Source organism: Microcebus murinus, chromosome 18 (genome assembly GCF_040939455.1).
Source record: "Microcebus murinus isolate Inina chromosome 18, M.murinus_Inina_mat1.0, whole genome shotgun sequence".
NCBI lineage: Eukaryota > Metazoa > Chordata > Mammalia > Primates > Cheirogaleidae > Microcebus > Microcebus murinus.
The window spans coordinates 17,487,974-17,558,586 of NC_134121.1; the positions used below are offsets into that span (position 1 = coordinate 17,487,974).

Genomic DNA, 70,613 nt, shown 5'->3' on the forward strand with positions numbered 1-70,613 from the left:
TCGTGCAGTGCCATGATGCCATTCCTTGCTCTCTCTGCAGAGACTATCCCTGTGCTCACATGCACAGTCCGTGGGCCCACGTGTCTCCATTTCATACACCCACCAGACGGGCTGGGGTCTCTCAGGCCCACGTTCAAGTGACCAAAAGAGAGAATCGATTGCTCAGCTCTGGTCGGGGAGCCCCAGTGGTCCCGTGAGCTCTGGCCAGGAGACAAGGTCATGAGGTCAAACCCAGATGCCAGCTCCATGGCCGCGTTTGAGTGATAGTTCTCAGGGGAGGTGACAGAATCTCCCAAAGACGCGTGGCCACTCAGAGACAGGGTCAGCTCCAGAGCCCGAGGCCCCGGATCCCAGGCCTAGAGAGCTTTCCACTCTGTGGACCCGCCTCATTCTCCACATCCAAACACTGGGGACCCTAAGAAAGACTTGCTCAGTGATTTATGGGATTAGGACAAGCAAGAGGCAGCATCAAAGTGGGGCATTTCCATGGGAAAATGGCAGAGGGACTCACAGTGCAGAATGCGGCTTTTTTAAGGAATGAGAATAGGTGAAGGTGTGATCTGCTTATTTCCATCTGCTGTTCTTCTGCAGCTGAAGGTCTGCATAAAGCAGTTTGCTTATGGTGTCCACCGGCCAGCACAGCTCTCAGACTGGAGGGTTTGCTGGCTTCTTGTACATAAAACAGCCTCTTCCTGGACCCAGGCCTTGGTCTGACTCTGAGCTGATGAACAAAGCTCAGCTCACCGAGAGAGAGGGAGAGAAGAGAGAAATAGAGAGAGGAGAGAGAGAGAGGAGAGAGAGAGAGAGAGAGAGAGAGAGAGAGAGAGAGAGAGAGAGAGAGAGAGAGAGAGAGAGAGAGAGAGAGAAGCACCTGCTGTTACCTGGGATCCAGGTTGGGATAAGCCCTGCTCAGTGCTCAGCAGGGAAGGAGGCTGCATCGGGTCCAGGCCACTTCCCTGATCAGAGCTCAATGGTGCCAGAGATGGCCCCACTGCCCTTGGTTACGGGGCCATTTGAGGGGAAAATTGAATTATAACCCTAACATCCTTTGTACATCTGGAAATTTGTCACAGTAATTAAATGCTAATAAGGCAAGGGAGATTAAATGGATAGTTTCCTTAAAGATTACACTCCACCATCCAAGGTCAGGTAGGAATGATAGTAATGGAGTGGTGTAGTCAGATCACTCCAGCTGCATAAGTGTCGTGACGAAAGCAGGGAGTCATTCCGTTTTCTATATTTGAACGTCTCGTTAGAGTCTGTGTCATTCAAAGACATATTGGGTGGCAGAAAGGTGACATTTCAGGTCTCTCACGGAAAGCCAAGCCCTTAATTATCTGACGGAGGTTAATGTGGCCGAGGAACAGGGAAGCCTGGGTGGAACCGGGGAGTAATGGATTATGCTAAGAGCAGTTTTCGTGGGTGGGATCGGGGAGTGGGCCTTCCCACCAGGATGTCTGGCCAGAGCTTGCCTTCCTTGCTGGTTCCCTACCAGGCTGAATGTGAGGACTAGGAGAGCTCTGCTTGATAGACAGACGTGGTGGCTGTGGTTTTAAGGAAGGAGACTGCAGGAAATGATCTCTCAGCCCCAACAATGATGTAGGCAGGAGCCCAGCCAGCCTGGGGCCCCAGAGAAGTTTTGCTGAGGATGCTGAAGACTGTGAGGTGGCTGCGTGCAGAAGCAAGGCCAAGGGCAGGCAGCAGCAGGGAGGCCCTCGATAGGAGTGTGACAGGCAGCTATGGAAATGACTCCCAATGTTCCCTCTCCACCTCCCCATGCCAGGATTATGCTCTTGTGTGGTCCCCTCCCCTGGATGTGGGCTGGACCTAGCAATTTGCTTCTAACAAATGCAATATGGTAAAGGTGATAGGATGTCGCTTCCAAGATTAGGTTACAAAAGACTGTGACTTCTGTCTTGCTCACATTCTCTCTAGCTTTTCTCACTTGCTCACCCTGATGAAGCCAGCCGCTGTGTCATGAACTGTGCTATGGAGAGGCCCAAGTGGCAAGGAACTGAGGACAGGCTCCGACCAACAGCCAGCAAGAGAGTGAGAGGCCCAGTCTGACAGCCCTGGAGGAGTTGAATCCTGCGATTATGCTGCACGGTGAGCTTGGAAGTGAGTCCTCCTGGCGTTGAGCCTTCAGATGAGACTGCAGCCCAGACCAACTTCTCACTTGTAGCCTCATGCAACTCACTGAGCCAGAGGACTCAGCTAAGCTGTGCCTTGATTCTGGACCCACAGAAACTCTGAGCTAATAAATGTTTTTTTTTTTTAAGTCATGGCTCTAAGTTGTGACTAAGTTTCATAGTGATTTGTTCCATGGCAGCAGATAACTGATACAATGAGCTTTAGACTATATGACGCTACCAGGTGGGAGGCCCCAGGTTGACCCGGGGAAGACCCCCCCCTTGCTGTGTGTCTCTGTGTTCCCACCCTTGCCCCAGCCCATGGAGAGAGAGGCTCTACCTGCACCTAGCCTGGGAGAGGGGTTATACCTTGGGGCCTACAATAGAAGGGAGGTTAGAAGAAGTTTTGCTATAGGTTTAGCAATTAGCTATAGTTAATGAGCTACAGAACTGGAGGAGGCAGAGAAGCTGCCGTTCCCCACCTGCCCCAAGGCAAACAAGAACAGACGAGACTCTAAATGGAAGCAAAGGTGTGGGGTGCACCATCGCTCTATCTTTCTGAATGTCCATGAATGGGAGTTTTGGCAGATATCCTGCCAGTTTGTTTCCCATTCTCCAAGAGTCGGTAACAAACGGTTGACCAAGATCTGGTGTGGTCGCTCAGAACGACCCCCAGCGGAATTTGGTGGCTGTCTTATTTCTTCATCTTTCATATCCTCAGTACTGAACAACGATCAGCTCAGTCCCTGAGTTTCTCAATAAACAGCCAGCAGACAACTTCAGCCAAGTAAGTATCTTTAGCAACATTTCGCCAATGCGTAAATAGGAAAAGCAAGGTATTATTTTCCAGGAAGATATCATTTTCTTGGAAAACTTTAAAAGCCAGGTGATTTAGACTTTTCATCCATTCCTCCTTCCATTCCACTAGCATCTCCCCTGCCTCCTGCGCACCGGCCCTGTGCTGGGGGCCGAGCTCACAGAGGTAAATATAAAATGCAATACTGTCCCTGCCTTCACTGGCTTAAACATATATGGAAGGAAATATATAAATAAATATAGATTTACAAGTGAATTAAAAAATGTTGGAGAACTGTCCATTGAATCAAAAAAAAAATAAGGAATGGAAGAAACAAATAAAATTATTTTCAGGGTATTTTATTTTTTCCTGGGTATTATCCATTTTTAGGAGGACACCTGACAAAGATTAGGAAGCCAATCTCTGTGAAGTGAGAGTTTGCAGTGATAGCATTGGTGAGGTTCGGCGTTTTAAGCAGGCACAAAAATCCTGCCTTTTCATGAGACAATGTGGGTGAGATTGACGGAATTTTAGAACGCCCAAGCTGCAGGAGGATGTAGACAATTCTTATTTCAAACTTGTAATTTTTTTCAATGAAGAAATTGAGATTCAGAGAGGGGAAGATACTCACCCAAGATAACAACGTATTGAGTAAATTCTACTTCTAGATTAGAGCACAGGTCTTTCCACTTGGAGTCAGGATTTTTTTTTTTTTTATGATGCTCTTAGGTCACCTGAGAGACAGTGAGCATCAGGGACCTAGATTAAGCATCAGGGATCTGGTTTTCATGATGGTAGGTTTAGAAATCACTTGCTTTGTCCCCTGAATCAAACTATACAATGACATAGCCATGCTTAAAAATGAGAGGGTACCAGAGGGGGCTGAGAACTGAGCAAACTCTGAAAGATAGGGAAGGTTAGAAGGAAGTCAGAGCTCGGGACACAGCTTCGGATTCTGACTTAGATATATCGGTGCTTCCTATGGAGAGTTGGTGAAATTTGGGAGAAGGAGGTAGCCTAGGGGTAATTAACAGTGTCACTAGTTAAGGCACCAAACCTAGGAGAGCCAGGACGGTTGACACCTGCACAATTCTCTTCATTCATGAACACACAATCATCAAATTTTGCTAAAAACCCAACCATGAAATAGACAGCAGAATGAACAAATAAAAAAAAAATTTACACCTAAGAAAACAGAGGTCATAGAGCCAGTACGGAGCATTTATCTGTGTGTATTTAAGGTTCTCAGAGGGAGATGGAAGGGTATCGTATCCGTGAAACAAATTCAGATTGTTATAAAAAGTCAACTAGAGGTCTCAGGAATAAAAAACAACACAACTTTAGAAATCAACAAGTAGGCTGAAGAGCAGACTAGACACAGTGAAAGAGCAAATTATAGTTTTCACCTATCAAAGCGAAGAATTCTACCAGAACCCAGCACAGTGGGATTGAGAGACGGAAAGTATGGAGAAAAGAGCTGAGTGTGGAAACTGGACTCTCAGAGTCCCGCCATCAGTGCCAGAATGGGAGATGAAAGGAGGAAAGAGATGGCAGTATTCAAAGAAAGAGTAGTTGATGAAGTCCTGAAATTAAAGAAAGACACCCAGACATTGAAAGGTACACTACGTGCCGAGAAGAATAAATGTTAGAAACATAATGCAGATCTGGCCCATGTGAATTGGGGATGTTCCTTCATCTTCACGAATAGATGATTCTGTTAATGCCGATGCAGCGGACTGGGAACATTAGCTGAACTCAGTTTCATGGCCTGTGTATCTCGCCTGATGCTCTTGGATGGTGCTTGGAAGAAATCTCCACCATGTCCAATACGATCTGCACAGAGGCGTGCTGTAGACCATGAGGAATGCTCTGATTCTTTACTTGTGTTGGTGGACAAACCCAAGGGTCACCCAAGGGTGAACCCCAATGCTCCCCACCTCCTGGTGCTCCCCCCTCTGTGTAACCCCCTCCTCTTAGGTGCGGCCAAGTCTTGTGACTTGCTCCTAACTAGTAGACGTGGCAAAGGTGAAGGGACGTCATTCCTGTGGTTATGTTGTGAACGTAAGACTCTGTCTTACCCTCTGGTTGGCCTTGAAGAGACGATGGCCACGTCTCAAACTGCCCATGGACATGCCCGCCTGCTGGGGAACAGCGGGCAGCCTATAGAAGCCGAGGGCCTCATCTGTACCACCATTTGCAACTCGATTCTGCCCGCAGTCTGAGCGAGCGCGGGAGTGGACTGTCCCCCGTCAGATCCCCAGATGATGGCAGCCTGGTGAGATCCCGAAGCGGAGAACTCAGCTGAGCCGTGCCCAGACTCCTAACCCACAGAAACTGTGGGATGATGAATGTGTGTTGTTTTAAGCTGTTCCGTTTGTGATCACTTGTTTCACAGCAATAGAAAACTAATACAGGTGACTCTGGTGAGGTACGATTTCAACCTTTGGCGAGTCCCACGGCATCGCGGGATGGCTGAGGCTGTAAGTATCTGTTTTAGCACCACTCCCCTGCCCTCCCGGGCTTCCCCCCAGACACATAACATACTGAATGTGTGCCTTGCCTTCCACAGCGGGGGTAGATCATTCTGTCATCCCGATACGGTAGCTCTGACGGGGGGAGGCAGAGTTATCCAAGGGAATTGACGCCAAAGCCCAGACGACCAGGCTCTTGCCACTTGCAATGTTCATGTGATGCAAAGGGAAAGTTGTCTGTCAGCAACGGAGCTCACGCCTGCCTGCACACATGCAAAACACACACACACACACACACACACACACACACACACACACACACGCACGCATACTGCTGGGCTCAAGCCCACCAAAGATGCTTGCTTATTAATATCTTACAGTAACAGGGCTTTTCTGCCGCCTGGGGTGTTTGTGACTTAGGATGAACACTCTGGGCTCCTACGTCATGGCAAGTTACGGTCCATCTCTCTGACCTCCGTTCTTCAGAAAGGGACACTTCCTCTGTGTGGCTTTTCAAGTACTAGGGTTGCTTGATCAATGGCCCTTGATAGTGAACACAGGTGTCCACCAGACAGTATTTTGGCAAAGAATTTGCGGTGCAAGTAATGAACTCGCTTCCGCATGAACTGTATGTGCACACTAGTCTCATTTATGGCAACTTCTTGAAAAACACCAGGGGTGTAGTGTGGCAGCCAATCAGATGGTTTAGTGGAAAGAGCTTGCATTCCCGTCCCAGTGCCACGACTCATCATCACAGCATAGCCTCGTATGAGACTCTGCCCCAATCCCAGTCTCATTTTTCTCTTCTGTAAAGGAAAGGGCTCAGACTTTGGCCAACTCAAACTCAGAAAGTAAATTTTCTCTTCCCTGCCCCAAATCATAATGTCCACGTCACAGAGGCACATGAGGGGTGATGTCTGAGGGCCTCTGTGACCCTAAGAACACTGTTTACTATTATTGATCACCACTGGACACGCCTTCGAGCCATGGACCTGTCACCGCTGGCGTCTGAACCTGAAAAAAAAAATGTCTTAAGTACTGAAGACACCTTGGAAAGTTAATGAATTCAGCTCAGGCTGACGCTTACAACATCAACTGGAATTCTTTTTATTCGTGCTTGACATCAAGATTCCACCTTTGATTTGAGCAATTATGCTTAGCATTTAGACTGGATCTGCTCATATTTCCCATGGCAGGGACCCGGACTTCTGCAACGTTTCTCAGGAAGGGCCCCAAATCTATCTTCAGTTGCAAAGGGAGCACTGTGGATAGACATATGAGCATTGATTTTCTGGGATCTTGGCTTTTTTTCTATGTTTTGCACAGACCTCAGTCCTGGAATACTGTAGAACAGTCAGACATTCCAAGGGGAGTCTGAAGATAGGTGTCACAGATAACTCCCTTTGTCCCTCCGATTTCTGGCACACAGTAGGGTTAAAGAGAGGAGGGAATTCTCTGTGGCATCACCCACCTATCCTCCAACAGCAGCAATTCCGCTCTGCCTCAAGCTTGCATGTCCCACTTAGCAAAAGGGTTGAGCACACCTGCCCTCCTTAGAAAGGAGTTTACTGTCTATCTGCCACTACTCAAGCGTGTTTCTTAGAAGGGGTCTCACCCCCAATCCAAGTAACTTATCAAAGAATTCCCGCCAACACCACATCGTACACTCCATGAAAGGAGTTATGGTAAACACAGAAGGGTGCTACTTTTATCACCATTACAGATTGGAATCTCAGTCCTCTCACTTGCCAACCAGAGATAGTAATCAAATAATAGCCGCACCAAAGGGTTGCTTAAGGATTAAATGAGACAACTTATGGATTGGGTTTGGCACCCAAAAGTAATTATTTTCTAAGGCTATCAGGGTGACCTCACCATGCACTGACTTAAAAATGCAACTCCTCTCGGCTGACTGAGCAGAGCTTCCTACCGATCATGAGCATTTCACACCCAGCTCCATTCCTGTGAAAAGTCACCTCCCAGTGCTACCAGCTCATGCTGGTCTGAGTTTCAGGTTTTATCTACATCAGCCACAGAGATGGAGAATGTCAGAGCCCCAGGGCTTTTCAACCCAAGCCCTTTGCACCATGCTCTGAGCTGTAAGTAACAGAAACCCAACTCAACGCAACTTAAACAATCAAGAGAATTTATTAGCTCGCGTAACAAAAAAGTCCACAGGTAGGGCCAATCTCCGGCAAAGCTTGACCCTGTACTTGGACAGTGTCCCCAGGGACCTGATGGCTTCCTGCCTGACTCTCCCTTCAGTGGTGTTGGATCCGTGCTGAGTGATCCTGGCCATGATCCCAGGGTGGCTGCCACCAAGACCCTTTCTCCTCTGCATCCATCCAGCAGGGGAGTTAGAAGAGTGTCTACCCTACATTCCCAGAGAGTCTTGCACTTCCCTCATGCTGCATTGCCTCAGCCATCATGATCACACCCGAACCCATCAGCGTAGCCAGAGAGATGCAAAGTGTGGCTGGCCTAGCCCAGGACATGTGTGCCACCCCTGGGGGCGAGGACAGAGGCAGCCCTGGAAGATCCTAAGAATCCCCAAACTGAAACGAGGGGCTGCTGGAAAAGGAAATGGGGGAGCGGATGTTGGGGATACAACCAAACACATCCACTGTATAACATCCCCTGATGTTATGGGTGGGAGACCGAAACCAGAGATGGGAAAGGCCTTGCCCAAGACGACAGCGGAGTAGAGCTAGGGCCACAGCTGGCTGTCCCCTGGGGACTCCATATCACCCCCACTTCACGTCACTCCCATTGGGCCAGCACACCCAATATTGAGCGGTGATCGATGCGAGGTCAGACCAATCAATTTCTCCCTAAACCGAAATAAGCCGCTTTGCGGTCGTCGCATTTCAGACACCTCCAACGAGTTTCCAAGTGAGTCCGAAGAAAACAAACCTGTGTGCCCCAAGAGGGCACAAGATCAACGTCTTGCAGCCACAAGATCAACGTCTGCCCTTCTTCCCCCCTTCTCGGGGCCCCTTAAGAACCAAGCAGCTCTTGCTACTTTTAAGGGGAAAAACGCATTCTGATGTGCAAACATTATCGCATATTCATGTAGTCAAAATCTAATTTTAGCTGCGAGAGGCTTCATTATAAAATGTTCACATAATTAAGCAGCTTTCTTCCCAGGGTTTGGAAGCCTGTCTATTCTTCTCTCATTTACACATCACTGGGATTATCAGAATGTGTTTTAAAATTATATATTTTGGTTTTGCCAAATTGATCCACAACGGGAGATGAAATCCATGGAAATTACATGTTTTAACACAGGTTTGTGTAGCTCCGTAGTCCTGCTGCTGAAGTTGGGATCTGCAGACAGCCGGGGTTCTGCTGTTCTGCGCTGATTGGCTCCGGATGCATCTGCCCTACACGCCCGTCCGCGTTCTGCATGGCTGGTAGGGACGGGGTCCTCTTTACTGAGACGCTGTGAGCTGTGGGATGAGACCTAACTCGGATAGGACAAATGGACTTTCCCCAAAGCACAGGCAGACCCCCCTTCCTGTTTCTGACGAGGTCTCCTGCATAGGCAGACCTGGGATGAGAGCCGCTCAGGACCAGCAGCCGCAGGGCCTTTACACCTCCTTGCCCATCCAACATCCGGGAGCACCTGCCAAGTGCCAGGTGCCTCGCCATGGGGAGAGACTCGCTGGGAACCAGATGGACCCTGAGTCCATTGCTCTACCTGCCTGTGTCCTAGCTAAGGTACACAGCAATCTACAAGGCCACACTGAGGCAGGCAGCACTCCACCTGCAAGGAGAGGAGGGCTCAGGGGACCTGGCAGCAGTGCATGTACCCAGCCCAGCTACCGGGAGGCACAGTCTGGCGCTGTGCTCTCCCCAGACCCGTGGGGAGTGGTAAGGGAAGCCCAGGGGTCACGCCCTGGCTCCAGTGCAAGTCAGTCCTCTCCCCATGGTTTCTGGGCCTTCTCCCCTGAATCCCGTCTGGGTGGCCCCAGCAGAGCGAGGACCAGAGCTGGAGAGCCAATCGTGGGACGAGGCTGGCTTCCCCATTCTCCTTCGGTCCGGTGCCTGGGGTTTGGGACTCTGGGTTTGCTCTGGGATGCAGGTCTGCCCTGGCCCCGCTCCCAAGGCAGTGTGGAACCCCCCGGGGGCTCTCAACTGCTCCCCAGCTCTGGAGAAAGCCTCACCTGGAGCCTTCACACGTGGGACCCTGCAGCCATCCTGAGCCAATGGATGTTTAAAAGACCTTGGTGTTTCTGCTTCGAGGTGACATGAGTGATGCTGTGGGCAGGTGGAGAGCAGCCTCGCCCCAGCATGGGTTTGGGGGACTCCCAGGAAGGACCTGGAGGCCACCCAGAGCACAGCTGCCGAACTGCCACTCTGAGGAAGGGCAGCTCCCTGGGCCCTCCACCCCCGCCTGTGCTCACGGGTGGTGCCCAGCCCCCCATCACCCGGCCAGGGGGCTGAGGGTCAGGGCATTCCGACTCCAGCTCTCCCTGCCCCCTGTCCTGTTTTCTCCTCCTGATGCAGCTTGGGGAGGTCTCCTGGTCTCTCAGACGGCCATCCCAGAGGGGGACCAAGGGGTCCGTCCAGGGTTACCCCAGGCCTGGAGAAGCCGCAGAAAGGCTGCCTGAGTTCAGGCCCACCCACCTTTGCCCCGGCAGGGGTCAGTGTGCGCCTGATCGTCCCCCAGTCCTCCCAGTATCCTGGCCACCCTGAGCTTCAGTCCCGGGTTGCACCCCTACCCTCCACACCTGAGCCTCTCGGCCTCCACAGCCTCATTTCTGAGCCCATCATGTGTAGCAGGGGGGACCCAAGAAGGTCAGTAGCACCAGCACCTCTCTCTGTCCCCGGCTGAGCACCACATGGGTCTCATGACCCCAGTGCGGGACCCACAGACAGCAGGGCCCTGTCAATGTTGGGGAGCACCAGTCCCAGTGGTCCCCAAGACACACCCCTCAGAGTCTCCCCATGCCGGCCCCCAACCCTCCTCCTGCTGGCGTATGGGCCCCTTGGGGTCCTGGGCTCCACTGGAGACCGTACCCCCCACCCGGCCATCCTCACGCCCTGCTTCTGGGGCATGGCACGGATCCCCAGCTTCCCGGGGGCAGTTGCAGGGAGAAGCCAGGCCAGGAGGGCAGGCCGGGGAGCTCCGATGTAGGATGAGGCAGAGGGGAGGCGGGCGGGGCACACACTCGACGTGGCTGGTCCTGAGGCCGGTGTGTGGAATGGGGGGGGGCTCCACTCTGCCCACGTGCCGCCAGCCCACCCACAGAGAAGAGAGAGGCAGGGCTGGCGGGTTTGGGGTGCCAGGAAGCCACACCACACACATTTATGGCATGTCAGACACGTGGTCAGGGCCCCACAGCCCAGCAGCAGCGGCAGCAGCGGTCTCCGCCCACCTCTACCCCACGGCCCCTGCTGCTCAGAGCAGGGACGCCCACCCAGCCCAGCACCCAGAGTCTAGCACCCCGACGGGCAAGTCTATGCCAGGCTGGACGCAGGAACCGGGGGGTCTGAGAGCCTGGTGTCTGTGTGCCTGTGTGCGAGAGGCAGCCGGCCTCGGGCAGAGAATGCCCTGGCACCTGGGCGCTGTCGTCTGTGCGAGGCTGCGCCCGCCCGCACCTGGGAGCGCCTGGCACGGCCTGCGCGGGGATGCGGGCCCGGTGCGCGCGGATGGCGTCTGAGTGTGTCTGAGGAGGTGTGTGTCTCTGGCTAGGGACGAGTGCCCACTGTGCCCCGTGACGTGCGCCTGTCTGTGCCCAGGTCCCCTGCGGCTTCCCTGCCGACCGTGCGTCCCAGCGAGGCCGCAGGCCCGGGCGTCCGAGTGGGCGCGCAGGCCTGCGGGGCCGGGCGGCGCGGCGCGGGGCCTATCATCTGGGCACGTACTCCCGGGGCAGCCCAGGCCAGTCGTGGTCACGCAGGGCCTGGTCCACTGTCCGGATGTAGCCATTGATCAAGTCCCTCATCTCCGGGGTGAAGGGCTCGGGGTCGTGGGGGCGCCGGCCGCGCCGCCGGAAGCTGCCCTCCTTGTTGTTCTCCACGCAGAGCAGCCGCTCCTCGCTCACGGACACGTTGAGGAAGGCCACCATCTGGCGCAGCGTGGGCACCAGGCTGCGCCGCAGCTCCTCGTAGTGCACCACCAGCAGCCGCTTCCCGTACTTGAGCCAGTCCAGCACGTGCGAGGACCACCACGAGGAGTAGCTGTTGACGAATTCCGGCCACTCTGGGCGGGGGTAGAAGGGACGCAGGGTCAGGGGATGGTCCCGCTGGCCTGCTCAGCAGGGGGAGCCAGCTGGGAGGCTCCACCGCCCACCGCACCTTCCGGGGCCAACCTGCCTGGAATCCACCTCCCACCCCCACCCATCCGAAGACCATCTTGGTGACCGTGCAGCGTGTGCGCTGTGGGCTGAGGGGGCTCCGATCCCCAGCCTGGGGGCTCCTATAAAGCTGAGTCAGCGTGGTGCTTGCTGGGTGCTTAGCTGCCCTGTGAGTCTCACTGTCTGCTCAGACCCGTGAAACTGCGGTGCAGGGGGACACACAGTGAAGCCACCCACAGGGCCCGCTCAGACTTTTGCAGGTGAGCGACTCCACGAGATGTCTTTTCCAGAAACTAAGGAAATTATTATTTTTTTTGGAGGGCGGTGGGTGTACAGAGGTCAGAAATCATCCCTACAAAAATAGTTTCCCTAGTCGGGCTATTAATACACCTCGAATACCACGCAAAGGGGGCTGCCTTCTCTCATCTTCACAGTTGCCCTACGAGACGGGGACTGTCCTTGTTTTTAAGATGAGAAGACTAAGTCTGTGAGGACAAGGTTTGCACCGTAGGGGGGCAGACGGCTTCGAAGAGGCAGAAGAGGGCTCCAGGCTCAGCCTGCCTGACTCGGGGTGGGCTGGTCTGGGAGGGGGGTGACGGGGGAAGGGAAGTACTAGACACCAGCGAGGCCACCCATTGCGGTCGGTGGATCCAGAGCAGACAGAAGCACAGGCCTGCCTGGCCGGGAGGCCCTCAGCCTCCCCGCTCACCAGCACCCTGCCCCAGACACAGCTTTACTTCCGGGCGACTTAATTTCACGTCACTCACCACCCAGACTCGCGTCTGGATCATCCATCGCCCAGAGGCTAGACTGTGTGTGCCTCCAGGGCAGAGAACCTGACCCCGGTAGCCTGGGCCTCAGTGCCTTGCCCTGTACCTGGCACACAGTAGGACTTCAGTCAGTGTGGGTCGGTGGACTGACTCCGTGATTAAAGCTGCAACAGTTGGGAACCAGCCAATCCGACCCCAAATCAGAAAATTTGTGTGTTATGGACTGAATGTTGTATTCCTGCAAAATGCATATGCTGAAGCCCAACCCTCAATATGACGGCATTTGAGATGGGGCCTTCGGGAGGCAATTAGAGTTAGATAGGTCAGGAAGGTGGGGCTCTTCTGACGGGATTAGTGCCCTCGTAAGAATAAACACCAGAGCTTTCCATGTCCCGCGGGGGCACGGCGAGAAGCTGGCTGTCAGTAAGCCAAGAAGCGGGCCCTCGAGGGAAACCAGACCAGCCGGCACTTTGATCTGGGACTTTGCTTAAGCCCTGCAGGCTGGTATTGTGCCATGGCAGCCCCGGCTGACTGAGAGACCGGGTTCGTGTCCCAGTTCTGCTGCCGGCCACCTAGGCCACCTGGACAGTCCCGCAGCCATGTTTTCTGGGATCACGTGATTCTCCTGCGGGACACCGTGAGGCGTCAGCGAGAGGCAGCTCAGGAGGGAACTGACACGCTGAGTTCTGACCCCAGGTGGGGCACACCCGTCATCCCACTGCTCCCTGAAAGCTGCAGGGCATGCAGGTTGCTGTGTCATTTGATACAGGAGGACCCTGGTTCTGGAGGCAGAGGACGGTGCAAACCAGGTCCCCGAATATCCCAAACCAGTGCTCTTCCCCCTGCTCCATGTGAGCTCCTGTGTATCAGCAGGGATAGAAAATCCCTGCTAAATAGGGTAAATCCATTATCCTATTCGTGGAGGGCAGAAGAAGTTCCTGGCATCTATGTACAACACCAGGATGCAAGGGTCTGAGCAGGCGTGGAGGAGACGGGGAGGAGGTGAGCTCAAGCCCAGGCAGGGCAGCAGCAGGTCCCCAGGGAGACGGGGCTTGAGTGGCTACCTGTGCATACTGATCCTGCATCCCAAAGGGCATCCTGCCTGAGCAGACAAGCACCCCCTGCCCCGGCCCCGTTTACCTTTGCTCTTCCAGTTGCGGTCCGCGGCATAGCCCAGGTGCCCCGCACACTTCCTGTTGAATTCGGCCACCAGGGACCTGTACGGGTTCCGGATCAGCAGGATGGCCGAGTCGAACATCTCGATCTCCCTGCGACCGCTCTCGTGGGTCTTCACGCAGATGGTGCGCCGGCTCCGCCAGTGGTCCTTCTCGCCCTTGAATCCTGCCGGAAGAAATGAGGGGCGGTCTGTGTAGGAAGGTGTCCATGGGCCCCCTCCTATAGCAGCAGACAGGTCTGAACGCTGACCCGCACTGGTATCACGGGTGGCACGGCAGAGGACACCGGGAAGACTGTGGGTGGTGATGAGAGCAGCTGCCACAGGAGGGACAAGGGAAAGTGAGGGCAGGGGGCGTCTCAGAGCAGGCCCCTGGGAGGGCCCGAGCATGCCCTCTTTCTGTATGCAGATGCGGACATACATCTTCGGCACTTTCATGGAGATGTTTTACATGAGTGTCACAAATAACCTTGTGATTTATTTAACCACAGCTGCAAGCATAGCCAGATGAAGAGACTGAGGCTCAGAGTGAGTGTGTGACTTGCCCAAGATCACACGGCACCATGGAAACAGCAACAGGGCTCTCTGCGCATGGCTTTGGGTGTCCCGGTGAAGTGCCCAGCTTCCACTCCCCTCCCCGAGGTGGGGGAAAGCTCTCCGCCATAAGGCTCAATGGCTGTAAGCAGGTGCAGCCCCACCTCCTGACCTTATGCCGCCATCCTACAACAGGGGCCCAGCCTTGTGTATATGCATGTCCTTCACCTTGGATGACCCCAGAGCAGGTCCGGTAAAAGTCTCGACCGTGGCGTCTGAGCCCAATCTTGAAGAACCCAGGGCTCCGTTTCTCTACATGGGAGACTTGCTCACATTGCCCAGCCTCTCGGGGCCTGTCCCCTTCCTTGGCCCCTTGGTACAGCACTGGGGACTGAATGACTACTGGCCGGGAAGGACAGACTCCACGCCTCCACCCGGAGCCACGCATTCATCAGCAGAGGTTACTGTGTGCTCACTGTGTGCACTTTATGTTGGGGGTAAAGGGATAAGACTCAGATCCTGTCTTTAGACTTAATATTCTAGCAAGGGAAGTAGCCCAAGTGCAGAGCACAGGGGCTTATGGCAACGAAAAGTGAAGGGTACTGAATGGCGGGATGTCACAGAAGACCTCCTGGAACGATGTCCCCCGAACCTAGTCTGCTGGTCACATCCCAACGTGGCCTCGTGGCATCCAGCCCTGGAACGTGCTCCATACACGCTCACGGGCTCTTGGGAACAAAACGAGTCCTACCACCTGCCCCTCTTCGTGACGGGCTGGAAAGCATTTGTACCTACAGTGAGCAGTGGGAGATTCTCTGATGCCTGGAACATGCACGTCCCTTTGGACTCTGGAAGTCCGGGTTTACCCACTGAAACTCAACAAGCTTCAAATTCATCTCTGCCCCGGGCCAAACACCGAAAGCCCTCGCTTCGATTCACTCTGTCAAACGGCTAGGAATTGCCGTGAAAGGAAGAGTCACACTGTGGACCGAATAAACTCGAGATCTGATTTTTAACAACCCTGAGATCCAGGGTGCCTTTCACACTGCCTCCGCTGTGGCTCAGGCCACCTTCGCCTACCACAATGGGGATGGCGCTTCGGTGCCGGACATGCCTTGTGAGTTTTGCGTGTATGTGTGTCATCGCCTCATCCGTGCTCTGAGGCCAGTGGCTATGTTTAACAGTCCTGTAAGGTTCAAAGATGCCCTGGGTATCTCGGCTGGCTATTCAATCATCGGGCCACCGAGCCACATGTAGAACAAATGAGCCAGCTGCTTGAATAAGGCAAAGGCCGTCCAGACGAACAACGTGGGTAAACTGCAGCCGGACACAATGGACGACCCCCAGGGCGCTAGGCCAGGTGGACAGGATCACATGCTCATCTGGCCAATTCCTCCCTCAGCTGAAGGTGCCCATAACACTTGAGGCTCCCGAAGACAACAGGGCTGGAGTATATATACACGACCTTGGCTTCTCCCCAACCAGAGCAAGATTGGTGTAAGTCCAGAACTTACTGCACTGCCAAGCTCCGGAAGCTTCTGCTTCTCTAGGATGCTACTCACAGCATCATCTTTTCCTAAACCAAACTCTGGTTAAGAAACCCAGAGAAAATGTTATAACGCTTGACAACGGAGAAATAAATGCTACCAAATATAGATGCCACTGGACTTTTGTCTGAGGTTCTTCCTTCTTAAACAGCACACGGACTTGAGCCCTTCAAATTAATTTGCTTGGCATCATGAGGCCTCTTACTTTTATAAGGAAAAGATTAGAAATCATAAAACTCTTGAAGATTTTTGGACCTGTTTTTCAAAAATTGCGTTTTGATGAACTGCCCCTTGCCTCAAAACAACAACAACAACAACAAAACAACAACAACCAGGAATGAGCAGACGATGTCAGTTTTACTCCTAATTATTGAGGGTTTTAAACAGTAAGGAAAATTCAAGAAATGTTTATAAAGGGGAATTTCAAACTGCTAGTCTTGCCCTTGGATCCAAGAGCGGGTGCTATCTCACAAAGTTCCACTGCAAGTGAGGTCCAAGGGCTGCCTCCATCACCATTATCTGGAACGCGTTAGAAATGACAATTGCAAGGCCCCACCGCAGACCACCCGCATCAGACTCTTTGTGGGTGTGGGCCAGGAATCCATGTTTTAACAACCTCTCCAAGTGGCTATTTTTTTTTTAACTTAAAAATATGTTTTATTATTATTTCTAGTTGATATGTAATCACTGTACATATTTATAGGGTAGGGTGTGATATTTTGATGTATGGCCACAATGTGCAATGATCAAATCAGGGTAATCAGCATATCCGTCACATCGAACATTCATCATTTCTTTGTGTTGGAAACATTCCAAATCCTCTCTTATGGCTATTTGAAAATATACAATAAATTATTGTTAACTATAGTTATCCTACAGTGCTGAGCAGCACTAGAACTTATTCCTCCTGTATAGCTGTAATTTTGTATCTGTTAATCAACCTCCCCCTATCCCCACCCCTCTACCCTTCCCAGCCCCCGACCGACCGCCATTCTACTCTCAACTTCTGTGAGATCAACGTTTTCAGCTTCGACATGAGTGGGAACATGTGGTATTTATCTTTTTGTGCCTGGTTTATTTCACTTAACATAACATCGTCCAGGCTCACCCACGTTTCCATGAATGATGGACATTCTTCTTTTTTTTTTTTTTTTAATGGCTGAATAGCATTCTTTTATCTATACACATGACATTTTCTTCATCCATTCATCTGTTGATGGACACTCAGGTTGATTCCATATCTTGACTATTGTGACTAGTGTTACAGGAATGCAGACACCTCTTTGACATATCCATTTCCTTTTCTTTGGATATAAACCCAGGAGTGGGACTGCTATATCATATGGTAGTTCTATTTTCTTTAAGGAATCTCCATACTGTTTTCCATAACAGCTTTACTAATTTACATTCCCACCAACACTGGAGAAGGGTTCCCTTTTCTCCACATCCTTGCCAGCATTTATTTTTTGTCTTTTATGATAACAGCCATTCTATAACTAGGGTGCGATGATATCTCAAGCGTGGTTTTGATTTGCATTTGCCTGATGATTAGTGACGATGTGCATTTTTTCATATACCTTGTTGGCCATTTGGATGTCTTCTTTTGAGAAATGTCTATTCACATCACTTGCCAATTTTAAAATCAGATTATTTGTTTCTTGCTGTTGAGTTCCTTATGTATTCTGGATATAAATCTCTTGGCACGAGAATAGCTTGGAAATATTCTCTCTTATTCTGCAGGCTGTCTCTTCACTCTGTTGATTGTTTGCTTTGCACAAGTTTTTTAGTTTGACATAATCACCTTTGTCTATTTTTGCTTTTGTTGCCTGTGCTTTTATGGTCTTATCCCAAATAAACTTTGCCCAGATCAATACCTTGAAGCATTTCCCTCATGTCATCTTCTACTAATTTCGCAGATTCAGGTGTTACATTTAAGTCTTTAATATATTTTGAGTTGATTTTTGTATATAATAGAGATAGAGGTCTAGTTTCATTCTTTGGCATACGGATGTGTCCAGTTTTCCCAGCATCATTTATTGAAGGGACTGTACTTTCCCCAATGTTATGTTCTTGATGCCTTGGTCAAAAATAAGCTGGCTATAAATGCATGGATTCATTTCTGTATTCTCTATTCTGTTCCATTGGTCTCTGTGTCTGTGTTTGTGCCAGTATCACATTGTTTTGGTTACTAAAGCTTTGTAATATATTTTAAAGTAGTGTGATGCCCCCAGCTTTCTTTCTTTTTTTATTATCTTTTGCTTATGATTGCTTTAGCTATTCAGTGTCTTTTGGGGTTTCATGTGAATTTGGAGATTGTTTTTTTCTATTTCTGTGAAGAAAGTCATTGGTATTTTTATAAGGATTGCACTGAATCTGTAGATTGCTTTTGGTAGTATAGTCATTTTCACAATATTAATTCTTCTAATCCATAAACATGGGGTGTTTTCCCATTTTTTTGTGTGTGTGTCCTCTTCAATTTCTTTCATCAGCATTTTATAATTTTCCTTGTAGAGATTTTTCACCTCCTTGGTTAAATTTGTTCCTAGGTATCTGTACATCTGGTGGAATAGATACCTCTTCTGATTTTATGGAGTAGCTTTCATAGGGAAAGTCTTTTTCCTATACATGTATCCTAGAGTGTTGGTTTGGCTTTGGTTCTGGGTGTGTGCAGTGGTGTAGTTGCTATGTAATTTCTTTGGCTGTAATTAACATCAATGGTGCCTGGAAGTGCTTCAATAGCCTAGACTGTGGCGTCTATGGAGGCAGTGGCATAGCTTTGCTGTGGGTAGAGACCACCAGGCAGGCTGGTCCTTGGTCCCTGAGGGGTGAGCATGGCACAGAGTGGCTCCATATACAGGTGATTTTTATGCATATTTTAAGATATACTGCTCTAGTGCTCTGAGGAGCTCAGCTGGCAAGGTGACAGTTTGACCACTGGGAGCTACCTCTACCCTCCCCCGTAGCTCTGGCTTACCTTTGTTATAGAGGGTTCCATCAAAGTAGTAGCTCCCTGTATAGAAGCCAGTAGCATGCTCAATGAGGTGCCGTGCCCATGTGTTTCCGGCTCCTGGGAAGCTTGACAAAGCCACAAACACTTTGGATTTGTTGGGCAGGAACCTTCTGTCTGTGCACCGAGTGTCTGAAAGTCCAGAAGTATCAAGGGTTACTCACTTCCATTCTGATTCACAGATTCACCACTGGACTCCCTTAGACAGGAACTGGCGATCCAAGACTCCCAATTAATAGGTAGGGAAACCAAGGCCCAAAGAGGGAAAGAGATTTTCCACCTGTGCCTTGGCTGTAAGCCCCATGCCACCCTACTGCAAGAGCGGGTGGGAATCAGGCACCCTATGGATCCTTGCTCTGTCTCCACAGCCACAGCTAAACCCTTGCTCCCGGCATAGTATAGGTAACTCCAGGTTCTGCCAGGGGAGGTACGTAAGGGTTGTGGCTAGACTGAGCAATGCCTGCACTCAGGTGCAGCCAGCAACAAACCAGGGCTGGACTAATTCAGGCAAGCAACTCTGCCTCTCATCCTCAGGGCTGTGGCAAGGAGCACGTGAAATCACCCAGCGCCTCCAGGGCTGTGCTGGGTCACAGTAGGCACTTGATAAAAGTGGTAACTTCCCTCTTCATCTGCACTTCCACTCATCAGTTCAGCTCAGACTTGATACACCAAGGAGGATGCCCAGGTCCTGGAGGCACCGGAGGTCCCTGTGGCCCCTGGGATCCCACTCTTCCCGTGCCTCCCAACCCTACCACCTTGCTATTGCTTCCCTTCTGGTCCCTGTCTCTTTTTGCTCTTTCTTCCTCTTAGCACTGTTGTTCCCAGAGAGACTCAGATACAGAGTCTGATGTTCTTCAAAATGAGTCCAGGATTTAGCTTCCAGGGAGTGTGGAGACCTCACCCTTCCCTTTATCTCCACCACTCACTAAGATGCCAGGGGTCCCAGGGCTGCAGTCAGCCATGACTGGCATCTCCAAACCCTGGAAGCTCTCTGCAACCCCCAGACCAAATACCAAATGCCACAACCAGCGGTGGGTGCAGAGCTCACCTTGCACGGGCGTCTGGTAGACTTCGCAGTAATCTGCCAGCCTCTGGGCCTTAGTGTCCTGGCCACACAGCGAGCTGTCCATGGCATCCCGCAGGCTGAACTGGGGGGTAGGGTATGCACAGTAGCATTTCCAGCCCCTGAGGACAGCCAAGGGGAATTCCTGCCAGGAAAGAGTAAGAGAGGACAAGAAGCACATTGAGTGAATGTGAGAACTGTACCTCCCAAGGCTCAGGAGCTGGGCTGACCATGTGGGATGTACCACCAGCTGCATGGGGTCCACAGGGATGGCCGTCATCCTTCTACCGCCAGGCTCTGTGCCCAAACCCAGGGACACAAAGCTCAAAAGGACGTGATTTCTCCCTGGGCTTTGGAGACGCGGTGGCATTTGTCAGGAGTGCCAGGGAGGGAAAGGACACTCTGGGCAGTGTATCCACATGAGTGGACATCTGTGTGGGACAGAGTGGGACAGACAGATCAGCTGACACAGGACAGCTCCAGGACTCAACGTGTCACACTGTCAACCAACAGACCTTGAGCCCTGAGAGAGGACTGGAATTCCCTCTGGCCCTTGTTGGCCAACCACCTCCATGGAAAGACACCAAAGCCAACTCTTGCACCTGATGTCCCACTGTAGGGTGGGGACAGATTCCCGCGTGGTCATCTTTCCGATGATGGGATGGCTTGGGAACCTTGTTCCCACTCAAGGTGCTTAGTCCCTCGGGGGCTTCCTGAAAACAGAAGGGCCCTGGCAGGGATGGAGAGGGGAGGTGCCTCGCCCTGTGGGCCAAGTCGGCTCCTAGTAGTCTCTTAAGTGAGTTTTTATTCTCCTTGGGGCAGGCTGCACCATGCGATGGGGAGAGCTGGGGTGGTGGCGAATGTGAATTCCAGCTCACTTACTGAGCACCCTTGAGCAAGGTGCTTAACCTCTCTGAATTTCACCATTGAAAATGGCAATAAAATCCACCCTGCATGTTTATGATGAGGGCTAGATGAGACAGGTCCAAACTGCCCAGCACTGGGCCTGGCAGGCAGTAGGTTCTTCTGCAGAGGTATGTATGCGCCGTCCTCAGCCTCCCTATCCCTTAGGGCATCAGCCCTGGCTTGCCCCAAAATGCATCCACCCACCTCTCCCATATATGTTTTCTGAGCACCTACTCTGTCCTGGGCACGGGGCAGGACACTTAGCCCCATGTCACCTCGGCCCCTGCTGCATCCCACAGACAGGAGATGCGGGACTGCTGGAGCGGAGAGGGAGGAGAGAGCCATCTGCCAGCGTGCACCGGGAAGCGGGGCAGCCGTGGAGAAAACTCCTCGCTGCTCGGGGAAGCGCTGCACAAACCTTTTTAATTTTTGCCCACAGCAAAAATCTCATAAATAAATAAGTAAAAGAAAATCAATAGCATTTTCTGAGCACGGCTAGGTCAAGCTGAAGATCTCGGCACTCGTGAAAGACAATAGACAGTGTCCAGGCCCGGTGGGGGGTGGGTGGGTGGGGGGCTGACCCAGACTGGGGGGGGCTGGAGGAGATGCAGTTGGATGTCGCCCCCAGCATCGGGCTGGTTTTGTACACACAGGCCAGGCCCTCTCCTGGGTGCCTGGCAGCGCCCAGAGAAGACTCTGCCCCCTCCCTCGTCCTTCTTCAAGCTGAAGAAGCTGCTGAGAGTGAGTGGACAGCAGGCTGACTGGCTCCGCTGGCACCTCCTGCTACAAACTCCACCGGCCACTTCTCTATGGAAAGGGAAATCTGTGGCCTGACCCTCCAGCAGAAGATGGATGGCTTTTCTAGAAGCAAATTTCCCTGCTGCTGTGAGTTTGGGAAAAGCGATCCCAAGAACCACAACCTGTGGCTTCCGCGTGCCACCCATCCCGTCCCACGGAGCGCTCAGCCCGCCTCGGCCCTCGCCAACGCCTTCATGGCGGGGAGCCCCAGACGCCAGCAGCCCGGCACCTGCGGCCCGGCGGGGGAGCACGCGGCAGTCTGTGTCTGCAGCACACCTGTCCGGGCAGCTGCAATGGGCTGAACTTGTCCCCACAAACCCATACATTGACGTCCTCACCCCCACCACCCCAGAACGTGACCTTATTTGGAAGTAGGGTCTTAACAGGAATGTTTAACTTAAAATCAGACTGCTAGAGTGGCCCTCATCCAATACGATGGGGTCCTTATGAGAGGAGGAGGACAGGACACAGACAACACGCAGATCAAGGGACGGCCACGTGTGGACACAGCCACCCCCCCCCGCCACCCCCAAAGCAGCCATGCTTCTGATTTCCAACACCGCAGGTCAGTTTTGTCTATTCTATGATAGAATATCACATAAATAGAATCACTCAGCACACATTTTTGTGTGCCTGGTTTCTTCCGTTCAGAAAAGTGTCTGTTAAAGCCATCCGTGTTGTTCTGCGTGTCTGCATACTGCTCCTTTTCATTGCCACGTAGCATTCCATGCCAAATCATGCCCTCCTGGAAAGACATGTGGGCTGTTCCTGCATTTCAGGTGTTGTGAATAAAGCCGCTCCGTACATTCTTGCACAAGCCATTTAGTCAATACATGCTTTCATCGCTCATGGGCAAACACCTACAATCCCTGCCTCATTTTTGTCCACAGACTGACTGCCATACAACATACTGTCTATTTTACTTATTTACTTGGCTTATCAGCTGCGTCTGCCCAGGAGCATGCCAGCAGGATTGCTGTGTGTTCCGCGTGCTCGGCTGGATCCACAGTACCTGGAACAGCGTTTTGGGCGGGGTGGACGTGCAATAAACATGCGATGAATGAACAAATGAATGAATGAATGAGCAAAGCAACATCCTTTCCAAACCCTGACCCCACCAAAAGCTGCTTGAAACCGACGAGGGTCTGATCTTCCTGCACGGCGGGTGTGAGGGAGAAGAAAGCCGGTTAAATCTGAGCAAATCCTCCCACACCAGGGACCCCTGGGGGGCTCTGCTGTCCTGGGGTTCCTGTTGGGGGGAGCACAGGCTCCACCAGCACGCAGACCCGCTCACTGGGGTGCGCCGGCTCCCCGTCCCTGCCTGCCCAGAGGTAACGGCGCTGCTGACGCTAATGCTCACAGTCTTATATCCCAGGGCTGCGCGAATGGGCTGCCCCCACCGGTGACCCGAACCTCTTTGCTTCCTTGAGTGGATTAAACTGTCAAGTTTCCGAGTGTTTGCAGAACGACGGGAGAGCTGCAGACAGTAATGTGGTTTTATTTACAACATAACCGCTTCAGCAACATCACTGGATTCTGAAAACACAGAACAATTTTCAGCCCCTTGGGGATTTCTAGGACATGATTTCCATAAAAATTAAATATTGATGAATCTTTTCTCTCTGCCAACTTCCCTGCTTCCCCCACCCCTACCCTAAGCTTCAGAGAGAGAGAGAGAGGGAGAGAAGGAACAGACAGAAAGAAGGGAAGAAAAGGATGGGAGAAAGCAAGGCAGAAGAAGTGAGGACAGAGATTTGGGACTGTTTCAATCAAACAGATGAGGAGTTAAAGAGGCAGCCACTCAGCTGTGCCTGAGAACAGATTGGCGGGGGTGAGGGGTTTGGGGTGGGGGGTCCCCGTCTTAGCCTGATACTGCATCTACACCCTGAGCCTGGGCCCAGCCTGGGCCCGTGGTGTGCGTGGGCGTTCAGCCTGGAGCCAGGTCAGGACCCGGCTGGGGCACGGCTCTGTGGGTGGCCAGGATCCACATGCAAAGGCCTGGTCTGTGGCCAACGGGTCAAGGTGTGGACATTCCCCCAGGCAAGGAGCAAGGCCCCGGGCAGGACCCCTGCCAAAAACCGGCCCATCTGGGCCTCATCTTCTCCATTTTCATTCCTCCTTGAGCGCCTGCCTCAGGATCTCCGAGATTACACGGAATCATAGAGAGGGGGAAACGGAGGCTTGGAGGCAGGCGCTGAATAGCCCAAGACGTCCGCCCATCGGGTGAGCAGGCACACACGCCAGCCTTCTGGACTCCGAGTCCAGGGCTTGGCTACACGCCGTGGGAGTTCAGCTGCTCGGAGGCAGACACACGAGCGCGGTGGATTTCCGACAAAATCCGAGACCCAGTGCGCAAGTCGGCTCTGCTGGTCTCTTGCCTCCGGGGCAGGTGTGGACATTCAAGATACAAAAAGGAAAGAAGATGCCCACAAAGGTGGCTTCGGGGCTGGAGGATGATGCGGTTGGGATGTTTGGTCCCTTCCGAACCTCATGCTGAAAGGTGAGCCTCAGTGTTGGAGGTGGGGCCTGGTGGTAGGTGCTTGGGTCACGGGGGAAGATCCCCCATGAATGGCTTGGTGCCCTCCCCGTGGTAACGAGAGAGTTTTTGCTTTATTAGTTCAGGGGAGAGCTGGTTGTTTCAAAGAGCCCGCCCCTCCTCCCTCTCTCGCCACGTGACACACCTCCCTTCCCCTTCCCCTTCTGCCTTGATTGGAAGCCCCTGGAAGCCCTCACCGGAGCAGGTTTAATGACTTGGGGCTCTAGAGTCCATAGGTGTGAATTTAAATGCTTGGGTCTTGGTTTCTCCATCCATATGGGGGATCTGGGGATTGAAATACTCTCGAGGTACCTTTCGGAGGGAGAGTGACAGACACTCAGCAAACCCGGATGGGCTGAGTCCAGGTGAAGCCAAATGCATGTAGGCAGCACCCCCACCTCCAACCCCCCGCAGCACCTACTCTTCCCCAAGTAAAGAGCCAACTCACCAGTCCCTGTCTACACGTCCAGCCCCGAGGAGCTGGCAGCTCTAGCACACACTCTGCAGACACGGGAATATCGTGCTCTGGACGTGAGAATAGGCCAAGCGTGATTGTTTGGGGCCATGGTCAGCGCATCTCCAGGGGACCCTATGGGTTGTTCGCATGGGCGCCAGGCCTTTCTGAACACTTGGGCCTCCGACAGCGACCTGCCTAACCCACCAACCCACCCCCACACAACAAGCCCCCACCGCCGACCGTCAAAGCCAGACACCCGCCACACTGAAGAGTCTGTGAAGTGGGGCACGACGGGAACCACCAAACCAGCAGGATCCCAAGGTGCTTGGATTTTCACCAGCTTGGGAAAGGACCAGCTCCTCATCTCAGACAGTTCCTCAAGCACACCCCACACGGCAAGAGACCCATGGGGAAGTTGAATAATAGCGATGACCATAATCACCATCTGGAATACTCGCTGCTCAAGAGAGACCCCAAAACACAAACCACAGATCTGGCCATGTCCACACGGTCGATGGATCCTCACTACAATGTGGTGGGACATTTTTACCTCCACCAGTCTCACTGAACAGATGAGAAAACTGAGGCTCAGGGTTATGTGATCCGGCCAGGACCATGAAACAAGAAAGTGACAGGGACATGAACCCAGGATACCGTGACTCCAAAGCTTTCTTTCTACCAGGTTAAGAGGGATAAGGCCAGAAGACACACTCCCCCAAATGCATCAAAAGTCTTAAAAGTGTACACACAAAATGTACACGCCCCTGGGCCCAGAAATTCCTTATCTCCACTATAGCCCAGTGAAATAATTATGAACATGCTCAAAGGTCTGTCTTTAAGGATGTTTGTGGCGGTATTGTTTATAATAGCAAAAAGAAAACTAAAGGAAATGGCCTACATGTCCACCAGGAAAGGATGGATGCCAATGCACCCTGAAAGGCATGGCAGAGAAAAGGAAATGTTTGCAACATAGTAAACGAGAAAAGGGAACAAGTGTCAGAAGGAAAGACTCAATGTTCATAAAACAAATAAAGTATGTATGCACCTAGAATAAAAGACCAAAAGGATGGAAAATGTCATTAGCTGTTTTCCCTGATGTGGTTAAGCCGCAGGTGAGTTTTATTTTTATTTTCGCACTTCCAAATTTTCTAAAATAGATATGCATTACTTCTGGTACCCTCCATAAACAAACAATAAGTGTTCTTAGAAACACGCACAAAGAACAGTATCAACAGGTTTACTACAGACTTTTATAAGAAATTGAAAGCAACATCACATCAGTCACTTACTGGAATGACTTCAGCATTTTGACAAAGGGAGAATTCTTATCACCAAGGTTCACAAAACTTGGACTCATATAGACCCAATGCATGGTAAAGACATGGAATTGGGGACTCCATGGAGACCCTGAGTCTACCTAGGGTAGATGCATCTGTTGGGATCCAAGTGCATTCGGAAGAGCACCTGGCCAGCAGGCTTCAAAGAGGTTGCATGTTAATGCACACCTTCCCATTTCACAGACGGCCAGGTGAGCACTGCCATTAACAAAAAGAAAGAAAAGAGAAGGAAAAACAATAACTTTAGAAGAAATGTCAATGGGAAAACATCCAGTGATTAATATTCTGCAGAAAGAACTTCGATACTCAAAAGAGGCTAAACAAGGGGAAAAAAGAAAGGGCAACACCTCTCCTCTCCTCTCCCTTCAATTCCTGTGTCAGTAGGGCCACCAGCAGCCACCCGGGGGGAACAGACCTCAGATCACAAGGCATAACAGCGGTGGAGCGTCACACATTAGTGACCTATTGGCAGATGGTGTTAGACTTCATTCATCAGCCCCATTTCGGAACAGTCCCCCAAATGGTCTCTCTACATAAGTGCAAATATCGAACTTCAAATTTAATTACCCCTGAGATCCAAATTGGGAGCAATGCAAATATCGAAGCTGCCTCCTCATTCTCATTCTCACCTTGCCTCTCCACGAAGGAGGCACAGGATCCTGCACACGGCCGAGAGCGAGCAGGTTTCCCTCCATCTCCAATACGACCACGGGAAATTAGACAAGATCGTTTTTACTGGGCTTTAGAAACACATTACACTGGTCAAGTCCCTCTTGCTGGCAGAGAATCAGATCATTAAGATGCCGATACTGCCCGAAAATGTTCTTTTTCTGTCAAACGGCACCCTTGGAGCTCCCCAAATCCATTTTTGCTAACTAGCGAAAAACAGTAGAGATTTTTATCTGGGGCCACAAATAAGCCTCAGAGGGTGCTCAAAAGTGGGGGCGCCGCAAGGAGCCTCCCCGCTTTTCCTGTTTCCAAGCCCCACCTCTCCCATCTGCTGCTCTGGCCCCACTGCCCAGCCAGCCCTCATTAAGCCCCTCGCCCCCCAGCCCCAGGCTCAGCTCTGCCCCATTTAACATTCTACTGTGAGCGTTTCCCATCATGAAAGTCTTTGAAAACATTTTCAATGGCTGTATTATAGTCCACTGCATGGCTGTGGCATAATTTAACCATTCCCACATCACAGGGCGTTTGAGCTTGTGTTTTTCAGCCAAATTAGGATGAGATAAAGCTGCCACCGGGACGGCCCTTGCAGCCCCCGTGCCACCCGCCTTTCCGGAGAGGACGTGCTTGTACTTCAGAGCAGGAAAGTACATCCTCGAATTCACCTCTCTCATCACCCCCACCTTCAGGAGAGAAGGGGGGAAACCATTCCCTGCAGTTAAGTCCCTGGCCTCTGCAGGCCGGGCCAGATGAACTTCCGGCTGATTCCAAGTCCTCCAGACCTCATGCTGGAGGCAGAATTTGCTTTTTCATCCTCACCAGAGCGTTGGCCGTTGTTCACCAGGACTCAGCCCCCTGGGAAATGCGGCCCTGCCTGGGCATTGCCGCCCAACATGTTCAGGAGGGCTCCCTAGGGCCATAGTTCTCAACCAGGGCGATTTTGCCCTCCAGGGGACATTTGGCAATGTCTGGGGACAGTTTGGTAACAGCTGGGGGTGGCGTGGGGAGGTGCTACTGGCAACCAGTGGGTAGAGGCCAGGATGCTGCTGAACACCCCGCCATGTACAGGCAGATCCTGAAACAAAGCATTATCCAACCCATACGTCAACAGTTCCAAGGTTGAGAGACTCTGTTCTAAGGGGAAGTGGGGATTCCAGCAGAGCCCCCTCTAGGCCCCTGCAGAGCTGAGGGGCCAACAGCACAGAAGGCTCAAGTCCAAGTTATACCAACATCCAAAGGCGAGACGGGGGGAACGGATGGACAGTCTGGGAACCAAGGGCTCACTGCTGGGCAGATGGTGCTCTTAGCTGAATGCATGACATCGGGGCATCGCTCCTGCCCCGCTGGAATCCCTGACTCCAGAACCAGATCTCAGGCCGACCTCCCTGGCAGCTCTGCCAAGGCATCTCCGAGGGTGGCCTGAGGCATGCTGCCTCCCAGGAGGGTGCCCGGGGACTCCCCTGCCCCACTGGCCAGGTCAGCTCTCCTCCACCCCTGTCCGGCCCACGACTCCCCCTCTCACTTTTCCTTCCTTTGTGTCCCCACCTCCCCTCATGTGGATTCTGTCCCTGCATGTATCTCAGATGTGCTCCCTCCTTTATCAGCTCGCGCCCTCTCCCTGCTCCTCCTGCAGCTGTAAAGTGCTATCCCGGCCATACCACCCTCCCTGCCACGGAAAAGGAGCAGAATCCAAGGTCCTCTGAGGTTTGTCCCCACCTGACCTTTGATGACACCCCAAGTCACCCTCCACTCTGGGCCACCTGGGCTCCTTTTCCACCGCCCCCTTCCTGCTCAGCAGCTGCCTCCCTTGCAGTGCACTCCTCACCCCCCTCAGCTGCCTGGGGACACAGTCATGCACCCTCCAGCTCCACCCCTTCCCCAAAGTTGCAACCCTCAGCCCTTCTCAGCCTCCTTCCAAGCTTTCTTCACCCTCTTCAGGCAGTGACCTCACTCTGCCACGTGTTGGGGTGCTTGGCACATGGCTTTACCACTGTACGTGTCAGCATATGCGTTTTGCAAATCCCACTGACTGTGTTCTGCCGAGACCCACTTCCAACTGTACTGCTGGAGATGGTGACTGTTCCTCACAGCTGCGGAATCCTGCAGCTCCCAACAATGGGACCCGAGGACACGCCCCCATCCGACAATACAGAGGCGCCAGGACAAGGAGCAAGTGTCGGCACGGATTCCAGTGAATCCGTGAGCTCTGAGAACCCCGGACGCCCTTCCCGTGTTACCCGGCCTGAACGGTTCCCAGCTGCACCAGCCAGAGCCGAGCAGGTAACCTGTCCTTGAAACGCATCGTGAGGGCACACGGGCAAGGTGCTAAGGTGCAAAACGGCACAGACACCAAGAGCCTGCGGGGACGTTCTGGCACATGCTCCAGTGTGAAATTGCAGCAGCCTGGACTTGTGCCAGTAAATATGAAGAAAGGCTGAAAATAGAAGTTGAAGAGTTTTACAGCTTTAAATTCTCGTCTGTAAGCACAAGGCAGAACTCTCTGGGCCCTAATGGGCTGCCCAGGAGGAGACACCACAGAATACTGGGCATCTGCCTAGGATGAAGCGTTGAACCCCTCCCCCACAAAAAAGACGGATTACAAGGGTGGCTTGTCTCCTCCCATGTCACTGACAGGGCCACGGAATTGGTACAATGCAACCTTTGCCAAGGGCGGCTGGACAAAGTTTACCAAAACGACAAAGACACACGCTCTTTGACCCAGCATCGCTGAGCGATTTTCTTCTTGCAGATTCTCTCTACGTACGCACAGGGGTAGTCATTGCAGCGTTGTTTGTAAAAGCAAAAGACTGGAAACAACCTGAGTGCTTAGCAGTGGGGAAGTGGTTAAATAAATTATAGGACATCTGTGTAGTGGGAAAACAGAACGAGAAGGCACCTTCTGTACTGGCGTGGAACAATCTCTGAGATTGTCCAGCGAAGAGTTCAGTGTAGAAGGGCGTGTGTGTAGCTTGCTACTGTCTGTGGGCTCATATTGGAGCAGACAAAGATGCAATTGCTTGAATCATCAGTGTCTCTCTGGAAGCCAGGACTATCGGCTGCCTCCAAGAAAGGAAAATGGGTGGAGAAGACACGCAGCGAGAGGAAGGCTTCCCCTCTATGCCCCTTGGCATGTTTCTATTGTGCTCCATGCGTGCATGTTGTCCACTCAGAACCAAGCTGCATCGCTAAGGGCATGTGGCTGTGACAGCCGTCCCTTTCCTTTGCTCTTCTTCCTTCTCATCTTTTCTGTCTCTTCCCCCCTCTGTCACACGACAGGCAGCAGCATGCGAGAGCACTGGCTGTGGTGTCAGGAGCCGGCTGCAAAGCCACTCGGTCGCTCTGTGCCTGTGTGAAGGCTCCCACCTCTGCAGACCTGCTCTGCCTCTTGTAGCACACGCGGACCTGACATCTCCCCTGTGGGAGCCGCCGGGAGGACGACAGCCCCAGCCCAGCACCCAGCACACAGCAGGACTCCCCCAAGGACCCACGGAGGCCTGCCTTCAGCCCGCCTGGACCAGCGGAGTCCCTTTGATTCTGATGAGGGGGTCTCTCTGGGGAACCTCTCTGAGCTTCAGGTGCAAGGGAAGCCCCGGGAGGATGGCTGCTCGCCGTGTGCACGCCAGCGGGGGGCCGGGCAGCTGAGCGGGCTTCCCTGCTGCCTCCACCCAGAGCTCTGCTCCCACGAGGGGGAGAGAGGAAGAAGAGGTCCCCAGGCCAGATGTCTGCGAATCAATAAACTGTTTCTTGGCTCGCATCCTGTCACAGGAGCCCTGACACCCAAGACATCCTTGGCAGTGGCTTTGGAAATGCTGGTGACGCAGGAGAGCCACTTCAAAGGATGCACTTGGGCGAGCAGAAAGCACAGGAAGTGGGGGGAGGGGTTGGGGCAGCAGAGGATGCGCTGGCTCCTGCAGGGCCAATCACAGCTGCTCCCATCGAAGCCCACCAGCCCCTGTGCCTTTCACACCCACTGCAGGCTATGGAGCTGGTTGAGTTCACACCCCAGTTCCACCACGTGCTGGCTGTGTGACCTCGGGCAGACTGCTCAAGCTCTCTGCCTCAGTTTCCTCACCTGCAAAATGCAAACGATCGTGGTACCTATGATTGCTACGAGGATGAAATGAGTTAACACATGTAAAGTGCTTGGGCCAGTACCTGGCATGGAATAAATGGTCAATAAATGTTAGCTTCTGTTGATAATCACCACCGCCATCATCATCATCATCATCATCATCATCATCATCACCATTATCATGGCAAAGCTCTGCTCTCCCCTTATCCCTGTTCTATCATGCTGCCACGTACCACAGCCAAGTCAAGGCTACTGCACCCCAGCACGTGTGTGACAGCCATAGCCCCCAGCCTGCAGCCACCAAAGGCCATTTCTAGAGCCACAGCATCCACCCCACTCTGCAGACTGCTGCACTCCTGCCCGAGACCTTTAGGACACAGTCTGCTGGGTCACCCCAGCCTGGCTTCACACACTCCCAGCCCTGCCTTTTGCAAGCCCCACCCGGCCTTGACAGACTTTCCCCACCCTAGAGCTAGCATGCCGGGCAGGGACGGTGGCCTGTGGTGCCCAGCCCAGCCCTTGTACAGAGCCACACTCCACTCCTCAGCCCAGGTGGAACCAAAGGTGCAGGTGTGACTACGGCCCCTGCAGTCAGAGTCACAGCTCAGCACTGTCGGCGCAAGTAACAGAAAATCCATCAGCTCTCCCCAGGTCCCGAGCCAGCATCTTCTTGCTTCCAAACCCAGTCAATTTAACATCTGACACTTATGCCAACAGCTCGCATCCAGAGAGCCATGCTCCTTTCAGCTTTACAACCTCTGGTGACAGCTCACCACCCAGCCTTGACTCACTGATCAGGCGCCGGGCTCCCTGCTGGCACCCTCCGTAACGCCAGCGTATGGTCCACCTCCATCCTCAGCTCCCACCCGGGCTTCCGGAGTGGACACCCACAGCCCAGCCCAGGCACCCGCCCGCCCCCCCCCCCCCTCTGGGCACCACCGCACACACGGGATTGTTAAAGGAAAAGGGTCGTGGAATTGTCACGGGTCTTACTTTCTGGGAGCAAAATCCCGAGCACGTCTCCACGGTCACGTTGGCCTGTCCCAGGGAGTCGGCGAAGGCGTGTGTGATGTTCTCTGGCAGTCGGAAGCACCCGCGGTAGGTGGCGGTCCGCCCTGCGGGGAGGGAAGTGGGTTTCCGGTGAGAAGTGGTGGCCCCGGGTGCTGGTCCCTGTCACGAGGGGAAATGCCGGCTCGGGATGCCGAGACAGGCAAATGTACTCAGGAGGGGCCGACTTCAAACCAGGGAGGGAAGCTGCCCCTGGGAGGGGAGCAGTCAAGCCAAGCTCCCGAGGGAATCCAGGCAGTGGGAGGGACCTTGGTCACTCGGGGTCGCCAACGGGGACCACTTGGCTGAAACTGCTAAGCTCAGGTCTTGCTTCTCCTGCCAGGTCTCTGGGCGTGGTGTCCTCCCTTCCTGAGACAAACCTTATTTGCGCATTTACTAGGGACCAGATTCCCCAACGGGTGACTTGAGAGGCTGATGTTCTGGAAAATTCTATGTCCTCCCAGAGCATGTATTAAAAGTAGACACATAAATCTGAACTCCTGCCACGCTCCCTCTCGCTGTGCCATCCGAGTCACGCCGCTGCTTTGCTGCCTCACAAGGTTGGCCTCCCTCTGATCCTGGACTCCCACTGAGTTCCAGGAACACTCCTCAAGCCCGTGGCACGAAGGCAGCCTCCTGCCAAGGTGCTCTCCGGACCTTCAGGGGGAAAGTCTAGCTCCCCGGCCGGCTGCCTTTGTGCTAAACAAACGTTCTGGAATGTTCTGGCACCCAACTGCTCCTATTTCTCCCAGACTTGCCTGAGTGTCTCTAGATGGCATCGTGATTCTTACCCCCTGCTCCTTGCAACACCAGGTCTCCCAGGACTCAGCTCTCCCCTGGGTCTCTCCACCTGCCCTACTAGCTGGTGACAGCAGGAGCCCTCTCAGCAGCAGCCTGGATCTGCAAGCAGGACCAAACCCTGGATCTGGAAGCCCGTCCAGAATGGCCACAGCACCAGTGGTCCACACGTCAGGGCACGACCTATTAGGGCTCAGGAACAGGAAAGCAGCCCTGTGTGGGGACACAGCTGGGGCTTGGGGTCTCAGGTGCTGGGTGGAAGTCCAGGCACTGGCAGTGACCAGCTCTGCATGTCACGGACACAGAGACTCTCCCTTTCCCCGCCCGCACGCAGCCTAGCTCCCAGAGCTGTGATGAGGAGCAATGCGCACCCACGTGCCACCCCCGATGGGCTGTGTCTCCCCAGCATCACACACCTGCCCTGGCCTTTGTGTCCAGGCCGAGGTGGTGGCTGGTGCCGGGCTCACAAACGCCCTCCTGTCCTGTGGCATGACTGGGCCCTCAAAGAGCACATGTTTGGATGGACCGGGCTCTCTCCTCGGCCAGCTCCGCTGGGGTGGGGCAGACCCTGGCGAGAGTCAGTAGGGCAGCAAGACACAGGAGAGCAGAGTGCTCAACGTTCCAGCGAGCCCCGGGACACAGGGAAGCAGGGCGAGGGGCCACGAGCCCTCCAGACAGAGCTCCCGGGGGAGCCTACATCTGGGTCAGCCCTGTGTCCCTGCACACAGCAGGTGCCCAATGCGTGCTGAGCAGATGAATGAGCTGAACGAGACGAAATACACGAGGGCACTGCATCCGCTGCAACAGGTGAGCTGCTAGCGGAGGTGGCACCAGCTGCCTCTCGACTTGGCTGCTGCGGCTGTCAGGGAACAGGTTTCCGCCGAGTGGGCCTGTTCCACACCCTGCTCCCTGGCTCCCCAGGTGAGAGCCCGAGTGCCACTTAGGGCAGAATGACACCTCCACGGTGAAAACGTTGACAAGTTGCTCAGAACCAACCTCGGATTCCGGCCTGGGGAGCACACGGTGGGTCTTACTCTTCATGAATGTCGCTCACTTGCAGCCAGAACCTGCACTTTACGCTGGTGTCACCTGGCTACCTCTTGCCAGAGATCCTGTGTCAGCTCTTCCCCTCGGGAAGGGAGCAAGAAGGCAGAGGTCACCCGCACAGGGCGGGCTCCACAGCCTGCCCAAAGGGTGGTGACGGCACCATTTTCCATGCTAAGCATGGCAGCAGGTCTAGCAGACTCGAGGTCTGGGGCTGGCTTGAATGGCTGGGCCATCTGTCCCTTAATCAATGGGCAAACCGAAGCGAAACAACTGTCTCCAAGAGTCAATTACGGAGCTGGCAGAAGGGGCCGGCCCAGAGTCCACACACAGGCCTGGGCCTACTGGGGGCAGGGATGTTGTTTGAACCCAAAGAATAAAAGATCCAAGAAGGCAGCGTGGAGCAGTTCGGTCCTCAGGAAGCCCACCAGGGTGTCCGGGTGACAGGGCAGGACTGTGTCTGTGCACCACAGCAGACCCTGTGCCAGGTCAGGACCCGGTGCCCAGTGGGTGCTGAGGAGCATGTGTTGAGTTAATGACCTCCTCGGAGAATCCGTAAGCTAAAGAGTGTGTCATCAGCGTCTTCACCCTGTCCCCATCGCCTCATTTGGCCCCCGGCTCCCCGACATCCTGTCTGAATGCAAGAAGCCGCTAAGAAGCCACAGTGGGTTGGGGCCGAACACTGAGCTGCTGTCCCTGGCACTGTGGCCAGCCAGGGTTGGCCTTTAGGCTCAATGACAGTCCTCAGGGTTGGGCTTCCGTGCTGCATGGAAAACTCACTCACTGCTAGGACAGTCGTCCTAGAAAGCCCTCTGAAGTCTCAGAGCTCTTTACCTGAGCTCTGCCCCATTTTGGAACTAATCCACCACGTCTCCCAGACCCCTGTCCCTAGGACCGTGGCCAGAGGCGGTTGTGTCTATGAGTCTGCATGCCTGGACGCTGGGCTGTGCCTCCATCACCACTGTCCCACCCTTGCCAGTGGCAGGGGGAGGTCTGTCCCCATGCTCTGACCCCTTCCCAGCCTGCCCCCTCCCACTCACAGAAAGGATAGCCCCCAAACATGTGCAAAAGTGTGCGGCCCTATTCTTCCATAAAGGAGCTCATTATCTGGGCTCATTATCTCACAGTGAAGACAAACCTGAGTTTCAACCTCATCTCGCTGGGCCCTGTAGGTGCCATCTCCAATCTGATGGAACTCTTGGTTGAAATTCTTGAGGGTCCAGTCCTGCTGTCTGACGCATCAGCTGACTCTCCCTCATGGTTGTTTATTTCCTCCGAGTTCTATCGCTGTGAACCGCAAGCTCGGCGTTCAGTGAGAATTCACCTGGGACAGCCCCTCACTCCTGGGCCGAAGGCACGGCTCTCAAGAGGGATTTGGCATCTGCCTGTCAGGTGGCTCCAGGTGGCCCTCAGCCACCTTTTATGTTGGAGCTTGCAGGCAGGTAACACAAATTTGAATCCCACAATTCAGACAAATGCAGGCCTGTTTGGTTATCAATTCTTAGGAAGATTTTTTTTTTTTCCACCTGAAGCTCAGCTCAAAACAGACTTTGTTTCTACCTCCCTGAACACCATGGTGGGTTGTATGTTTTTTTTTTAAATCTAACTTTCACTGATTTGTACTTCAGTAAAAATCGAAGCCCACTTTAGCTAGAAGTTTCAATCCGTTCACTGCCTCGAGAGGCCCAAGGCCTCCTGTCCTATCCTGCTTGGACATTGAAACCTAACGCTAGCGGCCGCCCAGACTGGCAGTGTCCCTCTGCTGACACCGGGCTGGACGGAGTCGTCTCCAATGCTCCCTGCTGGGGTTCTTCATTCTCTCTTCCTTTCCAGGCCCAGAGATTGCCTGGCTTTCCTGCTAGTTCAGCTATATACTTAAAATAATGTCGGTTAAATTTTATCCAGCATTTCTAGGTGCTTTAAAGCTAGGGAACTTTCAGACTTTCTGGTCCATATAGTTGCCAGAAATCTAGGTATGGCTCTGCAGTTTACAAAACAGACTGGAACCCAGAGAAGGAAAGTGAGCTGCCTGGGGTTTACACAGCACGTCTGAGGCCGACCCAGGCCCGCTACCCAGTTAACTTCTCTCTCCTGCAGGGGACAAGGAAAGCTGTGCCTCGGTCATGAGTCTTTGATGGGGCCCAGCCCTCCCCACCACGCCGGGAGCCTGCCAGTGAAGGTGGTAGGGAGGGGGGCACAGGTTCTGCCCCCCGCGGTTTGGACCTGGGGGAGGCTGCAGATAAGGGGCACCCGGAGCGCGCAGGGAAGGAAGGCAGAGCGCGGGCGGGAGAGGCTGGCGCACTCACGCTTCCTGGGGCCCAGCTGCAGCTCGTCCACGCGGTACACAGACAGCCGGCCCACGGCCCCGCACACGGAGCCCTTCTCGCCCTTGCACTCCAGGTTGCACGCCTCCGGCCTGACGCTGGTCGCCGGGAGCCGGTTCCCGCAGTAGCACTCTGCACCCGCCTCCAGGCCGGCGTAGACGTAGGACCTGCAGGGAGACAGGGCCTGGGTGAGTCTGGGGCTCGGCCCAGGGAGAGCGCGGCGGTCATAACTGCAGGGTGGTCTGGGTCAGGCAGTGGCAGCTGGGTCTGGGGTCGGGGATAAAGGTGGGACTGGGAGCTGGGCTTAGGTCCGGGTGAGGAGGCAGCAGCCACAGCCGTCAGCCGCCAGCCAGACTTAACCATCTCCTGGCCGAGCCCGGGGAATTGTTTTTCTTTCGTGATAAACCAACCAGCCCATGGGTCTCTCTCGTCAGCCCTGAGCTTTGCCCAGAGGGTGCCATCCCAGGTTACAGGTCACACTGGCTCGGAATGAGTGGCGTGCTGGCATAATGGTTCTTAGCACGGGACGGGGACAGCCCTGATTTGTAGCATTTGCCCATTTCTGCAGTGTAAATACTACCACTGTAGATGGTTTCAAGCCACCTATGGTTTGCCATGAGCTCACAGCAATCCTAAAAAATGTAACCATTTGCCCTTGTCAGCCAGCACGAGCTCCAGCCGCACACCCAGTGGCTGGCAGAGCCTGCCACATGTCACATCTTGTTCCAATGCAAGGGGACCCATCTCCACAGCCACTTCTTTACCTACTTTCACCTAGTTGTTAACACCGTAGGTGAATTGGAAACGGAACCTATAACGTACCACCCAGGACTGTAACTGTAGAAAGTGGTCCACGTTTCCAAACTCCCTTCTCGGTGGCTCTAAATGCAAAAAGCCCAGGCTAAAAGCCCAGACGCAATTCTAGTCCCTGTCTGGCCACTAGGAATGGGGACCCTGAGCATCACTTAATATCTCCGCATCTTAGCTTCTTCCCTGACGGCTTGGAGACTAAAATGAGACTGTGTCACCCTGAGTGTCGGCTTTATCTAGACCATAAAGTTCGATCAATAAAGGCCTTGTCCTTTCCTTCTCTGGCCTCGGCTTCTCCATCTGTAAAATGGGGGCAGTTAACTGCTACCCAGCAGGGCGTGTGAGGATTTACATGACAAAACAACATCAAAAGAACCCAAAGTGACAGAAATGAAAGCAGAGTCCGGTCTGCGACTCTGTTTTGTCATCTCTCTCACATGCACGTGTGTGCTCGTGCACAAACACAGTCGACTGTGACTGCCTGGGCATTAGGGACCATTCCCTGGCACATGACAAGTGTCAGGTAACTCCTGGGTGAGCTGGCAGTATCAGAAAAAGCAAATCTTGTTATAAACACATGATAGAAATACGTTTCCTAACAGGGCTGAAAAGGTCCTCAGAGAAACCTAAGTTAAAGGTCTTTAATGTATTGGAAACATATGAGTAAACTGAGGCCCAGGGAAGGAAAAGAACGTGCCAAAGCCACGCAGCAAGTCCCTGGTACAGCTGGACCGGAAGCCACTTCTCCTGACACCGGCCTGGTGCCCAGGCCACCTGCCAACAAATGTTCTTCCTTCTGGACAACTGGGATCTGATCAATGAGGTCTAATTACACTGTGACAGCCAACTGGCGGCCAGGTGCCACCTCCTTCTGGGACTGTCTCCGACCTTACTCAGCAGGGTCAACAGACCGGGGCCCCAGCACCCACCGCTCAGCACATGCGTCCTGGCAGTGGGAGACGGTCATCTTTCTCAAGTCGTAAAACACAGCCCCCTTCAGAGTCCTCTCCTGGCCATCGTCGCTGAAGCACCCAACGTACGTGCCTGCAGGGAAGGACGCAAGGCCGAGGTCAGAGTCCCGGGAGACAGAGGGAGGGGGCCCAGTCGTGGAAAAGGCAAGGGACCCTCTCCTGTCCTGGCCAAGGCCCCTCGCAGAGAAGCCCAGGGGGTGAGGGCCGTGGTCCAACCTTCCCCTCAGTGCTGAGCCTCCCTCTTGCTCATTTCCTGCCCCTTTTCACAGCTAATGAACCACTTGGACAGCCCTGCCTGGTGTCAGCCTGACCACCTCTTTCTTCCACCACCCCCAGAGCACAAGTTCGGGTGGCTCAATTACCTCCGGTGGACTCCAGCCCTCCCTGGCCCACGTCCTTAGAGACAGATTCTGCGGACTCCTTGTGGGCCGGCGGGAACACATTACTTAGGGCAAGTCTGCGTTTAGCTAATTTGAGGAAGATCTTTCAAACAGGGAGAACTATTCCAAGAAAAATATTTGCTGTCCCAGGAGGGATCAAGTCCCCATTTGCTGGAGTGTGTGCACAATATCTGCGAGTGTAAGAGAGGTGTCCCGTGCAGGATTCGACAGGACCAAGTGACCGTGGAGGCCCCTGCAGGCTAGCTACCTGGGGCACATCCCTGGAAGGGGACACTGGGGGACGTCACTCTAGGAAGCAGAGGCAGTGCAAACCCAACCAAGCACGCACCAGTGGGGGTCTGTAACAGCCCTGCCTTGCCCCGAGGGAGGGAGACGTGTCCCAGAGATGCACGGAGGAGCTCGGAGAACACGAGCACAGTGCAGACGCGGCATCAGGCATGTAAATGTCACGCGCACCAGTGTTTTGAAGGAGCGGCATGTTGGGAATTTGCAAACATGCCGTTGCACAGTCCCCAAGCTGTGAACGCGCACACCCACAGTAGCTGTGCCGAGGTCTGGATTGGGCACCTGTGATAAAGGCACCTCTCCGTGGGACTCTCTGCCTTGGCTCCTCCGTGTCACCTGTGGAGCGTGCCGCAGCCGCCGGAGACATCAGGCCATCTCTGGGCAGCGCTGTGAGGACAAGGAGGCTCATCTTTACTCCTGCTGAGCATCCGGCCCACGGCAGCAGCTCAGGCCACCTGGGTCTGCCGAGCATTCACTGCTGGGGCCCAGATCAGAGAGTGACTTTTCTGTCTGTGAACACTACACGCAATTCCACCTCTGACCTCAGCTACGTCACTTCCACTGTCTGTGCCTCAGTTTCCTCAGCTGTCAAATGGGCACACGCCCACCTTCCTCCCTGCCTCACTGTGCTCAAAGTTATTTCTCTCGTCCCACATTTGGACCTGTCCCTGCTCCCTGCAAGGCCATCCTCTGCTTCCTACCCGTCCTTGGAGGCTTTGATCTCTGAGCCTGACCATGTCACCCGGCCAGGGCCTCCCCTTTCTCTAGATTCTTATGCAAAATGTGTGTGTTGGCTGAACCCTTGTCATCAACTGTTGTTTAAAACCTTGTATATCTGTGTGTCCTGTCTCTGCAGTAGGACTGCAGGCTCCTGGAGGGTAGGGGCCACATTTTCACCATAGTAGTGACCCCCCAGGTTAGGCACAAGGTCCACGCCAACACCTCACTGTGGACAGTGGGTTGTAGCTCCTACAAACCATGCTGGTCTGCTTGAGGCGCACAGGGAGGAGCAGAAAGCCCGCACGCCAGGAGGGGAAGGTCTGATGGATGCACCAAGGTGCGGCCCCCAAGGCCCGAGTTTAAGAAAGGCAGAGCGGAGACCGGCCAAGATGGCAGGAGACTGGATTTCCCACCACACCTAGACCCAAGGGACCCAGAGACCCTCAGGTCAGAGAACACCTGGGCTGAGGGGGGAGCAACGGCTACCTTCTTCAACGTCTGCTAAAGAGCCAGGCCCCCTGCCAGGCTCTGAGCCTCTTGCAGCCACCTTCCCCCTGGGGGTGCCCATCAGCACACGTGACCACACGGGTGTGCTGGCCACAGGCGCGGGCTACACCCGTCTGCTGAGGACCGCTGCCCCGACACCCGGCCTCGCAAGCCGGCCTCCCCTCTGTCGGGCTCAGGACCACCACGGCCAGCATGGACCGCGGCAGGAAGCTCCTGCCCAGGTCACTCTGCCTGCCTGCTCAGTAAAAGAACACTAATATTTGAGAAATTTCTGATGTGTTGCTCAGCAAAGAAGAAATTCCATTCTAGCTTTCAATTAAACATCCAAAGCACAAGCTCAGGGACTGGTAAACATTCATCACCGTAGACTGGAAATTAGCCCTGAGGTTCTAAAGGTGTCCGAGCTTAAGACCTTCTAAGGCTGACGCTGGCAGGCGCCCATGTCTGGGGCAGTGAATGGAAATAGCCTTTGAGAACAGGCTGACTCGGGTTCAAATCCTGTCTCCACCACTAACTGGATGTGCTGCCTCTCTGAGCCTCTGCTTTCGCATCTGTAAAATGGGTATATGGTACCCATTCCACGGGGGTATTTGTGGGAATTCCATAAGATAACACACGTAAAACGCCTAATGCAAGGCTTGGCGTGCAGTAAGTACTCAGTAGTGACCGCTTTTATTGTTAATGCATCGTTATTAATAATAAACATTTTTAAACTACTTTACTTCCCTGAAACTCAAATTCTTCATCATTAAAATGGTGATAGCACCACTTGCATCACAAGCCGTTCGAAGATTAAATTAAATGAGATAACAGATGTACATCGATACAAAACAATGCTTGGCCCATAACAGATGTTCGAGTAAGTAACGGCTATTATTATTCTGATCCTACACTCTAACCTGGGACGTGTGATGGATGGATCGGTAAATATTAGCTGAATAACTAACACATTAATAAGAGAGAGGGGAAGAATGGTCTCAAGCAGTCAGGCTCCGGTTCTTCTGAAAACAAGGAGTGGCTGCCCCGTGACCAGCTGGCCATTCGATGGCACTGACCAGCGTGGACAGGAAGCCCACGCCTGGCCAGCCCCGTCTCAGTGTGTGGCAGGGGCCTGAGACACAGATGGCCCCTCCATTAGGGAGGAGGAGGGGAGCTCTTTTATCTGGAGACAGAATGAATGGCTTTCCTAACTCCCTGACAGAGGCGAGAATGTGCAGGGAAGAAAGAACTTCCGAGGGGTACACTGGGACGCATTCTGAGGCGGATTTATTACTTTCGGCTGAAATGGAGGCATTGCATTATTGTCTGTGACTCTGCATCTGTTCATTTGCACATCAAAATGGACATGCCGTGAGGCTATTAACGATGGCTTTGAAGATATTGGAATGTCTTTGGAAATTACTATCAATAAAAAACAAACTGGCTATGGAGAAGTTACTATTTTTCCCCTAGTAAACTTACTGACATTTTATTCCATTATGGATGTTGTCCAAGGTATAATGAAATGCTCGGTGATTGATGGGGCCTCCTGCAGCTTCCACGCCTTGCAGGATCCCCTTTCAGGAGGATGGCGGGCTGCCCGGCCACAAAGAGACGCCTGCTTTGTCTGCAACCCCGGCAGCTGGCCCGAGGGCTGAGCCGTGGGCTGCTCTCCCCCAGCAAGGCCCACCTGGCCAGGCAGGACCCTTGGAGCCCCAGGAGGGGAAGGGGCCCCCAGAGAGGTTTCAGGCCAGCACTTGCCTTCTTCTGTTCTCTGGTGACCTCCAGCCATGAGACCACACGGCCCCCTCCCCACCCCACCCCCCAGACTTGGTTTGCAGATTGTGCACGGACAGCAAATTCTTCCTTAAATCCTGGGGCACAAAATATCTAACAATCTATGGGGGGCACTGACCATTCAGAATTCCACCATTCAGCACTGGAATCATGTTAACCCTTTCCTTGCTGGGTTATGGGGAGGTGTGGGGGTCACTGGGGAGGCAAAGTATAGAGGGCACCCCAGGGGACCAGGGCAGTGACTGTTTATCAACAGTCATGGAGGTATTTCAATATTTTAACAACTGTAAAGACCATACTGGTTTATAAAGTTGGGTATCAGTCCTGCTGACATCTAACCATAATCTCTCTGGCTTTTACTAGAGCGCCTTCCATTAGTTCTTTAAGTCTCTGGGGGTAACTTACAGTAAAGGGCTGCCCACTGGTTCTCTTAGACATAAATACTTGCACACCCAGGGCTGTAGCTGGGTCACCCTGAGTCCTCCCCTCTGCTGGTCACACCCCTTGCACTTGCCTCTAGCACATCTCAGTCGTGCTTTGCAGGAGTCACTGGGGTGCATATATCTGATTCCGCCACCAGACCGAGCTCCTCAAGAGCACAGCGAAGAGCATGCAAGGATACTCACGCAGTGGATCCTTAGTCAGTGTGGGATGATAGAAATGAAGAAAGGAATTGAGGCAGGTGAATTTACCCAAGGCCAAGATAAAAATCCATGCCTGTTTTCAAAACTTGTGCTCTTTATATGGTCTCCCCTCAAGAAATCCATGTTGACTTTCATTAGCCATTTACACTTTAGTCTAAATAAGTGGCACTGGTGGAACCTTCATAGAGAGCCAGTTTCTTGGTGTGTTGGGGAGAGTTTGCAGAAAACATACCTGTGCAAAATGAGCTGCAGCATCAGTTCCTCATTTCTCCCTTTCCCCATGAAAGCCTTCCTGAGGAATCCTATGGCAAGGGCTATGACCTAGATGGTTTCTATAGAAACTTCCTTCCAGGGAGACAAGAGCCCAGAGCCCTCCAGTCTTTTTTTTACCGGGCTACCAGTCATCCTCTTAAGGTAAGGAGCTTGGGCTCCTTTCTCTTCCCTGGAACCTTCTCATCATGCTCAGAATAATGGTAAACTCCCAGGCCTGGCCCTCGTGGCCCTCCCTCACCCAGGCCCTGACACCCTCTTGCCTCATCTCCTTTCTCATTCTGCCACTGGGTACTCCACGCCCCAACCACACTTATCACAGTCGAGAGAGCAGTTCCTCTCGTGACTCGGGGTCCAGGGCCCAGCACGGTGGCTACAGGGAAGCGGACTGAGCTCAATCACCACCCAACAACTTCCACACTTCCTGGGTGCTCACCGAGCGCCAGTCGCATTTGCTGGCCCTGCACAGAGAGTCTGCATAATTCCCTGCAAAGAGCTCCAACCCGGAGCCGGATGTCCCCATGCTGGAATCCGGCAGTGTGACTCCGGTGGATGCTGCCCTGCCCCTGTCCCCCCCGGCCTGCCGCTTCCAGCTTGCACCCTGGGACGTGTGTTCTACTCCAGCTCCGAGTCCCCCGCTGGATTAAGCCCTGGCGGCCCGGTGGTAACCTACTCAATAACGCACCTTTCGTGGCTGTCCTCTCCGTCTCACTTCTCACGCCCCGACCAGGGTTCCCTGGAATCACATCCCAGATACACTTAGTGCACTTGAGTCTTCCTTTCGGGCTTTGCTTCTAGGGAACTCAAGCTAAGACAATGAGCTGGGCGATTTATTTAACTTCTCTGTGCCTCAGTTTCTTCACCTGTAAAACTGGGACATACTAACGCCTGCAAATAGTAGACGTACAGGTGCACAGTCGATGCTACACGAGTTAACCACTTTTAGTAAGTAGCTAGGTGCCAGTTAGAGTACCCAGTAATACACCAGCTGCTCTGTCCTAGCGGCTCTCAGAGTCAGCGAGCCCCCGGAGCCCCTGGAGAGGGATTCAAAACAGGCTGCAGGCCCCACCCCAGAGCACCCGAGGTGGTTCCAGAAGAACCTGGGAATCTGCGCTGATGACCGGTTCCTGCACGGAAGCTGATACCGCTGGTCGGGCGCCCGCCCTGCGAACCGCTGCTCTAGACCACCACGCTTACTCCTCACGGTGACCCTGGGGTGGGTGTCTCTACCTCCACTGCAGAGGGACCCAGGGAAGCCAAGTGACATGCCCAAGGTCACCCAACAGGGTTGTGGCTGAGCCAGGACTCAAGGCGAGGCCTGTCTACACCCGCGGCCGGAGCTCTGAGCGACCGGCTCACACATCTCGGCCGGGAGCCGCGTGAGCAAAGGGCCCCCCCCCCCTGCAGAGGCGCAGGGAAGGAACGGCCTGCGGAGGCCATGGCCCTGCAGCGCCTCCTGCTGCTGCTGCTGCTGCTGCTGCTGCTGCAGGGCCAGGGAGAACAGGGACACCGGCCCGAGACGCTGAGCAGGGCGCGTGGGAGCGGCTCCCGGACACGCAGCGGGCACCTACCTCGGCTGCGGGTGGCGGGCCTGGGGGGAGCCTGCAGGACCATGGCGGCCGGCCCCGGGGGCTCGGTCATGAAGTGGTGGAGCCAGCGGCGCCGCAGCTGGCGCAGCTCTGTGTTGCGGCTCCGGAGCCAGCGGGGGCCGGGCCTGGTCCGGGCCAGCGGGGCGCGCAGCACGTCCACGCCAAGCAGCAGCTCCGGGGTGACACGGGCGTCCCCCCGCAGGGCCCTGCCGTCCAGCAAGCCCACACCCAGCGCCACGGCGGCCACCGGCAAGGCCTGCAGGGGGCCAGGCGGCCGGGGGCCCTGGGGGAGGCCCACTCGGGCCCGCTGCAGCAGCAGCAGGCTGCCCGTCATCAAGTAGGCGGCCGTGAGGAAGAACAGCAGGAACTGCGTCCGGCGGAGAAACTTCTGGAGTCGGAAGAAAGGTTTGGCCATGCCCCTGGGCGGCAGGGCTCCCGGGTGGAGCCCGGGGATGGCTCCTAACGCCCGGGTCGGGGGGAGGCCGGGGCCTCTGGAGCCGTCACCCCCGCATGCTGAATCCTGGCCCCGGCCGAGGCTCTCCCGGGGTCACTGCTCCTGCTCGGCGGGCAGCGCTGTCCACGCGCACCATCACTCATCGCCAGCAGCCCCGGGGCCCTGCGGCGGCAGCCTCCGCCCGGGGCTCACAAGCTTCTCCATCCCTGGGCTTTCCCGCCCCTCATCTCCCGGCTCAGGAATCTGGAAAGGCGGAGAAAGAGCACTTAGATTTAATGGGAGGGTCCACCACCCCTCCCCAGGACACCCCCACCCCCTGCTTGATTTGCCAAAGGGGCCAGGTTTGCAGCTGTGTTGTGGAAGCACCGGACGGAGCTGGGTTCGAATCCCAGCTCTGCCATGGGCAGGGTGCTTCACCTCGCTGGGCCTCGGCTTCCTAATCTGTAAAATGTGGCTAACAGCCCTCCCGTGAGTAGCAGGGAGGATCTGGTGATGACAGCAATAGAAACGAGGGTAGAGAGTAGCGGGTCTGTATTGAGTCCCTACTATGTGCCAGGCTCTCGTATCATGTCACTTAACCCTCATGACAACCAAAGCAGTAGAAAATATAACATCACTTTTTTAGAGCGGAGGACATCATGGCAGAAGGAGGCATATTAATTTTCCCCAAGTCACTCAGGTGGCAAACAGAAGAGCCAAGGTTTTGACCAGTCTGCATTCGGACACCGTACTCCCACCTACGACATGGCCCAGCCTGTAATGAGACGCCACCCCACGTACGTGCACCTTGCCCAGGCAGAAGTATACAGCAGGTGCTCCATACACGCACACAATCAGCTGACTCCCAGGGTGCACTGGGACAGTGAGCCACGCTTTGGAAGGAGCTTCTGCAGAGGGTGGTCTCGGCTTTCACACAGGAGGGGGACGAGGGAGGCGGGGGCTCATGTGGTCTTCCCAGGCCCCCTGGACTCGAGGAACAGGCGGCGCCTGGGCCGTGCACCTGCACACGGAGGCCGGTGCGGAGAAGGCGGAAGGTGCCCCGAGCGGCCTCCCATGGGCCCCTCCGCTCCCCAGGACTCAGCTCTCCCTCTGGGCTTCGGCTCCCACTGGCGGCGCCTGTCAAGTACGCTGTGAGGCTTGGCAGAGGGCTCTGCAGCTGCCGCGAGCCAGGCTGCTGTGCAAGGGAAGCCCTGAGCACAAGGGCAGGCTTGTCCCAGAAGAAAAAGACCCCTAGAAGCGTGACTAAGCCACTGCCCATAACTAACTTGGCCTGGGACCCCCGCCAGGCCTGTGCGGCCGCTCAATGGCCGCTCTGTGTGCCGGGGACAGACAGCCGGGTGTGAGCAGAAAGACAATGTTTGGGCTCCGGGGGTCTGGCATTGCAGGCCCCAGGCAGGTTGGAGAGGCTTGTTACCAAGATCCAAAGTGGTCCAGACCTGCACGACCCTCTCTGATTAAATGCTGAGGGCTCCAGGTTCTGAGGTCTTCAGGGAGGGCAGAGATCTGGAAACACGGCACACCCCTGGCCATTCAGGCTGCTCTGGGGGTGGCAGGCTCGCTAGGCTAATTAGCAAATGAAGGTGGAATAAAACTCTGAATCGGGAAGCCATTTCAGACCAGTCTCCAGAGCTTTTATTTTCTAAGCTGCTGTGTCTGCCGCCACCACCCCCCGCCACCCCCCTGGCCCCAGCCTCAATGGATTTGTAAAATCACAGAGAAAATCCCAAGAAATCCTGGCTGATCTCTCTGCCTGCAGCTCTGGACCCTCCAATCCACCTTCCACAAGGCTACCAGGGTGATCCTCCTAGCACGCAAATCTGATCATGGCGCTCCCCTGCTTAAAATCCCTTTCAATAGCTCCCCTCGGCTATTGGGATAAATTCCAAGCTCCTTAGCATGTACATGTAAGGCCCTTTCATGATCCAGCCTCATCTCTCACCAGGCCCCCGCCTTCCCCTTCCCCATGTCACACACATGCACACGCACACTCCACGTTTCCGTAGAGCCACCTGTATCTCAGCACATCTGACTCAGTGCCTTTGCACGTGCTACCTTTTATGCCTTTTCCTCCCTCTTCACTTGGCAAATCCCTGTGTATCCTCCAAAGCTCAGCTCAGGTGTCAGCACCTGCTCCAAGAAGCTCTCCCTGCCTACCAGCCACAAGCTGGTGAAGATTCCTCAGTCTTCCCACAGCACGTGCTGGCCCATTCCCAGCACTCACCATCCTGGGCTGATCTGAACTGTCCATCCACTTGCTGGCCGTCCCTGAAGGCTACAGGGCACTGTGACCTCCTCAAGGCTACAGGCCACACCCGATTCATTTCCTAACTCCGGCCCCAGCAGGAGGCCTGGCACAGGGAGGAGCCTCAGCCATCTTTGCTCCCCAACACATTTTCGAAAATGAACAAGAGGATAAATAAACAGGATCGGCAAATCCTGACATCAGATTGCTCCTGGGGGTCAGGGAAGTGAAACCTCACACTCTGCCCACCCAGAGCCGTGGATGAGCCCGAAAGGCGGGAGAGACGGAGCAGCGCGTGGGCCCCAGGCAGGCAGAGGACGCAGCTGAACAGAGTCGAGGGCTTTCAGATGCACGGAAGTCAGCAAGAGTGTCCGGGCTTTATGTGCTATCCTTTCTGGGTTGTAATTCTACAAAGAGGGGCTTCCAGAGGTCTGCTCGAAAAGGGGTTCTGGTTACAGGGTTGGGATCTTATCAGGGAAAAATCCTATAAGACTAAAATAACAGGAGAGATTCTGAACATTCAACAGTTCAGAGCCTTGAAGGCAGGATGTGGTGTGAATTCCACATGCATGTTATAGGGAGGAGCTGGACACACGATGCATGTCAGGGAGTGGGGGGAGTGGTCAGGGCTAATTCGTCAGGACTCAACCCGTCTCACCAGGCTCCCTCCAAAGTCCTCCTTTGCGGAGGGCCTCCCTTGGTCTGAGGAGGACAGTGCTTGGTGTGGACACAGCAGACGGCCACGTGCAGCCCAGAGCTCCACGACCCAGGTCTCCCAGGAAGCAGGCTGCCACTCCCAACTTTTAAAATCTCAAGCAGATTCCCAGCCCAGAGCACTCGCTGCAGGTGGGCTGGGGGGCATGGGGCGTACCCCAAAGCTTCAGGAACTTGTTCCCCTGCCCTGGACTGCCACGACACTTCGCTGCCAACATTGCATTTGTCAGTCATCCCCCACTTTCAGCCACGCCCACCTCTGCTGGTGGCTGGCAGTCCCTCCAGGGCATGGATCACACCTGCTTCATCTCCACGTCCCCACACCCCAACACACAGCTAGCAGGGCAGTGACGGTAAATGTTTGTTGAGTGACTGAACCCGAAGGAGGCCTGGGGTGGACTAGGAAACTTGGAGCATCTGCACAATGGCTCGCAGCCGTGCCCACTGCACCCCCGAAGCCAGCAGGCCCTCCGGCATAGCAAATCTACCTTGAGCAAAGCATTGCACAGGGCTGGGCCTCAGCCTCATTGTCTGTTAAATGGGGTTAAATGGGCATTATGGGATCCCGTCAGAGTGGATTCGAACCTTCGTACCTACAGACTGTGGCGTGCGCTGGTTACGAGTGCAAGAAAGGAAAAGCCGGAGCACAGGCCTGCAGCAGCTGGGCCACCGGTGAAGTCAGACCCAGGGGCCCCCCCTCCCCTCTCTCTTAGCCCCCCACTCCCCAGGGTGCACCCAGGATCGCACTCTTGCTTGAAGCTAATCCTCGTGCTAAGCCTGCTGTTAGCAGTTGCTTTATTTTTCAAAGCCACCATTTATTAAGCACTTGCAGCGTTAATAAATAGGTTAGCCCGGGTTGTGCGCCTTACCTGCACTGTCTCATTTACTCCCCGTAACCCACCGAGCGCCTGCCCCGCTTGCTTCACCTGAGAGCCGAGCTGGGTGCAGCCTGCTGCCCACAGTCACACAGATCAGCGCCGGCGCTCAGGCCAGGCCACGTGGCCCCCAAAGCCCACCTGGCTAAGCTTCCTGCCTCTCCCCACCCCCGCTCCGGCTTCACACGAGGCAAGATTTATTCTCAAAAGGAGTTTCCTGTGCCTCAGCCAGCACTCTTTTGAAGTCATGCCGGGCCTAAGCTCCTGGAGATGATGCCACACATGGCGTCCCCTGAGCCAAACCTCCCAGACACTGCGCTGTCAGGAAGTGACCTGGCCTCCCAGAGCTGCCAGGAGGCAGCCCCAGCCCCTCCCCTCCTCCCAGAGTCTGGACAATTTCCCCCAAGGTTTCCCACAGGCACCTCCCGCAAAGTGCTTTGGGGGAGGCTGGTGGGCTCCACCCCTGCCCCGGGCTCGGCTTTTGTGGGAGGGGGCACCGAGGCTAGACAAAGGTGTGCACCTGCTGCCCTGCCCAGTGGCCTTCCAGTGGCTTGAGGTCACCCTAGAGAAGAGCAGGGCCTGGGGAGAGAGACCCTGAGCTCCCTGTCTGGAAGGAGAGGAGAATAATAGAACAAAAGGGCTTCTGGAAGTCTCGGGAGGGAACACGTGGAGCCTCAGACAACCTGAACCTTTGTCTGTTACTTGGTTGCCATTGGGGCCTCCAGGGAGCAGCAGTTTGAGCCTGCAGGAGGGGTGAGGTGGGCTGGCCAGATGGCCACCTCTTGGCCAGGGTGGGGGTCCAGAGACCGAGGGGTAGCAGTGGGGAGGGGTGGGGGGGTGGCAAGGGTAGAGGAGGCAGTTCCTGGGGCTGGGGCCTAGAGGACAGAGCTCAGGGCAGGCCCAGGCATGACCAGAGGCCACTGGGGTTCACTCATGTGACTCTACCTCCCTACCACCCCTCCCCCCAGCCAAAGAGGACAGGCAGTGGCAGCTGAGAACCGAATGACTCCAGACACCCCCAGAGGGATCCCAGCCACTGTGGCCACTGCAGCAAGGGCTGCGAACCTCTGGGGACTCAGAGCTGTGAGCTCTTAGCAGAGCACGAGCCCCAAGAGAATAGGGCCCAGCATGTTCCTCTCCAGCCAAGAAGGAGATGGGCATCTGTATCTCAGCAACTCAGAGCACGGTCCCAGCCTCAGTGACTGGCAGACGGGGGCTCAGCCTCAGGACCCTGGCTTAGCGGCTTAGTGCATGAAGGAGCCTCCAGCTGGGTGCAGCGTTTCTGGATTCCCTCCCCTGACCTTCCCTACCCCTCTACCCGCTGCCTTTGCCCTGCTTGGGCTCAGCACTTAGCATCTGGACCCCAAGCCCCTCCTAGAGGCTGTCCCCTTCCAGCAGCCTAAGAAAGTGTTCCTTCTAAATAAAGAGTTAATGACACTACAGCCTGCAATGTCTCCCCAGGGCTTGGATGACCAAGACCCAGCTCCTCAGCCCAGCATCAGTGGCCCTTCTTGGTGCAATCTCCTAGACCCTCCATGTTAATAGTTTTTTCAGAGCCCTGTATCTCACCAGGCCAGTGTGAGACGCTTCACACACCCTCATGCACGCTCTTCTGCCAGCCAGGGATGCCTGGGCCCCATCTCATGGCTTTGAAAGGCTTCAGGCTACCAAGGCTCGGCTCCAAGGCCACCTCTTCCATGAAGCCCTCCCTGATGCCCAGAAAGAGTCGCTCCCCAGCACTGGACAGTGAGGCTGGATGCTGCAGAGAACTGCACCTGGGTGGTGTGTTGTCTTGAGTCAGGGCTGCCTGCTCATGTCCCTACTTTCCCTTCCCAGGCACAGTCGGTGCCTGTCCCCACTTCTGGGCGAGCACAGGACAGGCCCCAGGAAATGAGTGTCTGCTGGACACCCTCCCTCCATGCTCAGGGCCATGCTGCCCTCACTCCTGGGTCCCACACCTCTGGGGCTTGGAGGCTGAGAAAGGGGGCCAGGGACCCACTAAACATAAACCTTCTGGGCCCCCGGTGAGAACAAAGTCTGGGAAACAGGAGTGGGTGGGGTCCCTGCCTTTGATCAGGCAAATCTCTTGATATTTTGAACTTTAGAACTTCAGAGAAAAAGTTCAAAATTAAAACAAAACTTACTAAAAGGTATAAAACATAACAATAACTTAAGGTCAAAATGTCATTCAATGCAAAGAGGGAAAACCCTTCAGTAAACCCACTGCTGCGGTTCATACAACTAAGAATAATTTTTAATATCCCATGTTAGAAATGCCAAGGTACTTTCATGGACTATCAAGTGCACTGAATGAATGATCAGATGAACAAATGAATGAGTGATCTTCCCACAAACGTGTGAGGTCAAAATCATTATCATCCCCGTTACATAGATGCACAATTTGAGACAGAGAGGCAGCCAATTAACTTGCACACAGACAGCCAGCCATTGCTAGACCGAACTCTCAGATTCCAAGTGCATGTCACCTTCCATATCATACGGCCTTCGTTAGTTCAATACCAGGGACAGATCCTTCCAAGCACCATTGGGGGGGGGGGGCTGCAAAGACAGGGCATATCACCTTGGGGGCTGACATTTCCCCCTTTCCAGCTGGTTAATCTGGAGTCCATACCACTCTAGGAAGAGCTGATCACAACCTCTTCTGGCCGATCTCTGGGCTACCTCTTTTCTAGAACTCTATTTTGTTCATCTGTTTATGTGGGTTTTTTTTCATCTAGTGGTGAATCCTTGACAGTTGTCTTGGTCCTATCTCAGAGTCTGCCAGGTAAACAGTGTTCAAACCCCAGGTGTTCAAACCCCAGAGTGACTTGGCTACATCTAGACGAGTAGAGTACCAACCAGAGTCACACCTGACATCCTCTCACTTGATACTCTCCACTGGGGTGGGGACTCAAGCAATGGGAGAGGGCCCAAGATACCCTGTGCCTTCCTGTCCTCGGAACACTCATTGTCCCCTCATGCCGAGGGAGCCACCTCTGGGAAGGGGCTCCAATCCCCAGCGGCTTCCCGCTGTAAGGGAAGGGAAGCAGAGTGGACTGTAGGGGACTTAACAGCTACCAGTAGGTGCAGCGCATTTTGTAGCTTACAAAGTTAACCCAGCCCATTCTTCCATCCACTTCTCGCACCCACACCAGGAGGCAGCGCATAGGTAGGGTTCCTCCCTGCCCATGTCCTCCAAAAGCGGCACACTTCCGACAATTTTCCAGGCCATATGTCAACATGGTTATTATCAAAGCCATGATGAGGAGAGATTAAAGGAAGCAGTGTGGGAGGCAAGACCACGAGCCCAGGCAGAAGGCAGCGGAAGGCCACCTTCACTTGCTCATTCCCCGAATGTGCAGGGTGAGCCTCCAGCCCAGCTTGGCCCCAGCTCTGCCTCTGCCGGTACGTGTGATTGTCCCTTGCACCTTGAGGATGAAGACGTTGAAGGCCTAAACACTGAGCTGCCCCAGAGTCCCTGGCCTTCACCCCGAGGTGCCTCCAGAGGGAGAGCTGGGGAGCTCACCAAGGCTGACCGGGGTCTGAGCCAGAAGGAAGTATACAAGCCGGTAGTGTCTGCAAAGAGAAACGGCTTTCCAAGAGGCCCTGCTCAGAGATGGTTCCATCAGGGCCTGGAAACTCTGGATTCAGAGGCTCTGAGCTGCCTGCTCAGGCTGACTCCACAAGGAACCAGCTCTGGACTCACTTCCCAGTGCTCCAGGGGAACTGACCAGGCTGGAGGCTCAAGCCTTAGCAGCAGACAAACTGGTGGCCCAGAATATCCACTTCTGCCTGGGTAGGGAGACAGGAGGGAAGGACAGGAGTTGGCATTCTGCCCCATCCCAGCTTCTTTTCACTTCCGACCAGACATGACACAGGCCAGAGGACAGCACCAGACGGGGCTGCCACACCCACTGAAGAGGGGGATCCCCTTGCCCCGGAAGAAGGCTGCAGGTGAGGGCCAGGGGGCTTGTGGTGGGGGAGGTGAGGCCATCAGGCTCGGCTCACCAGCCCCGCCGCCCACTCACCCTCCTTCAGCCCCTGCGCCCAGGACAGCCCCTGTGCCCAGGACAGCCCCTGTGCCCAGGACAGCCCCTGCGCCCAGGACAGCCCCTGCTCTTCCTCATAGAAACCTGGGCTCCAGCAGCCCACCTGCCTCGGCACCTTCTCCAGGGGGCTTCTGAGAGCCCCGCTAAGAGTGTGTGTGAGGGGAGCATGCTTGCGAGAAATAAACCTCATTCTCCCACGCGCGCAGGAAGCCCTCTCCGTCGTCTCCCCAGCACTCGCGTCAAGCAGCGGGTCCTGCAGACAGGGCAGGCGATTCAAAGGAGGAAAGAAAGGCCTCCATTCCTGATCCTAACCATGGGCTCCCAAAGCGGGTTAACTCAAGTCCCGCCATAAGGCGACGCAACAAGAGGGACGATAAAGTACAGCGGGGTCCCGAGTGTGTCCGTCCCGAGAGCAGCTGGGGACAGGGCGAGTGGGCGGCGTGGAGCTGCGGGGCTGGACCCCTGGATCAGCCTCCCTGCTGCTCCGCAGGAGGGACAGAGGTCCCCGCCCGGGCGAGCCAGCACCCAGCAGGTACCATCCTGAGCCCAGATGCTCAGGAAAATGCCCAGCCTGGGACGCTTCTGAGTATGAAAGAAGCCCCCAGTCCCGAGTGTCCGTCCACACCTGGGAAGATGCAAACGTCCACTTAGGGTAATTTTCAGGACAAAATACAGCCGTTTTCGCTTTGCCTCTGCCTGCGTTCAAGTTCACCAAGAGCCTGGAGAAAACCCTCCGCTGACCGGAAGCCTGGCTCGGTGGCAGAACGAGAGGCAGAGAGGGAGCTGCCTCTGGGTAAACGTCTCGGCCTCGGGGGAGGCTGTGCGCACCCCAAACCCTGCCCTCGCCCCATCCCCGCCCGACCGCGGCGCCCCCGCAGGAAACGGACGGTCTCCCAGGACTCCCGGAGGAGGACGCGGCTCCGCAAGTCCCGCCGGCGCCGAGGCGCTCCCCGCACCCGCGCCCGCTCGCACTCCCCTTCCCCTGCGAGGCGCCCCCCGCACGCACGCCCCAAAGCCGGAGCAGGTGCAGCCCCCGCCGCGCGCCCAGCCGCGTCTACACAAACTTGTTTGCCCGCGGCGAGGGGAAAACCCTGCTTGCAGCCCGCGATGGGGTCCCGGCTGGGGCACCGGGAGACAGGACTCACCCTGCGATCGCGGCCGGCTGGGGCGCCGGCGGCCACACGCCCGCCTCCCCGGGGCGCAGAGCCCGCAGCCCCGCAGTGCCCAGAGCCCCAGCGCTCCTGGCGCCCGCACGTCCCCGGCCGCCCGAGGCGAGCGGACCAACGCGTCCGGGGACAGGGCGCCGCCGCCAGGCTCCTGGTGCTGCGGACCGGCGGGCGCAGCGGCGGCGGCGGGGCGCGCGGGTGCGGAGCTGGCGGCGGGCGGCGGGCGGCGGGCGGCGAGCGGGCGAGCGGGCGAGCGGGCGCCCGGCTCTGCACATGCTCACTCGCGCGGCCCGGCGACAGCGGCCGGCCGCCACCGGGTCCTAGAGGCGCCCGCGCGCGCCGCCCGCTGCCCGGGGGAGGGGTCGCGGCGTCACCCGCGGGGGCCCGAACCCTACCCTGGGCCCGGGAGACACGCACGGGGGACGGGCCACGCGCCACTGCCAAGCACAGACGCTCCAGCACACACACACACACGCACACACACGCACGCACACACACACAGCCTTGCACGGGAGCCTCGCTGGCTCTCAGACACACGCCAGGGCGCTCACACCCCCACGCAGACACACGGACACGCGGGGCACCGCCGCGCCGAGGAGCGCGCCGCGCACTCACTCCGACGCGGACACACACTGGCAGACGCACACTGCCCGATGCAAATACACACTGCATCACTGTTTCACAGACACACTGACACCCGCACTCACACACGCGCTCTCTCTCTCTGTGTCTCCGGGCTCTGCCCCACTCACCCAGAAACACACAGGGCCACTGTGACCGGTGCGCACGCACACACACAGCCACACAGTTTGTAGCACTCCGATACAAATACGCAGACACACACTGTGTCACCGTCCCGTGCAGAGCTGGGTACTGGCGGTCACACCTTCAGGCACACACGCGCTCTCAGAGGCAAGCACGTGCTGGAACACTCACACTATCCGGGACAGTCCTGCACAGGCGAACACACCGACACCATGCCCCACGCTTGCACGCTCAGGGCTCTGCTACCGGCTTAGCGCGCCGCTCCACACGGGCGCACAGCGACAGACCCACGCCTGGACACGGGCGCCCGCCGAAGGAGCACCACACACCGGAGTCCACCAACAGACACACGATTGTATAGAGGGGTATGCTGGGCGCTGACACACGCTGTCCCTCTCGCACACGCACAAGCACACACACACCCGAGGTGGACATTTGCTGAAGTCACAGGTCTATACACAACACCCCTGTTTAAATAAAGGCTGGATCCCAACCTAAGAATGTCCCCTTCTGAGCAGCCCCGCCCCTGCTGCTCAGAAGCTGCCAAGTCACAGTGTCCACCCCGCCCTGCCAGGTGCACCAGTGGGCCCTGTCCTCACCCAGGGCTGGCTGCTAGGACGCTCCCGGAGGCTTAGGACAGCAGAGGCGGCCGGAGCAGGTGGCGGCGGATCTAACCGGGTCTTCCTGAAAGGGAGTGTATGCCTCCGACTCCCGCTAGGGGCAGAGCTGCTCGGCCGGGCGCGGCGGAGCCGGCTTTCAACAGGTGCGGGGCGGCAGGGGGAGAATTCGCCTGGGGACCAAGCAGAGCCCGCTTTATGCAGGTCACTTAAGTGGCGCCCAGAGGGGGAAAGGACTCGCAGAAGTTTGCACGTGCAGACCACGTGCAGAATTAGAACAGAGTCCAAACCCGGGAAAGAAGGGTGAGTGCTCTGGAGCCCTGGGGGACCGGGGTGAGGCCAGGGTTGGGGGGATGGGGGGATGGGGGGGTGAGAGGCGAGCCCCATGCTGCCTCAGCCTTCCAGCCTTCCAGAAAAGCCCCTCCACGTCCATATCCTTTACAGAATGTGAATATTTGTGTTATTATTATTTTTAACAATAGTTACCCACTGTATAGTTTTACAATGCATTTTGGTTTTCAAAGCCTTGTACATAATTTGAAGGGCCCAAAATGAAAACGTGGACCCCTTATTCAAAACTTACCAAGAATTTCAAGAGATGAGAGCAGGACAATAAACTAAGTGCGGGGCCTTTCCGAGCACAGGATGTTCATGAAGCCAGACCTGGCCCTCTTACATGCATTGTCCCAATTAAAACCCAAAGGTAGGCAATCACCAAGGCTCACAGTCAGCGTAGCCCAAGGGACCTCCAGGAGGCCATGCACTGCCCTGAAGCTGCCACTCAGGCCATCTTGAGCGGCAGCCCCTTGTGACAGAGAACTCAGCTGAGGAACTGATGTAGCTGCCACCAGGGAAAAAGAGGTGCCTCAAGGAAAGAGAAGAAAAGGCTGCTGTCCCCAATGCCACAGTGCACCTGCTCTGCACCACCACCCTCCCCCGCCCTGCCCCGGGGAGTGTCACATGGCTTCTGCGTGGGAAGACACCTGCTGAGGCCAGGGAGAGATGTTGAGAAAAGAGGTGCATAAAGAAGCAGAAAGTAGCTGAGAAGGGCTTGAGAAACGCATCTTGGGTGTCAAAATGGCCACGAGTATTTCAGCACTGAGGCAGAGTCCTTCTCCCTAGCAGTGGTGACAGACAAGAAGGTATGAGGAAGCTGTCCAGACTAGGCCTGATGACAGTCGCTCCCAACCACAGTGCAACGCCCTGCCCCACAGCTCTTCTCTCCACATGGCTGGGGCCATTCAGTAGTTATCTGCACATCCTCCCTGCCCATACCCCAAAAGCAATTGGTCCCACAATGGTGCTGGCCTATGTCCAGTTACTGCTGAGTAATGCACTCCCCCTGCCTCTGCTGCAAGTCTGGGACTAAGAATCAGACCAGTCTGATCTCACTTTAATCCCATCTCTGTGTGTTTGGCTCTTGACTCCATCTGCTCCTCTCTTTGCAGACCTCAATTATTGGATCCAAAGTATTTACATTGCCTCCTAACTTCATGCCATCTGCCGGCTTAGCCTTTCCCTTCACTCCCTCCCTTCTTCCCTCCCTTCCTTCCTGCCATCCTTTCATTTATTTATGCACTGAGCAAAGGCACCCATTGTGTGTTAGAATTTGTGTTGAACATTGGAGACTCTTTGATAAAAGAATCGGTCCCCTCAAGGGGTTTCCGTCGAGAAGACTTGGGCAGGAAAGCAGACCCGAAGTGAAAACATACCACAAAAGCAGAACTTTGCTGCATCAGTCAGTTGCCTGCAGCCTTAAGCGACAAACACCAAAGTGAAAGTGGTATCAACCGAAAGGTTTATGGTCCCAGACAGCAAGAATCATGGAGGTGGGCAGTTCCCAGGTTAGGTGACTCAGCAGCTCAATGATGCCAGGGTCTGGGTGACCTCGCTGCCACTCCCTGGGCCTCCCCCGCCCCTGACTGCAAGAGGGCTACAGCAGCACTGTTTATGACTTCCCAAAACGGCAGTGCTCAAAGGCAAGAAGGAAGGGGACATTTCTCCTTATGAGTTTCCCTTTTTATTGGGAAAGAAAGACTTTCCCAGATCCTCCCCCTGGCAGGTCCCATTGGCCAGAACTGGACTCCGTGTGTACCACTAAGCCAGTACCTGGCTAAGAGGAATGAGTTTGGCTAATTGTGATTCATGCTCTGGGGAAAGGCCAGTCTTCCCTGAGCACATTACCACTTAATCAAAATTGTTCATTCGTTAGCAAAGAGCAAGCAGGGCGATGGCTGTTGGGAAGGCAACTAGACGTGAGTGTCGTATATATACATGGTGCACTGAAAACCAAATGACTCACAACGTCAGTTTGCAAGGATTCGGGGAAGGCTTCGTGCAGGAGTTGACATGTGCACTGGCTCTTGGAGGAGAAGTAGGTACCATCTGGGTCACTGCCTGCAGGGGCCCTTCCAGACAAGGATTGGGGAGGCATTCTTTGCAAAGGCAGGGAAGTGTGAAACACGTAATGTGTTGCAGAAATTACCGGTAACTTAGTATAGCCGGTGCAAAGTCAGGGGTGGTTGGAGGGAGAGGCCGGCCAGAGACTGGCCACTGAGCCTCATTCAGATCATTGCCACCAGTGCACAAGGCAGGGCCGGACCAAGCCTGAGCCATCACCACGAGGACCTCCCTTCAAACAGTGATCCCCCTAGTCATCATCGGGCTTTGGAAATGGTCATTCCACAAGTCACAAACTGTGAATCCCACATTTCTGCGTCATGCTGACAAAGGCAGCCTGAACAGTCATAAGAACGGGATGACAAGCCCAGGTGGGGCATGGGGGTGGGGGGTGTCCAAGCCCAGCTCCATATCTCTCTGTCACCTTGAGCAAGTCACACTCTCTCTTAGCCTCAATGTCTTCATCTGCAAATTAGAGAAAATGCACCTATTACTGGGTACTTGTAAGGATCAAATACAATGCCTGCCAAATGCATACATGAAACAAGAGTTTGCCACAGAATAAGCACATAACACATTTTAGTAAGTAATGCATGAAGGGGTTTTTCCCCTTTGATAAAATCCGGAACTGCCACACATGCAATGTTCTCCTGATCCACCAGGCTGGTGTCGCTTTCTCTTCCCACAAATGCCACCTCCCCGAGAGGTCTGCCCTGACATTCCAGCCACCGCACACTCCTGCCTCGCTGTCCAGTTCCCAGCCTTAAAACTCATCTCCCCATCATCTCCTTGCATATTTATTGGCTTGTTTTCTGTCTTCTCCTCCCCAAGCCTCATAGCCCCCAGAACTAGAATTTAAGCCCCGACACAGCCAGGGAACTTTCTGCCTCATTCAGAATGGTATCCTTAGTGCCAAGCTTAATTCTTGGCACATAGGCATGCTCACTAAATATTTATTAAATAAATAATTGGTTTTTTAAAATGCGATGTGTCTAGCATGACATATTTTTAATGAACCCAAGCAGGTTCCCAATGGTCCCCACGTTTCTTCTGAAGAATTCAAGAGACTGCTCCCTCTTGCTCTGCTCACAGACTGGTCCCCGTTTGTATCCAGTCTGTGGGATTCTATTCCCATGGGGGAGCCCCAGAGGAGAGTGTGGATGGCTCACTTCACCACATCCCCCTGCCAGGGGCTTGGGGTGGGGTGAGGAATCAGGTATCCTGTCATCGCCCAGGGCCACCTGCATCTGAGCATTCCTTTCCTTTACCCACGCAGCTCCTGGCCGCCGCTCCACCAATACCCTGGCCCACAGGGTGACACAGGCGTGACCGTCCTGGAGCAGCCTGTGAAGGTTGCCTTTCGCTCCTATGGAGCATTGCATCATCCAAGAAAGCATCATTCAGAGATTGACACAACCTTTGGCAATACCTCAAAAGGGGAGATGCAGTTTTTTCTTTCTTTCTGTGCTTTTTTTCCATAGTGCTGTGAAAGGAGGCCCGCTTCGTGCAGCCAGGCCTGAGGCTGGGTTCAGCACTTTGCTGGGCTGTGTATTTACTTGCTTTCTCCTCTGAGTGCCGCAGCGACTTAAATATGCCTCCGTAAAGACTCCAGTGACACAGATGGTAATTGGCCCCCCTGCTGAGCTGCGCCTGCAGACATGCGGAGTAGGGGGTGGCAGGCAGGGAATCTGTACCTGCCTGGGATGGGAGAAGCCTCCCTGGGCACTAGTCTGGTCTGGGAGCAGCTGGACTTCCTAGGCATTGGCCATAGGTGCCCAGAAAGCTTTAGGAATTCAGAGATGGCAGTGAGAGCACAGCGAGAAAACCTCAGTTCCTTTTCTGGCCAGCCCTGAAACTTCCTTCTCTGTAAAATGGGCAGGTTGTCTAGTTGAGATTGAAGCGTTTTTCTTTAAGGGAGTCAGGGGAATAAGATGAGAGAGTGCTTTGGGGCCGGTTCTGCTTTTCTAGTTGGCCAAATTACATTATTTCTCGCAGATGTAGTATTTTAGTCTGCAAAGTGGGGAAAGTGTTCCGTTTCGGGTGCATAGTCCCTGGCGCAGGGGACATATTCGGTAAATGACAGGTAGGATGATTCTTCCAGCTCTAGCTGGCCCTGGCGTGGGGTTTGACATGGCAGGTGCTGGACTCAGGGCTGTTGGATTGGGGTTCATAACTGTGTAGGTCCATCCCACTCTCATTACTAACACAGAGGCAGCAACTGGGCGAGTCTGAGGAACAGAAAGCATCGAAGGACTGCCGCGTGCAGAAGTCAGTGGGAGTAGATGTAGAGCCTCTGGGCTGGCAAGGAAGTCCTGGAGAAAGAGGATGGAAAAAGTGGCTCTTGCTTTCCTCCTCCTGCCTAGCTGGTGTGTACAAGCCGGCAGATGCAGCAGAGGAAACATCTCATCTTTGTCCTACTTTTACGAATTTCCCTATGAGTCACTCATCAAAGGCCTTGAACTTGCAAATAGTCTTCTACATTAAGCTGCTGGAGCACCTCATTCTTACAATAGCATTGATAAGAGAAGAGATGGGTCCACTTTAATAAACTCCTCATTTTGGAATAATTTTAAATTTCCAGACATGTTGGAAAGAGCACAGAGTTCTCGTGTGTTCCTCACTAGTTTCCCCCATTGTTAATATCTTATATTACTATAGTCCTTTCATCAGAATGAAGGCATGAGTTGATATTGGCATGTTGCTATTAACTAAACTTTAGACTTTATTTGGATTTCACCAGTTTTTCCATTAATGTCCTCTTTCTGATCCCAGATCCAATCCCGGGTACCACGTTGCATTGCATTGTCCTGTCACCCCAGTCTCTTCGGGTCTGTGATGGTTCCTCATTCCTTCCTTGCTTTTTGTGACCTTGACAGTCTTGAGTGGTCCTGGCCAGGGAGGACATCCGGTGGGCTCATTTCAAAGAACCAGACATCACAAACTAGAGGATTTTTTGAAGCTGGTGGCATCCCGTGGACCATTGATGCTGTCTTGGGGCATGAGACCTGTTGGCCAAGCTCCAGTAAGGGACAGCTGGTCAGTGTCCAGGGGACAGGCAGGGAGCAGGAGAGGCTGCTGTGGGAGAAATTCGGGCAGAATTGGGGCTGGCAGATTGCTGGTGGCTGAAATGAAATTCTGGAGAAATCATGATGTCAGGTTCCGAATGCACAGCTGACAGATTCCCAGAGGCACATCTGGTCTGCGGGGTCTGCTCATTCGTTCCGTGTCCTTCGTCATGCCAGGTGCCACTGCAGCAGAGGAAGGGTCGCCAGAGAGGAAGAGCTGCTCCTCCCAGCCTCCACCTCCAGCCCTGCTCCTTCAGCCATATGGACAGATTTGTCCACTGAAGCATCTGGCCGCCTTCCCAATATTTTGTTCAGAAATATTTTTAAGAAAGGGAATTTTTAGTCCTTTTAAATTCCTTTCCCTGCCCTCTCCTTTTTAGGACTTTCTGTTGCGGCACCTCAAAGTCAGCTGCATTGCTCATCTCTGTGCCATCTTGGGATCATGAAGTGACAAGCCAACCCTCTAAGGGGGAAGAGGACTAACAAAAAGGTAGCCCATGTCCTCTGTGGCATGCCGGAGCTGCTATACCAACAGAGGACCCCTTATCTCTGAATGCACGTCAGTAAATTAAGGTCCATGTGTCTAGGGGAAAATATTCTGCTCAGTTATGTACTTTTATGTGGTTTTTCTTTCCCTATAAGTTGGGAGCCCACAGCATCCAGCAGTGGATCAATGAATTCCTAACAAATGTCTGCTGACCAAGAGAGCGGAGCACTTGGAAAGTCAGGCTCCCATATTCTGAAGCATATTCACACCCTTCTATTTTCTGGAAGGATGGGAATGCAAGCCAGTGGATGAATGGGAGATGGGAGAAGGGGCCAGGGGTGTCCAGCTGGGCTCAGAGGTGATGGACAGAGCCCAAGGGTGCTGTGCAGGTGAAAAGGTGTAAATAGGTGTAGACTCTTTGCTCCCTGAGAGCAGGGAGCTTGTTTGTCTTCATGTTTACTGCCATTATCCCAGCACCTAGAAGAGGTCTGGCAGATAGCAGAGTCTCAATAAATATTTGTTGATTGAATTAGTGACTATTTAGGTTGACAGCTAAGAAGGTAGAAGTGTGGATGGGGGGTGGATGACGAGGTAAATGGTAGAGTGGGTGAGACATGGATCAGTAGATTTTTGGGTGAATGGATGGGTGAATGTTTGTGTGCTGCATTAATTTCCTGTTGCTGCATAAGAAATTACCACAACCTTAGTGGCTTAAAACAACATGCATTCGTTGCTTTGTAGTCTCTGTACATCAGAATTCTGGGCATGCTTAGCCGGGTCTTCTGCTCAGGGGCTCGTCAGGCTGCAATCAAGGTGTCAGCAGGGCTGTGTTCTCACCTGAAGGCTCAACTGGGGAGAATCAGCTTGTCCAAGTTCTTCCGGATTTCTGCAGCATTCACTTCCTTGCAGCTGTATGGTTGGCAGCCCTGGTTGCTTAGCATAGCCTGTTGGCCAGAGCTGCCTTCAGTTCTTCAGTTCCTAGAGGTCACCCACGGTTCCCTACAGCCTTGTGCTTTGCTTCCTCAAGGTTGCAAGAGAATCTCTCCAGTAGACTAAGACAGAACCTTATACAATGTAACAAAATCATCAGAGTGCCACTTTTGCCTTATCTGCTTTTGCCTTATCCTATAGGTAAAAAGCAAGCCACAGGCTCTTCCTGCGCTCAAGGGGGATGGGGATGCCATGAGGGTGGGCTCGCTGGGGGCCGCTCTAGCCTGTGCATGGCACGGGGTTTAAAGGTCCACACCAGGCTGTTGTAGAGATGCCTGACCTGATGCTGCCAGCCCCATGAAGGCGTCAAACCCACCTGTGCTTCCTGCGTCCAGCTCAAGAGACTGGTGTTCCCTCCCTGCGCCTTGGGTGCCTGCCTCACAGGAGTGAGCAGAACATAGAGGGGGGGTCACCAGACTCAAACGGGTGGCAGGAGGAATGTCCCCACCCTTCATTCAGCCTGCCTTGTCCTTGAGCTCCAAATAGCACTGAGCATCCAGCCCTCCCAGAATGTTCTGGGCTCCTCAGCTGGATGTCCAGAGTCTTCCTGAGCTCCTGATGCCCAAAAATCTTCATCCCACCTGATCGGCCTGGCTCTTCTCTGAATCCTGCCCGGAGTGTGTTCACATGCCAGTGCACCACAGGCCAAGTCCCCCGCCCTCTGTTCCAATCCCCCCACCCTCCTCCTTGCCACTGCCCTGCAACCCACCTCCAAGAGAAGCCTGAACTTCCAAGTCTCCGGTTTTATGGAAGAGGCCATAGTGCGCAGAACTTTCCTCTGCCCGAATCTCAGAACTGGCTGTGCCTTCCGCCCTCCCGTGTCCATGCCTCTCTCGGGAAGAATCCTTCCCTTTCGCTCCCTCCTCTGCTGGACCCACCAGTCATCTCTTTCCAGCCACTTCTGTCTTTCTCTCTCCCTCCTCTCCCCCTGCTCCTCCTTGAGTCCCCACCAGGGGGGAGCCTCCCCTGGCCACACCTGTCCAGGTCACCCTCTCGCCCCTCCCATCCCCTCTCTTAGCATCCAGGTGTGCTCGGCCGCCTCCACCCTCCACCACCCTCACTTTGTCTGTCACAGTCTGCCTCTCGCCCGCACCACTTGCCTGAAGAGCCCCCTGTCCCCAGATGTCAGCAACACCCTCCTGACTGCCAAATCCAGGGGCTACTTCCCTATCCCCACCTGCCCTGCCGTCTGCTGGCAGGTTCCCTCCCCTGCAGCCCCAAGGCGCCAGCCTCCTGTGTCCCCTCCACCTCCCCTATTGCTCTGGTCTCCTGTCTTGTTCACAGGCTCCTCTTTTCCCTCTTAAACAAAGATGTTCCTGAAAGTTCTGTCCCCAGGCCTCTTCTCTGCCTGTTTTTCCCTCTTCACCCTGCCTGTTCTCTGCTCTGCCCTCTGCCCCAGCTGTCTGCCCAGCACCTCCCCATGGATGACCTGCCAGCAGCCGAGGACCACTTGTTCCCCATGGGGCCACCCGTCTCTTTTTCAGTCTCCCGAGCTTCTCCTGCCCTGAGCTCCCTCCCCCGGTTAATGGTGCCACCATCCAGCCAAGACCGAGCATCAGCCTCAGCATGCCCCTCTCTCACCCTGCCCCATGGCACTGCTAAGCCTCGTCCATTCCACATCCTGAAATCTTGTTTGAATGACTCTCATCTGCTCCAGCCTGACCTGCTCCTGTCTGCACCAGGCCCTCCCCACGGTGACCCCCATCTGGCCTGGCACCGGCTGGTCTGACAGCGTGCATGTGACCTTGACATGTTCTCAACGTGATCCTTCTCTATGTTCCCACGGCCTGCAGAGTGAGCTCAACTTCTGGAGCCTGGGGTCCAAAGCCCTTCCCTCCTGGCCCATCCTCCTTTGGTCTCAGCTCCTGCAGTTGCCATGTTCTTTGTCCTTTCATCCGGTCAGCCTGCGTCAGCCCATCTCTGGAGTTTGCCCACTCTCTTCCCTCTGCCTGGAACACCCTCTCCTTCTCTGCACTTTATCTCTGAGGCTGCCATCTTTCAGGGCCCAGGACAGATGCTGCCTCCTCCCCAAAGCCTTCCCAGATTCCACATCTGAACTGTAGCTCCCCCCTCCCCACCAGGTCCCCATAGCTTTGCACTTGGGATAGGAGCCAGGATGGAGAAAAACAGGTTCAAAGCAAGGGGAGAGGTGTGTGTGTGTGTGGGGGGGGGGCATAAACCTGTTTAGATCTTTACTGCCCTAGAAAGAATTTATGCCTCCCATCTGTCCCCTGCCGAGGACAGCAAGGTTGCTGGGTCCTATGCTAACCATTCTACGTGTTATTCTGTGTAACTGACCCTCCCCACAACCTCACACAATGTGTACTGTTTTAGTCTCGTTTTGCAGATGGGGAAACTGAGGCTCAGAGGAGTTGATTGCACAACTAGAAAGTGGGGAAGCTGGGGTTGGAGCCCAGGTCTACTAGGCCACAAGGACAGCTGCAGCTCCTGCATGGGAGAAGCCCTGGCCTCCTGCCCCCGTACGGTCGTCTTGCAGGCCCCCCCCACACGCTTGTCCTCCACCTCGCAGATGAGGAAGGACATTCCATGGAGAGGGTGCTGCTGGGTTCTTACTAACAGAGGACCCGGCCAGTGTCGCTGCCGTAGCCCAGGGGGCTGCGGAGGGAGGAAGAGCTGCTATCCTCTTTGGGGTCCTTGAGCTGGACCAAGGCTGAGGGGAGGGAGAGGGAGGGGGCTGCCGGCTCTCAGGCAGGAGAAGTCCATTCCGTAACAGGACAGGAAGGGAGGGCAAAGTTACTCGGATAAATACGGTGACCCTCCACCTTCTGTCTATTTCCTTGCATTTCCTCTCTCGTGTTCTCCCCGGCAGGAGCTGAGGGACAAGGCGTGAGAGGGAACAGAAATGCAGTGGACGAAGAACTCACCAGTCCCCGGACGCTCAGCAGACCCGGCCGACTCTGCCACCAGCCAATCATGTGACTGCGTGCCCCCAGCAAGTCCCCTCACCTCACGGAGCCTCATCTGAAATGCGGAGATGTTGAGGATTAAAGACAAGAAGGCCTGTTTGGTCCTTAGCACTGTGCTTCTCACCTCGCACGCATGACTTTATGGGTTTCTTTTTCTTCCGGGTATTTTATCCCAGTTTGTGGTTATATTTTCATAGCGTCTGCCTCTGACTCCAGCCTTACTGCAGGCAGGGGCCGCTGCCTGCCCGGAGCCCAGGACAAGGTCCGCATGGGGCAGGGCTCAGGGAAGAGGTGCTCAGCGGAGGGTGCCCACCCATCCCCTCCGCCCCGCCCGGGACCGTGTGCCGAGCTGGGTGCCCAGAGCCGCCGGAAGTTCTTCACCAGCGGGTGCAAGCCACGGCATGGAGAAGCGGGCCGTGGTGCGTCCTGACCGTCACCCCGGCCTGCCGTTGCCATGGCGACCAGTGGCAGGACACGTGGAGAAGGGCCTTTTTCTTTATATATGAGTTTGGCCCTTAGAATCTCAGGCTGAAGTTTAGGACAAAGACCTGGGGCCACCTGCAACCCTTCAGGGTCCCCAGGTGAGGAAGCAGTTTAAGCAATTGCCCACGTTCCCAGCAAGCAAAGCCCTGGGCTGCGGGCTCAGCGGCCCTCCTGGGCCCTCACATCCCAGGGCTGATGGGGCTCAGGTGTGCGTCAGGCTCTCTGACCAGCCTCCACCCTGTTGTTCCCACCAAGCTGGGAAGAGCAGGGAAATGGGAAGTGACAGCGAGTGCCAGGAGTCACTAAGTCTCTGTCACCTCGATTTCCAGGCTGACAGAGCTGGCTCTGAGCAAATGCGGCACTTTAGAGACATCCCTGCCCCTGCACTATCTGCCCGGGACAGCTGTGGCCTAGGCCCCCACGCCTCCCCTCCACCTCTGGGCCCCGCCACCTCCACCCCACCCCCACTGCAGATCAGGCTGCACAGCCCCCGCCCTCAGAGGCCCATCCTCCTCCTGCCCTGTGGTCAGAATCCTCTTTTATCTTTCAGGAAAGCAGGTCTGGGGCTGCCACACCTAAGCCACAGGCTCCTCTCCCCAAGTGCAGGACCCCCCTCCCAGAGCAAACAGCCTCTTCATGGCTTTCTCGAGATAACCCCGAAATCTGTGCCTACAATTACATCTGACAATTGCGGGGTCAGACTCCCAGGAATAATTAATCACTCCGTCTGCATTCCATTTCTTTGTCTCCTTTTATTTTTACCTACAGATTGAGGGGGTTTCAGGCCGCTGCGACTGTCTCCAAACGGTACTGGTTTTTGAAATAATCTAGACCAGGGGTTCCTAATCTATAGTGAGTTGTATAATTATTGCATTATGCATTGCAATGTAATAATAATAGGAATAAAGTGCACCACAAATGTAATGCACTTGAATCATCCCGAAACCATCCCCCTCCTCAATCTGTGGAAAAATTGTCTTCCATGAAAACAGCCCCTGGTGCCAAAAAGGTTGGGGACCACTGATTTCCAGACAATCCCCTGTTTGTTACATGATAGAATTTGGGAGGAATCTTTCCTGAGGGTAAAATTGGAGAAAAGTAATTTCATCTCACATGCAGGCATTTATAGCATAGGAAACGCAGGTCTGGCCTTGTGGTCCTGGAAATCGAGGTGACAGAGACTGCAAGATCCGGTACCAGCCCCTATCCAGTCCCTTCTCGAACAGCCACTCTCACTGTCCACGTTCCGCCGGCCTTGCCCCAGGCTTTACCCTCAGCCCCTGACTTAAATTCTCTGACTTCCCCAGGCTGAGTTAGGTGCCCCTAATCCAATCACAGACACACATATGCAATCACACATGCACACACATGTACACACATGTATGTGTATATGGGTACTGTACATAAACACACAGAGAACACATGTGTAATGCCATATAGCACATCCACATGGACACACAAGCACATACACAGATGCATCTGTATGCACATATGTACGCATGCACATGGCCATGTGTGCATAAAGATCTACATGCACGCACTTACACACGCAAGTGCTTTTGTATGTGTGTGTGTTTGTTTTAATCATGGTGCTGTAACATTGTACTTGCCAGAGTGTCTTTGGGTCCTCTGGTACCTGTCTGTCCCTCGTCAGGCAATAGTCCTGGTATCTGGTGACAGGCCAGGCAGGAGGCTCCAGCCCTGCCCTGCTGTAGGACCGTGCATGGTCCCCTGCCCCCTCTCCGTGTCTCAGTCCCCCATGAGGACAATGGGCATGGCCTGGCTAGCATAGGTCCTGCCGTCCCTTGGCCCACGTGGCCCAGGAGGGAGCAGACCCTATGTCACTAGCGGGGGCAGCCGGAGACCACTCTATAATTCCCCAGTGCAGCCGGCACAGTCTCCCAGCCCAGCTTATTTACGATGCTTTTAGCTCCAAGCAGACCCATTTCCGAACTCCTCTCCGAGATATAAATTATCTTAAAGGGCTGATTTGTATCACTGTGGTTGGACAATGCCTAACCAGAAAGCACTCCTGCCTTTCAACAATTTCAAGCCAGGGAGAGCTATGGATTTTTTTTTCACCCTAATTGAGCACTTCAAAAAGAGGGGTTGAAAACCTTCAATAGGTTTCATTTTTAGGGAAAGCAATTTTGACTTATTAGGCACTGTTGGCTTCAGAAATATGCTCACTAATGACTTCTATTTAAATATTTTCCTCCAGCTGAGACTTATTTTTTTAAATACTGTGTTAATGGATTCAACATCCCCTAAATGAGTATTTTCCCACTGCAGCCTCTGAACTTCCTTGGCCAGATCCACTCACGTGTGCAAGAGGCCCCACGCAGGCTGTGCTAAGAGGACCTCTGTCAGGAATGTCACCTGCAGGAATGATGACTGCAGCCACCCAGCCCCTCTTTTTTGTGTTACCAGGGATCTAAGATTGGAAGCACAATCTTAGACAGGATCACTGGTTTCTCAAAACCTTTCACTGGCTCCCCAATTCCTACAGGTTAAAATCCAAACCCTCTAGCCTTGCAAAGAAGGCCCACAACGCCCACATCGGAAACCACAAAACCCACCAGGTTCCCTCTTGAGCCCCAGGCAGGAAACAGTGGGGCTGGTGGTCGGTTGCCCAAACTCGGGGCTGTCTTCCCGAGTGTGGGACCTGCACAGGCTCACGGGGCCCAGCGTCTGGAAAGGCCCACATCTGGTTGAATGTCCTGCTGTTGCCATCTTGAAATTCTCAATAGTTCTCACTGTGCACTGGGTCCTGCAAATGATGTAGCTGACCACGCCCAGGTCTGCCTGGGCCACGCTGTTTCCTCTACACAAAGCGTCAGCCCCAGCCTGCGCCTGCCTGCCCACCTCTTGTGCACGTGGCAAGCCGTGGGGAGGGACGCAGTGGGTGGGGGGACAGGAAAGCCCTGAGGTCGAGCAATGCTGGGGCCAGAGTGCGACTCTAAGCTCCATCACTTTCAAGCTGCATGACCTTAGGCAAGTGATTTAGTCTTTCCAAGTCTTAGTCTTTCCAAGTCTTAGTCTTCCCATCTGAAAAATGGGATCTTGTTGTCCCTACTCCCTAGGTTGTTGCAAAGAATAATTTATAGGTTATCACTGAGCACTTAGAAGAATACCTGGCACAGAGTGACTGGTTAATGATATTGGTCACTATTATTATTCCTTCTTGACTGTGATTGAATATTGATCATTTTATGAAGCCTTCCCTCGCTGGCCTTACTCCTTTGCTTTAAGTTAGAGGTCCCCTGGTTCATGCTCCTGCAGCCTCCTCTCCTGTCTGTATAAAGTTCTGCCAGTATATCACAATTGTCTGCCATAATAGTTTGCCAACACTTTTGTTTGCAAGCATCAAGAGCTCACTCAAGCTAGCTTTGGCAAAAAGATGAGTTGGTTATAAGAATAAGGAGGTGTGTCACAGAAACCCGAGGGCAGGCGCACCACTGGGTTTCCATTAAGGCCTGGATAGGAACTTGGGAAGCCTCTAGAAATACAGCAAGGGCTCAAATTCCCCCTTTTACTTCTACTTCTGTCTGAGCATTGGCCTCATCACCCCACCCCCCTGCAGACAGGCATCCTCCTCAACTCAGCTACAGGGTTGAAGAGTGTCACCCCACAGCCTTCTAACTGCACCTTATGGTTTTAGCCACTGGAAAGTCGGACAGTTTCTGACTCAGTTGCCAAGTTCTGCAGAATGAGGCCTGATTGGCGCCCCCAGACTCAGGTGTCGATTGGCAGAGCCCAAGCTGTGGGTTGACCTTACGCTCCAGACTAGCTCTGTCCCTCTGCACCTGTCTACCACACGTGCCAATTTTTCCCTAAAGGGCCATAAAGGACCCCTACAGCATCACACACTTCTCATCTTCGCCTGCACCTGTGCCTAGCCCAGTGCCTGGAACGTAAATTGCCATTGAACAAAGGGAGGAATGGACAATGGAAAAGGGGCTTGCATTTCCAACCCCAAGTACCTGCAGTCTGCCAACCGTTCTATCCCCTGCAGGAATCCAGTGAAGGAGCCTGTCCTAGAACCAAAAGCCTCCTAGGCAGCCGCTCGTCTGCAGAGTGCCCCCCCCCCATGCCCACACATTCAGCCCGGGCATCACTGGCCCCTCAGCCCACATCCCAAGCGGCTCCTGTTCACCTCTCCTGCTGGCGCCCAAAACAAATCAGCGCCCCGTCTTCCTGCATAGGCAGCGTGCAGCTTCAGGATTTAAGTTGATTTCTGCAGAAAGGAACCTGCGCACTCAACAGAATCTATACTCTCAGAAATTATTAAAGGAGCAGAATTAAATTCACTGGAGTCAGAGGTCAAGGGATGCTGGAGACAAAGCAATCCCAGCAGAACCTTAGCTAATTGCTGCAGCTGAACACACTGGAGGAGCCGAAACGCTCCTGAATTATTTACCTGGGCGCTGACACCGGAGCAAATAACGAGAACCTGTTCCGCGCCAGCGGCCCCGTGAGCTCGTGGCATGGTGGTGACCAGGGAGTCTCAGCACCTACTGACCCTCCCCGCCCCTCCCTAGCTCCTTTTCAGAGCAGGACAGGGCCAGGTGAGGATGCAAAGGAAAGAAAAGCATGTGCCTGGTCAGGATGCCTCAGACTAAGTAAAGCCAATACACGGACCGTTGAACTTACAGCTGCCACAAAGGGCTCTGCGAGTTGGCCGGTGCCTGCCAGGAACCCAGCTTAATGCTCCTCTTCCTGAGCTCCCATCTTGAAGAACAGTAAGAGAAGGGAATGCTTTCTCCCCTTTCCCGGTTTCCATGCAAAAGGCTTTTCCAAAGCCCCCTTCCGGTCTCTTGTTTGTTCCTCCATCCTCACTGGAGTGGGCGGCCACAGGACGGACGGGAGTATCACCTTGCTCCACCCCTGCAGGGGGACGGCCACCCTGGTCCAGGTGGCAGAAGTAAGTCAGTTCCTCTGCCTGGCTTGATGCAGTAAGGAAAGAAAATTTGTTGTCCTCCCTCTATCTTTATTTCTTGTTCGTTCAACTTGTTCAAACCCCAAGTGGGGGATGGAGGTGCAGTTTGTTGTCAGGAGTGCTCAGAGACCCCAAGTTTTGCTGCATGGATCAAAAGCTACAGTCACCAACCAAAGTTAATATACCACTTGGCCTGAGGCACAACCTTCCTGCCCACATCAGAACTGCTAAAAGTCAACCACACAGCTATAAAAGAAACCTATCCGGCTTAATCCAAGCTTCTAGAAACCACAAAGGTCAAAATGCCCTGCCCAGGGTCACAGCCACGGGCTCATGCTGCACCACCAAAAAAACCATTCCATTTGGTTTCCTGAATTGCAGTTTTGTTTTTTTATTCCCAATGCACCCAATATTAAGTATCCATGAGGAAATCACTAGCAAATGGTATCCTGCTGCCTCTTCCAGGTTTTAAATAAGTTGTAAAATAAGAAGTAAAGATAAAGGCCAAAGTATCAGGCTTATTGCTGCTAGAAACCAGGTGGAAAAGGTGGCATTAGGACTATTAGACAAGTGGCTTGCTAGTGCTAACCCCCCAAGCCCGCCGGAGGTGTCCATACGGTCCCAGGCAGTGCCCTGCAAGGAGGGTCCTGCCTGAGTGAGACTTATGTCTTAGAGGAGCAGAGGAGAACCTT

The 70,613-nt window shown here is 54.3% G+C and overlaps 1 protein-coding gene across 2 annotated transcripts; it reads right to left on the bottom strand.

Moving 5' to 3' along the window:
• Nucleotides 1–10,668: 10,668 nt before the first annotated feature.
• On the bottom strand, nt 10,669–53,357 carry WSCD1 (WSC domain containing 1). Of its 2 annotated transcripts, XM_012779156.3 has the most exons (9): nt 53,228–53,357; nt 43,731–44,445; nt 37,515–37,629; nt 35,758–35,942; nt 31,556–31,677; nt 19,776–19,935; nt 18,695–18,859; nt 13,606–13,806; nt 10,669–11,601 (listed from the first exon to the last, which is right to left on the bottom strand). In XM_012779156.3, the coding sequence occupies exons 2-9, from the start codon at nt 44,161–44,163 to the stop codon at nt 11,249–11,251; spliced, it is 1,734 nt and encodes a 577-aa protein (XP_012634610.2). In that variant the 5' UTR covers nt 44,164–44,445; nt 53,228–53,357; the 3' UTR covers nt 10,669–11,248. The 2 variants fall into 2 exon arrangements, with proteins under 2 accessions (XP_012634610.2, XP_075850358.1); XM_075994243.1 differs by lacking the exons at nt 43,731–44,445; nt 53,228–53,357 and adding an exon at nt 38,525–41,232.
• Nucleotides 53,358–70,613: the final 17,256 nt, after the last annotated feature.

Coding starts and splice junctions, on each gene's coding strand:
- WSCD1 (XM_012779156.3), bottom strand. CDS start 44,163: ATGGCCAAACCTTTCTTCCGACTCCAGAAGTTTCTCCGCCGGACGCAG. Junction 31,678..35,757: donor GCAGCTGGGCCCCAGGAAGC/GTGAGTGCGCCA, acceptor CCCTCCCCGCAG/GGCGGACCGCCACCTACCGC. Junction 19,936..31,555: donor CGGGATTTTGCTCCCAGAAA/GTAAGACCCGTG, acceptor CTTTCCTGGCAG/GAATTCCCCTTGGCTGTCCT.